General features: G+C 53.1%; 5 protein-coding genes and 1 pseudogene across 7 annotated transcripts; 3 read left to right on the forward strand and 3 right to left on the reverse strand.

The window, feature by feature from the left end:
• Positions 1 to 1,662: 1,662 nt before the first annotated feature.
• On the forward strand, positions 1,663 to 19,225 carry WBP2NL (WBP2 N-terminal like). Its single transcript, XM_040988307.1, has 6 exons — positions 1,663 to 1,724; positions 6,305 to 6,413; positions 6,960 to 7,101; positions 7,254 to 7,346; positions 13,092 to 13,193; positions 18,750 to 19,225. Exons 1-6 carry the CDS (start codon positions 1,663 to 1,665, stop codon positions 19,223 to 19,225), a joined length of 984 nt encoding a protein of 327 aa, XP_040844241.1.
• Positions 19,226 to 26,556: 7,331 nt separating this feature from the next.
• Positions 26,557 to 33,579, reverse strand: NAGA (alpha-N-acetylgalactosaminidase). Of its 2 annotated transcripts, none has more exons than XM_040986930.1 (10): positions 33,561 to 33,579; positions 33,141 to 33,219; positions 32,402 to 32,537; positions 31,884 to 32,055; positions 31,451 to 31,628; positions 31,080 to 31,174; positions 30,343 to 30,504; positions 28,613 to 28,810; positions 27,524 to 27,667; positions 26,557 to 27,162 (listed from the first exon to the last, which is right to left on the reverse strand). In XM_040986930.1, exons 2-10 carry the CDS (start codon positions 33,154 to 33,156, stop codon positions 27,028 to 27,030), a joined length of 1,236 nt encoding a protein of 411 aa, XP_040842864.1. In that variant the 5' UTR covers positions 33,157 to 33,219; positions 33,561 to 33,579; the 3' UTR covers positions 26,557 to 27,027. The 2 variants fall into 2 exon arrangements, with proteins under 2 accessions (XP_040842864.1, XP_040842855.1); XM_040986921.1 differs by having other exon boundaries at positions 33,530 to 33,566.
• Positions 33,580 to 37,162: 3,583 nt separating this feature from the next.
• On the forward strand, positions 37,163 to 39,104 carry PHETA2 (PH domain containing endocytic trafficking adaptor 2). The gene has a single exon (XM_040986941.1). The coding sequence runs from the start codon at positions 37,164 to 37,166 to the stop codon at positions 37,932 to 37,934; it is 771 nt and encodes a 256-aa protein (XP_040842875.1). The 5' UTR covers position 37,163; the 3' UTR covers positions 37,935 to 39,104.
• Positions 39,105 to 39,424: 320 nt separating this feature from the next.
• Positions 39,425 to 44,363, forward strand: SMDT1 (single-pass membrane protein with aspartate rich tail 1). The gene is made up of 3 exons (XM_040986955.1): positions 39,425 to 39,689; positions 42,945 to 43,085; positions 44,164 to 44,363. The coding sequence occupies exons 1-2, from the start codon at positions 39,504 to 39,506 to the stop codon at positions 43,080 to 43,082; spliced, it is 324 nt and encodes a 107-aa protein (XP_040842889.1). The 5' UTR covers positions 39,425 to 39,503; the 3' UTR covers positions 43,083 to 43,085; positions 44,164 to 44,363.
• A 1,428-nt stretch (positions 44,364 to 45,791) lies between these two features.
• Positions 45,792 to 48,983, reverse strand: NDUFA6 (NADH:ubiquinone oxidoreductase subunit A6). 2 transcript variants are annotated; one of them, XM_040986968.1, is made up of 3 exons: positions 48,813 to 48,983; positions 46,779 to 46,894; positions 45,792 to 45,990 (listed from the first exon to the last, which is right to left on the reverse strand). In XM_040986968.1, the coding sequence occupies exons 1-3, from the start codon at positions 48,949 to 48,951 to the stop codon at positions 45,859 to 45,861; spliced, it is 387 nt and encodes a 128-aa protein (XP_040842902.1). In that variant the 5' UTR covers positions 48,952 to 48,983; the 3' UTR covers positions 45,792 to 45,858. The 2 variants fall into 2 exon arrangements, with proteins under 2 accessions (XP_040842902.1, XP_040842910.1); XM_040986976.1 differs by lacking the exon at positions 48,813 to 48,983 and adding an exon at positions 48,321 to 48,764.
• A 9,780-nt stretch (positions 48,984 to 58,763) lies between these two features.
• On the reverse strand, positions 58,764 to 58,886 carry LOC121164146 (annotated as a pseudogene).
• Between the last annotated feature and the right edge of the window lie 8,932 nt (positions 58,887 to 67,818).

Below are 67,818 nucleotides of genomic sequence, written 5' to 3' on the forward strand. Positions count from 1 at the left end.
TGGCTTCCCATAAGGGAGTTTCCTATGTCTATTTTCCCATTACAATTGCTTCAGGGTCTTTGCCCTGAGTTTTCGGAGCTTCCTCCAAGGTGACAGTTGGGTATGGTTTTACAATGGTGAGATTTGCCACTCTCCCATTTCCTGTCTTCCTAAACCTTCCAACCATGTGGGAGATGTGACCTGGCCAAGACCCTGCTGCTGTGTGACCATCTCAGAAGTGAACCAGTGGATGGGGGATCTGACCCTCTTTGTCAGACCCCCTCTGCCTGAGTCAGGCCCCCTCTGCCTGAGGACAGACCCCTTTTGCCTTAGGACAGACCCCCTCAGCCTGAGGACAGAACCTCTTCTGCCTGAGTCTGACCCCTTCTTTCTGAGGTCAGGCCCTGGCCATTTCCCAGAATTTTAGTACTGAAAGTAAAGGTGACCCTGGAAAGACATCACACTTCGCCTCCTACAGTGAAAACCCATATTTTTATTCCCTAAACTTGCTATGTTTCCTCCTCCTCCCTGGAGACAGAGACCAACTCCATGAGAGCTGTGTGTCCATCTTTCTTAGACAGCTGTCTCCTACAGTGACTGGGTTAATAGCTTGTATTTTTCTTGAACTTCAACCCACTCTTTTCCTTGGGGCTCACACTCTCCCAGCAAGCATCACAGCTCTCACCTCTGTATTTGGATGGCACGACCACACACACTGGAGCTGGAGCCTCAACAATTAGCAGGATGGGAGCAAAGTACAGGTGAGTGGTGGGACATGGTTTGGAAGGGTCTAAATTGGGGGACTCAATTTTTGGAGTCATTCAAATAGAGTGACAGAGGCAGGAAAGAGTGGCAACGTGACATTGACATGGAGCAAAGAAAGATGTTGGTGAATGTGTCACCTCTGAGACCCCTAAGTGTCCTTCTAGTCCAATGCTAAGGGCAGACAGACAAAGGAAATGCAGAGAGCAGAATCCTCTGGCTAAGGTGACATTTAGTTACCAACACTGAGGACACCAGGGGACATCTTAAACCCAATGGCGCGCCAGTTTATGTGCCAGTGTTTTTTCCTAGTGGTCTACAAAAAAACGATTGCACTTCTGCTTGGCAACAGAAATACAGTGTCCCTGGAGATGTCTGCTGTTATCTGTGATGCTGGAAGCACAGAATATGGTCCCGTGTCCCTCACTGTGTTCATCATAAATGCCCCAGGCACAGAGCAAGTAGTACGGGGGCCGCTGTTGCTTTCCGGACTGCGAGGGGGTAAGAGTAAGCAGTGCTGTAGGCGGAAGTCAGGGCTGACAGTAGCCCGGTTAGACGTGCAGGCGTCTGGGTTCCTTGTCCTCAAGGCAAAACCTCACACCAGGGCATTGTCTACAGAGGAGATTCCCTGGTGTCCTTCTCAGACAGCGGATGGGGGCTGGCAGCCATGCGAGGGTGCCAGTGCAGATGCCAACGCTGTAGCTGGGGAGGAGGCCGAGGCGGCCATTCACCTCATTTCTTTAAAGGCAGAGAAACCTTAGAGGCTTCCCAAGGGTTGGCAACAGTGGGGGCTGCAGCCCCCTCACGTGACCGCTCGTGTCTTTGCGCCACAATCTCCGCCCACTCTGCAGAGCCCCGCCCCGCGGCCCGGCCGCGCCCCTTCCCATCTGAGGGGCGGCAGGAGGAGGGCCTGGGCCCGGAATGGCGGTGAACCAGAGCCACTCCGAGGACCGCCGGAGGCCGGCCATCCCCCACGGAGAAAGGTGCCTCATGGGGAGCCCGGGTTCTGGTCCGCGGAGGGAGAAGCATGAGGAAGACCCGGCGCCAATCAGGGGCCGGCCCGCGTTTTTCAACGTGTGACACCTGACTCCGCCCCGGGCGTTGGGACGGACGCCTGCCATTGGCTGTCCGAGCTGGGGCGGGGCCGCGGGGTCTAGCGCGGGCGGCGGCCTGCGGTACCCGGCTGTGGTGAGGGGACCCGGCTGTGCGGACGAGGAAGCCCCCGGCCTGGCTGCCGCTGGGAGCCCGCCGTTTTACAGGGTGACGACGCCCAGGCGTCCCGGGCGCGACCCTGGCCCCCGCCCCCGGGAGCAAGGGCGGGTGCTGCGTGGTCCTTCTCGAAGGTTCTCGAACTGCCGCGGCCCTCTCTCCATTGCTCTTGGAGCGTTTCGAAAGTCCTTTACTGAAAACCTCGTGGCGACAGAGGAGAAGCCGTGGCAGAGTCCGCGGACGGCCTGGAGTCCACCCTGCTGTCCTCGTCCGTTCCACGGCTGCGCCCGGCGCGCCCAGCGCCTTTCCAGTCTTGACAGAGGCGTGCGTGCGGGTTGTGGGTGCGTGCTGCCCCAAGGCCTGCGCTGTCTGTCCCGCGGGCAGGGCAGGGTGGACGGGCCGGCTGCTCCCGCCAGCTCGCTCTGCACCGGAAGCAGGGAATGAAAGGCTCCTCTCTCTCTTTTTAATTATCGCCCTTTGATCTTCACTGAATCCATTCTGTGCTCCCGAATACACAGTAGTACTTATTGAGTACTTTAGTGTGGCAGGGGCTATATCTTTATAATTAGAATTGCTCCATCTACAGTGAGAATGGGTAATGATTTCCTGGGGTTACAGATGAGAAAACTGAAAATAACGGGCTAATGAATGTGAGAGGGCTCTTTTTTTTTTTTTAAATTTTTAGAATTGTCTACAGAGTTGAGTGGGATGAACGCCCGTGTGGTGCCCAGTCAGGGTGGGGAGGGCCCAGGCGTGAAGGTCGGTGAGACAAGTGCTTCAAATTTTTTCTCATGGCAGGAGAGAGAGGGGACCACTCCTTGCTGTCAGACTACACCGGGGACAGGGGACAGTCCTTGGAGGAAGTGTGGGAAGAATGTTCCGAGAGTGCTGCTTGATTGGTTTGGATAGTTCTGAGGTGTTACCAGCTTTGTTGTGCCAGGGATTAGAACTGATGCCCATATGGGATCCTCGCATGTGCAAGGTGAGGACTTCAGTCACTAGGCTACTGCGCTGGGCCCGGATATCTTTTGAAATATATCGTTGTCACCTGTCAAAATGATTTTTGGGAAATATGTTTAGCAGAGGTGAATTGGAAAGTCAAGATTACATAGTCTCTTTAAAAACAGATTAAAAATCCTTGTCAAAATATATGTATATGAAAATATATTGCAAAATCATCCTACAGAATTGAATCAGTCCGAATTTCTTCCAGTGTTCTGCGTGTCCAGTTCTCCTTCCTTTGCCCAGCAACCCTGCGTGTCTGGCAGCGACCATGCTACTTTACGAATTCACCTTCAGATGCTTCCCAGAGCTGGAATCACCATGTTTGTCTTTTGGATGGGCTTCTTTAACTTGCATGTCCTTCAGGTCTCCCCTTCTTTTTAAGACTAAATAATAACTTCAAAATAAAGATTTATTTGTTTTCATTGGAAAGACAGATTTTAAGGAGAGAAGGAGAGACAGGGAGATTCTCTATTGGCTGGTCACTGCCCAGGTGACCTCTGTGGCCGGAGCTGAGCTGATCCGAAGCCAGGAACTTCCTCCACATCTGCCACTGGCTTTCATGCATGCTTCAGTCATTCATCCACTGAGGAACATTTTGCTTCCTTCTGCCTTCTGGCTACTGTCAGTTGTCCCACTACACGTTCTAGGAGGCAGAGATCTCATTCGAGAAGTTGCTTGCGAGTGTTTTGGCGGTATCTTTAGTCATGATTGCTGGAGCATCATTTAACTTGTTTTTATTTTTTGATCTGCTTTCCACAGCAGCTGGGTAATTCTGCAGCTCCACCAACAGTGCATGGGTGAGATTTCCCGTTTCTCCACAGCCTCGCCAACACTGTTTCCTTGTAATATTAAGTAGCCATCATAGAGGACATACATGGCTTTGTGGCTTTGATTTGTGGCTTTGATTTGCATTTCTCTTCCAAGTAATGAGGTTGAGAATATTTTCAGAGCTTTTTGGCCATTTGTATATTGTCTTTGGAAATATGTCTATCTAATCCTTACTCCATTTTATGATCAGACTTTTGATTTTTGCTCAGTTATGCATGTTTTTGATATGTTGACAATATTTGCCCTGTAGCACATATGCAAACCTACAAGCATGCCTCTTGTTCTTGGGTCATCTCTGTTGACTGTGACTTTACACAGAAGTTTTTAAAATGGGGATTGGACTTGGTGTAGTGGTTGGGGTCTTGCTTGGGGTGGCCTCACCGCGTCCTGGGGTGCTGATTTGAGTTCTGTCTTAGCTTCCTGCTAGGGACGCTCGGGTGGAAGAATGATGTAGTACTGAGCTTTATGCAACGCTCATGAGGGTGCTGCCCCTTTCTCCCTCCACCACACGAAGGCAGCTCAATATGGAAAACTCTTTTGAAGAAGGCCAAGACAAGGTGAAAGTAAAACCCATGGTGGCAGATCGTTCACATTAATTTGTGAGGAAAAATTTAGACATCCTCTAACTCTTAGAAAATATTTATAAGAATTTGTTTATTTTTTCCCTTCTATTTTATTTTAAAATTTATGGTACAATTCCATAGGCTCTGGGATTTCCTCTACCTGCTCGCCAAATTTGCTCCCCCCAAGTTAATTCCCCCATATTATTATATAGTATAATCCTTCATAAGCAGTCATAAGTCCATCATTCTGCAATTTTAGTGTGTTCTGACATTGCTGGTACAGGCAATGGCAGACAGCCCAGCATCCTATTGTCAAGATGCATCCAACTGTCTTGTTGGGAGTCCATCTTTGTTTTGGAAGCAGTGATGCATATTGCGTTGTATCTTCACATCTGGATATGATAGTCTCTGTTACGTAGTTGCTATAATTCCCTTAAATAAGAAGCCATAAAACAAAGTCAACAACAGGAATAAAGTTTAAAAAATGTACAGCAGAATTCACTTATGGTTTTATCTACTTGAAAGTCAGAGAATGTTGGAATGAGAGACAGAGGTAGACACCTCATCCACCCAGTGGGTCATCTCCCAAATGTCCGTGACAGTCCAGAACGGGGCAGGCTAAAGGCAGGAGTCAAGAGCTCCGCCCCAATCCACTGCAGCGGTGACAGCGACCTAAGCATCAGGGCCAACTGCTGCTGCTTCTGCAGGTGTGTTAGCAAGTGCTGGATCACAAGTGGAGCAGCTAGGACTTGAACCAGGCCAGAAGGGGGATGCTGGTTTGCCAGCAATGGTGGCCTCTGCTTTGACATTTTGGTGCAATTTATACTGTATAGTATATTACTTATGATCTGTAATTTATGTTTTTGTCCTTTCCAAAAAATTTAGTAGCATCTGCTCTTTCCTGGAGCTATAGTAGCAAAGAAGAGAGACACTTTTTAAATCACATTTATTTATTCAGTGTCTTTTCTGATAGTCATTAAAAGATATGTATTATGATAATTATTAAGAAAAAACCCTTGGGGCCAGAGTGGTGATGGAACTGGCTAATCTTCTGCCTGCAATGCCCTTTTCCCACATGGGCACCAGTTCATGTCCCGGCTGCTTCACTACCCATGGCTTTTGGGGAGTGAGCCAGCAGATGGAAGAATTTCTCTCTCTCCTCTCTCTCTCTCTGTAAATCTACATTTCCAATAAGAATAAGTCTGAGAAGAAAGGAAAAAAAAAACAAGGAGGATTGTATGAGTTGAGGTTTCCTGGGTTGAGTGAGAGGAGATGAGAAGTTGAGGGAAGAAGCATCAGAAGCTGCTGGGCCTTCACCTTCATTACAAGTCAGAAAACTGTACAGTGTTTTGTTTTGTTTAAAGATTTATTTATTTGAAAGTGTTACACAGAGAGAGATCGTCCATCTACTGGTTCATTCTGATGGCCAGAGCGACTGGGCTGGGGCGAGCTGGAGCCAGGAGCCTCTTTCAGGTCTCCCACGTGGGTGCAGGGGCCCAAGCACTTGGCCATCCTCCTCTGCTTTCCCAGGTGCATTAGCAGGAAGCCGGGTCAGAAGTGGAGCAGCCAGATCTTGAACTGGTGTCTGTATGGGTGTTGGAAGTTTAATGTGCTATGCCACAGCTCTGGCTCCAGCACAGTGCTTCGTACTGACTGTTCAGTAACCATCAGGATTAACGAACAAACGTGGAAAGCAGGAGTGAGTTTGACAAGATGACGACTTTTGTGGTAAACAGGCAAAAGAGTAAGAGTGAATTGTCAGAGTAAGATGATTTGAATTTGTTTTATTTCAACAAAGTGGCAGTGGTAGCGGCAGCGGCCTCCATTCATGGATGCGTGCTGAGACGCGGCAGTGGGCTGAGAGCTGTGGTCCTGTTCTCTTGCGTGTCTGCCCTCCTCCCACGGCCTCCTGGTGGAGTGTGGCCTCTGAGCCGCGCGTGTCTGCCCTCCTCCCACAGCCTCCTGATGGAGTGTACGGATGTGGACCTGTCCTTCCCACAGCAGCCACAGAGCTCCAGCCTCTTCAGCGGCACTAAAAGCGGAACGCTGTTTCTCACTTCCTACCGGGTAATTTCTACTTGTATTTTGATCTTCTGATTTATTCTACATTTGTTTGCCTAAAAATGGAAAAAAAAAGCTAACATTGGTTTTCAAAGCTTTTTAAAAATTTTATTTATTTGGAAGGGAGGGAGCACAGGAGAGGGAGAAAAAGCTTCCATCTGCAGGTTCACTTCCTTAATGGCTGCAACAGTTGGAGCTGGGCCAGTCTGAAGCCAGGAGTCAGGAACCTCTTCTGGGTCTCCTGTGTGGTTCAGGGGCCCAAGGCCTTGGGCTATCTTGGTTTTCTAGGTCTTTAGCAAGGGGCAGGATGGAAGTGGAGCAGCCGGGATTTGAACCAGACACATATAGGATGCTGACACTGCAGGTGCTTGACACCACAGCACTGGCTGCTCAAAGTGTTCTAAAAGCATTTCACTCTGAGATTTTCCGAGTTGAAGAGTGATGGAAGGGACTGGGGGGTGTGTCTCCATCAGACCCCAGTGCCAAGGCAGCACTGCCCTGCTCCGTGGCTGGACCCCACACCTCGTTGCTAACGTGCGTTTCCTCACTCAGGTGATTTTTTTGACTTCACATTCAGTCAACGATCCCATGTTGTCCTTCATGATGCCATTTCACCTGATGAAAAACTGCACCGTTGAACAACCGGTCTTTGGTGCAAATTACATTAAAGGAACCATTCTTGCGGCTCCTGATGGTACGTATGACAGTTTCCTCAGAAGCTTCTAGAAGGTTTCAGAATGTTGGAATTCAGATGAAAGCTGCGCTGCTTCTCGGGGGTGGCATCTCAGCGTTGGTGGCAGCCCTGATATCTGCTGTGCCCATCTCTTGGTGCTGTTTCTTCCCTAGGTGGCTGGGAAGGACAGGCGACATTCAAATTAGTCTTCAGAGGGGGCGGTGCCATCGACTTCTCCAGGGTGATGGCAGAGGCGGCCTCTGCTGGTGAGTGCTTCCGCTTACGGTATTATGTTCTGTGGTTTCCAGGCGGGTGGGAGGCCAAAAGGTACTGGCCTCTGGGCTCAGGCAGCTGCCTTTCCCGAGCCTACCCACCGTGTGCCAAGTGCCACACTACCTGCTAGGGGCACAAAGATGACCCAGTCCCTCCCTGACCTCTAGGAGGTTGTGATCTAGTGGGAGCTGACACTGAGGCACCCGAGACTCATGAGAACTGAGGCTCTGTGGTCTATTAGCAGTATTCATGAATGTACTTTGATGTATTTGAAAGACACACACGTGCGTGGAGAGGGAAGAGATCTTTCATGAGCTGGTTCATTCCCTAAATTCCCACAGGAGCCAGGGCCGGGTTGGGCTGAACCTGGAGACAGGAACTCCATGTGGGTCTCCCACGTGGGGGGCAGGGACAGTACCTAATAACGGTGCGGCGTGCACTGATCCAGAATCTAATCCCAGATCACACATGGAATTTAGCAGTCCTGTTCCTTGGCCTCCTTGATTTTGGAACTCAACCTTTTTCTTTTCTTTTTTTTCCCCAATATTTCATGACATTGACATTTAGAAAGAACACAGACTAATTTTGTAAAATACTACTCATTTGGGGTTTATCTTTTTCCTCATGATTGTACTCAGGTTGTGTATTTTGGCAGAAATACTATGTAAATGATGTTGTGTCCTTTTGAGCTGGCATAGTTTAAGGCACTATTTATTTTTAAAGCAAGAGGAAGAGAGAGAGAAAGAGAGAGAGAGAATCTTCCATTTTCTGATTCACTCCCCAAATGGCCACAATGGTGGGATTGGGCCAGGCCCAAGCCAGGAACCTGGCGCTCCATTCAGGTCTCCCACATTGTGGGCAGGGGCTCGGGTGCTTGGGCCATCTGCTGCTCTTCTCTCAGCTGCATTAGCAGGGAATTGGATCAAAAGTTGGACGACCTGGACTTGAACCAGCACTCTGATATGGGATGCCAACATCGCAAGTGGCAGCTTAATGTGCTATGCCACAATAGCCCCAGGCGGTACTTTTTCAAGCCCTGAATCAAGCCGAGCATGAGGTCCGCAGGGCCGCTAGAGGCCATGAGTCGCAGCTTGGTGTTCCAGGGACGAGCTGTGAGCGGGACTGATGTGGAACTCCTCTCTGGCGCTGAGTGGGAGGCTCGCTCAGTAACTGAGAATGGCGGGCCAACGGCCCTTAGCTCCAGGAGACAGGAGGGGAAGGAAGTGAGCCGACTGTGGAGTGGGGAGGGCTGGTCGCGAGGGAAGAAGATGAGCAGGTGAGTTTACGACGATAGAAGTCAAGGAAGGAGACAGGTGGGAGAGGCACGTGTGGCCGGGGTGGTGGGGGAGTTGGCACCATCAGAGAGGGGAAGGTGTGTCGCAGGTGGAAGTGTAGAGCTTGGCAACGGGTGACGTCAGGAGAGGACTCAGTGGCAGGCTGGGGAAGCAGCTGCTCAAGAGCCATGTCACAGGGCAGGGAGGATCTGGAGGCTTTCTTGCAGTTGCCTGTAATGATACAGTGCGAAGACACAAAGACCACGGAGTCCACGGAGTCCACGAGCTGTGCCGAGCCTAAGGCTCTCCAGCGGTCAGGAGCCTGGAGCTGGTAGAGGGTATCCTGGCAGAGCGAGGGCAGCTGTGGGTTCCTGGGAACGTGGTTCATCCTTGTTGCAGATGTCCGAGGAACATAGGAGTGTTATAAACTGGGATGAGTCCTTGCCTATTTCTGGCCTCATGGTGCTGAGGGAGCTCCTTTTTTGGACTTTGGGCTAGAGATAAGGTAACTTAGTTTATGCTCCCGTTGAGATCTGCTTCATGCCCAGAAAGCCTTTATTTCAGCAGGCGTAGGGCCATTTGGTGAAGATTTAGGCAGTTTTTAGAAATTAACTTGGTCCAATGTCTAGAAATGCTTTGGGTTTTGCTAGTAAGTATTGTAACCTCCTTCCTCCTCCAAAAATCAGGGCTTGTCAGGTAGACTTTTTTTTGAAGATCTATCCATTCTTATTTGAAAGACAGAATGAGAGAGAGAGAGAGAGAGATCTTCCATCCACTGGTTCACGCCCCAAATGGCTGTGATGGTTGGAGCTGAGTGATCTGAAGTCAGGAGCCGGGAGCTTCCTGCAGGACTCCCACATGGGTGCAGAGGACCAAGGACCCAAGTAACCCTTCACCGCTTTCCCAGACTGTAATAGGAGCTGGATCAGAAGTCGAGCAGCTGGGTTAGAACCAGTGTCCATATGGGTTGCTGGCACTGCAGGGGGAGGCTTAACCTGCGGAACCTCAACATTGGCTCTGAGACTACTTTTTGACACTCTCAGAGTTAACTGCCAATTTTGCCTCACCGTCAAATTCTTTGGCCAGGGAAGATCACCTTGCTCTCTTCCAAGTGATCCAAGCTTTTGCCACATACACGAGCACCTGTTGTATGAGAGTCCAGCAGCGGACGAGGCACTTGCGTTCTGAGGCTGGTCTTAGCATGCTGCACGGGAGGCCTGCATCTTGTAATGCAGTGCCTGCCTCAGGTTCCCACCCTACTTTGAATCCAGCTTCCTGCTGACACGCATGCAGGGGGCAGCAGGTGCTGCCTTGGGTCCCTGCCATCCACGTGGGGGACCCAGATGAGGCGTGAGGCTCCTGACACAGCCCTAGCTGCCATGAATATGTGAGGAGTGAACCAGCATATGGAAGATCTCTCTGTATATCTTTGCCTTTGAAATAAATAAATAGGACCCAGAGCAGTAGCCTAGTGGCTAAAGTCCTTGTTTTGCACATGCTGAGATCCCATATGGGCACAAGTTCTAATTGTAGCAGCCCCGCTTCCCATCCAGCTCCCTGCCTGTGGCCTGGGAAAGCAGTCGAGGATGGCCCAAAGCCTTGGGACCCGGTAGGTGCATGGGAGACCCAGAAGAGGCTCCTGGCTCCTGGATATGGATTGGTTCAGCACCAGCTGTTGTGGCCACTTGGGGAGTGAATAAACAGACAGAAGACGTTTCTCTCTGTCTCCTCCTCTTCTCTATGTATCTGACTTTCCAATAAAAATAAATATTTGGAAAAATAAATAAAATAAAGCTTAATAAAAAAAGACTTTCCTTGTGGTATATGGATTGGGCTTTGTGGCACAGTAGGGTGAGTCACTGGGAGGTCCACATTCCATGTCGGAGTGCTTGGGATTGAGATCTGTTTCCAGTCCAGCTTCCTGCTAATGTAAGCCCTGGGAGGCAGCAGGCGCTGGTCCGACTACCATGTGGGGGCGCTGCTCTGAATGCCGGTTCCTGGCTGGGACCTGGACCAGCCTTGGTCGTTGCTAACGTTTGAAGAGTGAGCAGTGGATGAAAGATCTGTCTCTGTCTCTGTTTTATTTCTCTAAGCCTTTTAAATGAATAAATGGATAAATGCATACATAAAATGTAAACATGTACACTTCTGGTTTGTGGTCAGGTATGTAGCCTGGCAGTCAAGCTGCTCTTTAGGAATCCTGAGTCTCGTGTTGGAGTGGTTTTCATGTCAGAGTGCCTGGGTCTCGTGTTGGAGTTCCTGGGACTCATGTTAGAGTGGGTTTTGTGTTGGAGTGGGTTTTGTGTTGGAGTTCCTGGTTCTTGTGTTGGAGTGGGTCTCGTGTCAGAGTGCCTGGGTCTCGTGTTGGAGTGGGCTTCATGTCAGAGTGCCTGGGTCTCGTGTTGGAGTGGGTCTCGTGTCGGAGTGGGCTTCGTGTCAGAGTGGGCTTCGTGTCAGAGTGCCTGGGTCTCGTGTTGGAGTTCCTGGGACTCATGTTAGAGTGGGTTTTGTGTTGGAGTGGGTCTCATGTTGGAGTTCCCGGGTCTTGTGTTGGAGTGGTTTTCGTGTCAGTGCCTGGGTCTCGTGTCGGAGTTCCTGGGTCTGTCCCCACTCTGGCTCCTGACTCCAGCTTCTTGCTAATGCAGACCTGGGGAGGCAGCATTGACGACGTAGAGTTGGGTTCCTGCCACCCATGGGAGATACCTGGATGGAGTTCACAGCCTCGTCCCTGGCATTGCAGGCATTTGAGGTGTGGACCAGAGGGCAGGACACACTCTGCCTCTCAGATGAAACTTAGTCCAGTGAGAGTCATAAAAAAAAATAAGCAAGTTGATAAGTGAACAGTATACTTTCTGTCCTTATATAAAAGGCATTAATCAGATATGAAAAAGGAAGGTCATTAGGTCAGGAAGGCAACTTTAGCTTTATAGTGAATGAAGATATTGCTAGCTCATGAAGTGGATAAGCCCCAAAATTATTGATGCTCAAGACAAGAGATCTGACTGCTGTGTGAAGGCCAATCAGCAGGTTCAAGAGGTGGCCCCTTTCCCCGAATTCAGGAACCCAGGGGCATAGGGCTTCTGTGGGGAGACAGAGAGCAGGATCTCCCATCCACTGGTTTACTCTCCAGATGGCAGCAAGCAGGAGCTGGGGGCTCAGGGAGGGTCTCCCATCAGGGTGTCATCGCAGCCTCCCACAGCCCACGTTGGCAGGGAGCTGGGTGAGGCACGGAGCCCAGGCACCCTGATGCAGCCATCCCAACCTGCACCTTCACCTCTAGGCCGAGTGCCTGCCGCCCTCTGCCGTCTTAACCTGTGGCCTCCACGGCCTCTCGAATGGCCAGCAGAGCTGAGAGGAGCTAAGCCTTCATCTGGGAAGCTGTGGGCCAGGTCTGGGGGAGGGCCCCACAGCTAATCCTGGGAACCTGTGAATTTTATCTGATTAATAGAAAAGGATCTTTGTAAATGTAATTAAGGTTCTTGGATGACATTACGCCATAGATGGAGCCTAAATGCCATTATGAGTGGCTTTTTAAAAATAAATATTTATTCAAAAGGCAGAATCACAGAAAGAGAGAGAGACAGAGAGAGATTTTCCATCTACTGGTTCACTTCCTGGCTGCAATGGCCAGGGCTGCGCCAGTCTGAAACCAGGAGCCAGAAGCTTTATCCAGGTCACCCATGTGAATGCAGGTGCCCAAGTCTTTGGGCTGTTTTCAGCTGCTTCTCCAGGCAAATTAGCAGGGAACTGAATTGGAGGTAGAACATCAGGGACTCAAAACAGTGCCTGTATGGGCAGCTTTATTTGTTATGCCACAGTGCCATTCCCAACTAATGTTCTTTTTTTTTTTTTAAGATTTATTTATTTATTGGAAAGTCAGATATACAGAGAGGAGGAGAGACAGAGAGGAAGATCTTCCGTCTGATGAGTCACTCCCCAAGTGAGCACAACGGCCAATGCTATGCAGGATCCAGGAATTTCTTCTGGGTCTCCCACGCAGGTGCAGGGTCCCAAAGCTTTGGGCCATCCTTGACTGCTTTCCCAGGCCACAAGCAGGGAGCTGGATGGGAAGTGGAGCTGTCGGGATTAGAACTACCGCCCATATGGGATCCCGGTGTGTTCAAGGCGAGGACTTTAGCTGCTAGGCCATGCTGCCGGGCCCAACTAATGTTCTTTTATGAAGGAATTGCTTTTTTCGGTACCGTGCTGCTCTTCTGTTGGCCTTCAGCGGATGCATATGTTGGAGATTTTCCGAGTATCTGTTGGGATGGCGGCTATGCTAAGCCCTTGGAGAGCATAGACAGTAAGACCGCCTCTGCCTGTGGGAAGCACGCTGGTCAGGGCAGGCTTGCATTGCTTCGCTGCTATCTCCAGGAGCCTGGTCAGACTCAGGTGGGAGGCGGGGGTTAATACTCAGCTGACATCCAGTTACCTGCCTTCACGTTGTCAAACCTGCCTTCTCAGCTTCCCGGGGAGCTCCACTTGGGACCACCGGCTACCAGCTTGGCCCCATCAGGATTTATATCATCGCTCGAGATGAGAGTGTGTACCCTCCACAGACGCCTGGCCAAGGTAAGGGATGCTGCGGTGCTTCTGTCTCGAGGATGGGCTCATCGCAGCCTCCGTTCCAGCTCTGTTGCACAAGCGGCCGCAGCCGTGGGGCCTGGGTAACAGTCAGGTCTCTGGCTGCATTTCCGGCCTCAAAGCGAGTTGCCGGGTCAGCAGGTGATTGGGCTCTACATTCAGACTTACGCTGAAATTTAAAAAAAAAATTAATTTTATTTATTTGAAAGGCAGGGTTACAGGGCCTGGTGTGATAGGCTAGTGACTAAATCCTCACCTTGCATGCGCTCAGATCCCATATGGGCACTGGTTCATGTCCTGGCAGCTCTGCTTCCCACCCAGCTCCCTGCTTGTGGCCTGGAGAAGCAGTCGAGGACGGCCCAAGGCTTTGGGACCCTGCCAAGTGTGGCTGAGCAACCTTGTGTGTGCGTGGAGGGTATGAAACAATCTGTTTATCTATTCACTCTTGATGGACATTTGGCTGGCTTTCAACTTTTGCCTATTATGAGTAATAGCTGTTACATGGAGTTGTATGTAAGATTCTGTGGGAAATGCAGTTTTAATTTCTTTGGGGTAATTCTACCCAGGAGTAGAATCAGTTAGGTGGTAACTGCACATGTCCTTCGTTAATGTTTTATGTATTTGAAAGGCAGGGTGACAGAAAGACAGACAGATGAATCTTCTCTCCTCTGGTTTACTTCTCAAAAAGATGAAATGGCCAGGACTGCGCCAGGCCAAAGCCAGGAGCCTGGAGCTCCTATGGGAAGTGGTCTTCCATCTGCTGGTTCTCTCTCCAAATGGCCACATAGCTGGAGCTGAGCCAATGGGAAGTGGCCTTCCATCTGCTGGTTCTCTCTCCAAATGGCCACATAGCTGGAGCTGAGCCAATGGGAAGTGGCCTTCCATCTGCTGGTTCTCTCTCCAAATGGCCACAATAACTGGAGCTGAGCCAATGGGAAGTGGCCTTCCATCTGCTGGTTCTCTCTCCAAATGGCCACAATAACTGGAGCTGAGCCAATGGGAAGTGGCCTTCCATCTGCTGGTTCTCTCTCCAAATGGCCACATAGCTGGAGCTGAGCCAATGGGAAGTGGCCTTCCATCTGCTGGTTCTCTCCAAATGGCCACAATAGCTGGAGCTGAGCCAATGGGAAGTGGCCTTCCATCTGCTGGTTCTCTCTCCAAATGGCCACAATAACTGGAGCTGAGACATTGGAAAATGGAGCAGCCAGTACACAAACCAGTGCCCATATGGGATCCTACCTCTTGTAAGGAGAGGATTAGTCAGTTGAGCCATTGTGCCAGGCTCCCTCAATAGCTTTCTAGAATTAGACTCTTAACTTGATCTTAGCCAAAAGGCCGAGAAGCAATTTCTAGAATTAGACTTAAATAAAAATGACTGGAGCCAGAGTGGTGGTGCAGTGTGTTAAGCTGCTTAGCCTGTTCTTCCAGGACACTCACCCCCAATGATTTTTTTTTTTAATAAAGTTGGTGATGGGGAGATGACATCATGGTGCAGTGTTTGAGCCACCACCTTCAGAGCCAACATTCTGATTTGAGTCCCAGCTGGCTCTACTTCTGATCCAGCTCACTGCTAATGTGCCTGGGAAGGCGGTGGAGGCCAGGATACAGCCAGGGGGAGTTCTGGGCTCCTAGCTTCAGCCTGCCCAGCCCTGATCATTGCAGCGTTTTGGGGAGTGACCCGGTAGGTTGGAAGATCTTGTTCTTCCTCTTTCTCTCTGTCATTCTGCCTTCCAAATAGATAAAATACAACAATTGCAGTGGCTGGGCTGGGCTGAACAGGAGTCAGGAGCTAGGAACTCCATCTGGATCTCACGTGGGTGCAGGGGCCCAAATGCTGGGACCATCTCTGCTTTCCGAGGCGCGTTCATCGGGAACTGGATTTGAAGCAGAGCAAATGGGACTCAGACCAGTTCCCACGTGTGACACCAGCATTGCAGGCCGTAGCTAACCCACTAATACAATGCTGGTCCCTAAAAGAAAATCTTCATGTGCAATTTTATTAATTTAAAAAGCCATATCTGGGTGTTAGATTTTGTCAACTGCTCTGTCATACTAATGTGGCCAGACAGTCTTTTTTCTTTAGCCTGCTGTGATGGATTATCTGAACCTTCACATGTCTGCCTGGAATAAGCCATGTTTGGCCATTGTGTGTAATTCTATATACGTTTGGATTTGATTTGCTCACATTGAAAGGATATTTACAACTATGTTCCTGAAAGATGTTCTAACTTTTTCTTCCTTGCAACATCTTGCTTTGCGTTTGCTGTCAGAGTATTTTTGGCTTCAGAGAACGAGTTAGGAGGTGCTGCTCCTGCTTCTCCTATCTGGGAGATTTCAGAAAATTGAGACCATTTCCTCATTAAGTGGCTGATCAACTCAGCCTTGACCCATTTGGGCCTGGTGCTTTGTGTTCTAGAAGCTCCTAACAGTTAATTAAATTTACCTAACAAGTATAGGGATATTGAGAAAATCTGATTCCTGTAGGTTAATTTAGCATTTTGAACTGAAGACTCAGCCCGTTTCAGTTAAGTAACCAAATCTGTGAACAGAGGATAGATTGTTCATAATATTCTTTTGCTACCCCTTTAAAATTTTTTAAGATTTACTTATTTTTATTGGAAAGGCAGATTAGATTTTACAGAGAGGAGACACAGAGAAAAATCTTGCATCCACTGATTCACTTCCCAAATGACTGCAATGGCTAGAACTCAGCTGAACGGAAGCCAGGAGTCAAGAGCCTCTATTGGGTCTCCCAAATCATGCAGAGCCCTAAGACTTTGGGCTGTCCTCTATTGCTTTACCAGGCAAGTAGGGAGCTGGATGGGAAGTGGAGCAGTTAGGACACGAACTGGCTAAACCTAGAATTTGCAAGGCGAGAATTTAAACATTGAACCACCATGCCTTAAAAATGTTTTTGTGGGGCCCGGCGCGGTGGCGCAAGTGGTTAAAGGTCCTCGCCTTGCACGCCCGGGATCCCATATGGGCGCCGGCTCTAATCCCGGCAGCCCCGCTTCCCTTCCAGCTCCCTGCCTGTGGCCTGGGAAAGCAGTCGAGGAAGGCCCAAAGCTTTGGGAACCTGCACCCGCGTGGGAGACCCAGAAGAGGCTCCTGGCTGCGGATCGGCATAGTATCGGCCCGTTGCGCTCACTTGGGGAGTAAATCATCGGACGGAAGATCTTCCTCTCTGTCTCTCCTCTCTGTATATCCGCCTTTCCAATGAAAAAAATAATAAAAATAAATCTTTAAAAAAAAAAAAATGTTTTTGTGGGGCCCGGCTCAGTAGTCTAGTGGCTAAAGGCCAGTAGTCTAGTGGCCTTGCACATGCCAGGATTCCATATGGGCCCCAGTTCTAATCCTGGTTGCACAAGCAGGATCCCATATGGGCCCCAGTTCTAATCCTGGTTTTAGTCTTATTTCTGATCCAACTTCCTGCTCATGTGCCTGGGAAGGTAGCAGAGGATGGCCCAGGCGCTTTGGCCCCTACACCCACATGTGAGACCTGGGGGAGGTTCCTGGGTTCTGCCTAGCCAAGTCCCAGGTATCACAGGCAGTTGGGGAGTTAATGAATGAAAGATCTTCCCTCCCCCAACTCTGTAACTCTGCCTTTCAAATAAAATAAACCTTTTAAAAATTGTTTTATTGAGGCTGGTGCAATAGCCTATTGGTTAAATCCTCATGCTGGGATCCCATATGGGAGCTGGTTTGTGTTTTGGCTGCTCCACTTCCCATTCAGCTCTCTGCATGTAGCCTGGGAAGGCAGTAGAGGACAAGCCAAAGCCTTGGGACCCTGTATCCACTTGGGAGAACTGGAAGAAGCTCCTGGCTTCGGATCAGCTCAGCTCCAGCTGTTACAGCCACTTGGGGAGTGAACCAGTGGATGGAAGATCTGTCTCTCTACCTCTCCTTCTCTCTGTAAATCTGACTTTCTAATAAAAATAAGTAAGTCTTGTAGTTGTTTGTTGAAAGCTGGTATTGCACTGGGTTACAGAAACTGAGATAATTAGGAGTTAGATAATGTTTAATGTTTACCCTAGAGGTAATATTAGAAATCTCGACTTTGTTCTTTTTGCCTTTTACCCCTCACCTCCTTGTCTGTTGTCTCTTCGGCTTCTCCTAAGAACTTTTTAAAAAGTCATTTTATCTGAAATGCAGTGAGAGAAAGAAGGAGAGACATCTTTCATCCTCTGACTGATTCCTCAAATAGCTGCAACAGCTGGGACTGAACCAAGATGAAGCTGGGGGGCCAGGATTCACCTGAGCCTCCCCATGGGTGGCGGGGACTGCACCCATGGGCTACCTGGGGTACTCCACCCCTTGGGCTACCTTGCATTGGGCTCCCAGGTGCAATAGCAAGGAGCTGGGTCTGGAGCGGAGCAGCCAGGCCTCACACACGGGACAGCTGATGTCTCTCTTGGCTGTCATTGGCTTCAGGCTGGAATCTGCTCCCTCCCTCTCTGCACATTGCTGGGTGGTGGCCGACTTGGTGGTTTCAGTCATTTGTCAGAGCCAAAGGACAGTTGTTGATCGTCAACTTGTTCAGCCCTTTTCTTACTGTGAGAGTGGAAGTGATGCCTTCTAAGCCCTTAATCCAACCTGGGTATTTTATTTATTTATTTTACTTATTTGAAAGGCTCCCATCTTACTGTTCACTCTCCCCCAAACCCGCAACACCTGGTGCTGTGCCAAGAGCCTGAATTTCAACCCAGGTCTCTCCCGCTCCCACAAGGGCAGCAGGAAAGCAGTTCCCTGAAGTGGGAGCTGGAGGTGGGAGTGGAACCCGGTACTCTGCTCTGGGATGTGCACAGCTTGAGCCCTAGACTAACTGCCTGCGACCCTCCCTGGGCGTCTTAAATGGGAGGTGACCCACAATTAGGTCCTCGTGTTCATGTGGTTTGTTAAGAGAATAAATTGAATAAAGAAAATAGAAGTTACAGAAAAATAGTCTTAAAAGTGTCTGTTCACCTTGACCCAGCCAACAACTCACTCTGGAAAATAAAGCTCATGTTGATTGGACTATCCCCTGGGAAGTTGGCAGCATGCTCTCCGCCAACAAGAGATGTGGCATCTATCCCTCTGGTGAAATATCAGCCAGCTTTTTTAAAAAAGAAAAAGAAATATTATCCAGCTTTTAATTTGATATAAAGTAATAACATAAGGAAACATCTTATTAAGAAACCAGATTAAAAGTACATGGTTCATAGAAGATCACGATTATGTTTTTAAAAATGTCTGCAAGGAAGTATAACGAAACATTGTCTTTAATGATGGAGTTGTAGTTAACTTTTTCTTTGTATTCACCTTTTCTGTTTTCCAAATGCATATTCCTTCTGAATATCATCGCTGTATTTATAATCAGAGTTCACAACTCTTAGTGTACCCAAATATAATGTTTTCTTGTTCATTTGGATCCCTTACATTGATGGCTCAAGGAAAAGGCTTTAGTGTTACTCCGCCTGAATTCTCTTCTTGCCTCAGTTGGCCTCAGCACTTTCTTACTACTTGCCCACAACTGATTGATTCTCTTTCTGACATTGCCAGCAATGCACTGTGGAGCCCCACCTCCCGGATATGCTGCCCCGCCCCCAGGCTATGGAGCCCCGCCCCCTGGATATGCAGCTCCGCCTTCTGGATATGCACCCCTTCCTGCTGGATATGAAGTCCCGCCTCCTGGATATGCAGCTCCGCCTTCTGGATATGCACCCCTTCCTGCTGGATACACAGCCCCGCCTCCTGGATATGCACCCCTTCCTGCTGGATATGAAGTCCCACCTCCTGGATATGCACCCCTTCCTGCTGGATACACAGCCCCGCCTCCTGGATATGCACCCCTTCCTTCTGGATATGCAGTCCCGCCTCCTGAAAATGCAACCCCTCCTGCTGGATACGGAGGCCAGTCCTCCAGATTTGAAGCCCCGCCTGCGGGAGATGGAGCCTCACCAGGGGTGTCCGGAGCCACACACCCACTGGATCTGCAGATGGCGCCCCCAAACCTGGCAGCCCAGCGTCCTGACTAGCTGACTTCACTTCCATGTCGTTCGTTCTCTCAAGCTGTTCTCACCCTTGTAAGACGTTAAGGTTAATTCGCCCAGCGAGGTAGCACCGCACAGTGTTGGTCGGGTCTGCACACAGCCCCAGGGGCTCATCCCACCGCGTAGCAAGGTAAGCTTAGGGCAAAAGTGTAACTTTATTTCCCTGCGAGGTCTTAGGATCGCCTCGGCTGAACGGGCGGAAAGGAGAGTAGTTCTGGAGGGATCATTTGCCAGTTGTGGGGCTGGCTTTGCGCTGCCCTTCCGTCGTGCCTGGTTTGTGAGTCTGGAAAGTTCCCTGTTCTCAGGCGTTGCATTGCGAGGCACCAAGGTGTGTGCTGCTTCGCGTTACATTGACACGGAAAGCGTGGAACAACTTACACGTCCAGCAGCAAAGTCTGTACCTTGTGCTGTGACGTGTGTAATTGTGCACGGCCATTGAACACGAGATGCAGAGATGAAGGAAACTAAGGGCGAAGCAACAAAGGGAGGCGATCGAGGGATGGATTTGACTTCATGCAGTGTTTTAACTTTGTTATGGCGAAAGTGAAAAGATAGGCAACTGACTAGGACAAAGTTGTTTCTAACATAAATATTAAACAGTTTATCCGAATGTCAGAATACATGAGTTACAGCTCTACCTTCCACACTCCCCCCCCCCTAAAAAAAAAAGAAATGGACACCAAATAAAGAGTTGCCGTTACCCAGGAAATAGTGCAGTCAGAATACGTCTGAAAGGTGCTTGCCTTGATTAGCACTAGGGAAATGCAACTTGAAATGAGAAGCTATTTTATCTCAGCAGACCTACAAGGTTTAATATTCTTGATGTAGGCCTTTCTGTGTGGCAGGTTTGTGGGGGCCTGAAGAGGCAGGCGTACGGGGGGGTGAGGGGGCCTGAAGAGGCAGGTGTACAGGGGGGGTGGGGAGGCCTGGAGAGGCAGGCATACAGGGGGGCGAGGGGGCCTTGAGAGGCAGGCGGGTGTATGGGGAGGGGGCGAGGGGATGAGCCAGCGGGGTATGCGGGGACCTGGGGGCTCACATCCAGGTAAGTGGAGCAAGCCTGGTGATTTCCCCAAGTGCTTGGTCCTGGATGAGGTATGGGAGAATCCTAGGTTAGAATGTTGGCCTGGGGTGCTGGTGGACAGGCTTGGGGAACTTTGAATGGGTCTGGATCTTGGGGTGTGTGGAGGGGTAAGGTCCCAGGCCAGCACATGTGCCTGGAGTTTGGGCCCCTAGTGGGCAGGCAGAGCTGCAGCCCAGCACACTACCCACTGGAAGTCTGGGTCTTGGACGGCTGGGCTTCAAAGCCTGTGCACTCCTGGGCACAGGGTCTGTGGATTGATCAGAGAAAGGGGCAAGGCAATGTGTGGGAGGGAAAAATGTTGGGGGAGTATGTTGCAGGTGAGGGAAGGCTTCCGAGGGACCTCCACGGACAAGGCCAGTGTATGCGCAGGTAAGCAGGGGTGCTGAGGTGGAGTAGTTTGGAGGAGGGAGGCTGGAGGACCTTTATGGGTGAGACCAATGCACCAGCCCTAGCTGGGCTAGTCAGCAGGGTGCACCGCCGACCACCACTCACTCATGCATAGTAAGGCTACCTGGCAGGGCGAGATCACTGTACCCTTCAGTGAGAGTGGAACAGGGGACGGGTAATGTTAGATTGGGCTATGATACTGACCAGCACGCAAGAGAACTGGGTCGGGGAGAAGATTCCAGGGGCATGTGAGTTCACCCCTGTGAAGCTGCGGTTTACATTGGTTTGCTCAAGAGCTGGGGGTAGTGATGGGCTGGCTGAGCTAGGCATGACCACGGAACCCTCCACACTCATGGGTGCTGAGACTGGGGATGGGTCAGGCTGGTTTAGGTTGCAGTACCTGTGAGTGCACCCAAGAAGAGGGTGTGAGGTGGGCCAGGCCACAGTATTCACCAGCTCACACAAAGGCCAAGACCAAGGGGGTAGACCATGCCAGGTAAGGACCTAACACCCTCCAGCACATATGAGATCTGGGTCTGGGGACGGGGGGACTTGGGAAACTCCCCTGGTGGGCTGTAGCTTCCATGCATGTGTATGTGATCAGGCTTGAGTGTTGGTCAAGCTGGGCATCGTAACTCTACCCATTGGCAAGTGTGTAGGTTGGTTCTGGACGGGGACAGAGTGGACAGGGCTAGGCCAGACCTTAGCCCACTGGCAAGTACAGGAGCAAGGCTGGAGTGTGGGACATGCTGAGCTAAGCTATTATATCTACTGGTTCGCATGAGCCAGGGATGGGAGCAGACTGTGCAGGGCTAGGTTACAGCACCTGCCAGTGAGAGTTGGGACTGGGGATGGACTGGGCCAGACCAGGCTTCAGCATCTGATAGCAAAAGCCAAGATGGGAAGGGGTCATTCCAAGCTGGGTCAGAGCAACCACTGGCATGCAGATCTGTGGCTTGGAACAGGTCTGGTTGGGGAGGTAGGGTGACACCCTGACTGGGTTGTGTTTCCCTTTGGTGAGCATGAGAACTGGAATAGGGGCAGCAATCTGGGCTGGATTTGACTGCAGTGTCCCTTGGCATAGATGTGGACTGGGTCAGGGGTGTGCCAGACTGGACTAGACCCCAGTACCACTAGTATTTGTGAGAGCCAGGATGGGTGTAGCATAACATGCTGGGCTAGGTCTTAGCACCTGCTGGATCACGTAAGAGCTGTGCCTGTGCATGGACCATGTGTGGCTGGGCTGTAGCACCAAGCAGTGAGAACCAGAATGGGTGAAGGCCAACCTTGCCAGAACAGGAGGTGGACTAAGTAGGTCTGGACCAAGGACCCACCAGTGTGCACGAGATCTGCCACTGGGGGGAGACCTGATAGAGGAACTTGGGGAACTCCTTTGTCAGGTTGCAGTCCCTACAGGTGAGTGCAAATATCTAGGCTGGGAGTAGCCCAGACCAGGCCAGGTTATGGTACCTGCTGGCATAGATGTGGGCCAGGTCTGGGGGCGGGCCAGGCTAAGCCAGTCCATAACACCCACAGACAGATCTGAGAGCCAGGACAGTGTTGCAAGACAGGTTGGGTTAGGCTGCAGCACCACCAGTCCACATTAGGGCCAGGACTAGAGGCTGGCTGGGCTAGGCTGGGTGGCTTTATCTGCCAGCATGAGCTGGAACTGGAAGCAGACTGGGCTGTGCCAGGCTACAGCATCCCCTGGCAAATGCTGAAGTGAGGCAGGCCATGCCATACTGGACTGTAGCTCCCATCAGCGCATGTGAAACCTGGTGTGTGTGTCGGGGGGAGGGTTGTGGTAGTGCAAGTCCAGTAGAGGAATTGCAGGGGGCTCCTGCTGGACTGCTGCTCCTGCTGGTGAATGTGAGAGCTGGGACTGGGGACAGACCAAGCTGGGCAGGCCTACAACACCTGTTGGCCTGCATGTGAATTGAGTTAGGGGGATAGCCAGGCTGGGATAACTGACTGTACCCACTGGTGTACGCATGAGCCAGAGTAAGGGCAGGCTGGTTGGGCCTTGCCGCAGCATCAGCTGGCAAGTGCTGGGACTAGGGGCAAACCCTATCAAGCCAGCCTGCAGAACCACCTGGACAGTGCAAGATCCGGGGTAGGGAGTGGGTCCAGTAGGGAAATTGTGGGCACCTCTCTGATGGGCTGCAGTTCTCACTGGTGAGCATGGCTAGACAGGTGGTAGCAACTGTGGCATGAATGTGGGCCGGATGGTGGAGTCAGTTTGGTGAGTTAGGCTTTAATGCCCATTGATGTGTATGAGAGCTGAATGGGATATGGGACAGACTGGACCAGTCTGCTGTATGTACTGGCAAGTACAGGAACCATGGTTGGGGTGCTGGCATGCTGGGAGTTATTGGGGGTTGCTTTGACTAGGCTGAAACTCCTACTAGTGTGTGTGTGTGTGTGCTGAGTGTGAGGTGGGCAGGGTTGGGCTGGGCCACAGCACCCAATGGTTTGAGTAAGAGATGGGGTGGGAGATAGATCTGGCCTACCAATTGCAACTACCCGCATGTGTGTAAGCTGATGTGGGTGATAGAATGAGCCGTACCCTGTACAGGCAGGTGTGTGCAAGAGTCAGGTCTGGCATCATCTCAGATGAGATCTTTTTGAGGATCCCTCTGGCTAGACCGCTGGATTCAAAACTCCAACAATGGGGACAGTAGCAGGCCCTGTGGTCTGACTGTGGAGTGCATGCATCAGAACTGGGCCTCCTCAGTGGCTAAAGATAGAGCAGTGGATGACATGCCCAGATGCAAGTGGGGTCTGTAGAGGACATCTGGTACCATAGTATGACAGACTGCTAAGTGGCATCCCTGGATGACCTCTGCGTGACAGAGGCTGAGCTGGAAGACCATGAGGCAGACTGCAGTTGAGGTCTGTCAGGCCATAGGGTGGTGCCACTTGCACTGCTTGCCTCAAGTGATCAAAACACACACACACACACACACACACACACACACACACACACACACACGGAAGGAAAGTACAAATTGGTCAACTACCCCAGCCAAGCATTGACAGCAAATACCTGGGTGAATGGAGACTTTGGGGTAGACCGTGCCAGCAGATGAGTCCTGCAAGGATTTCCTCATCCTTGGATCGGTGAGGTGGACAGCATTCCAGAACTATGGAAAGCACTTGAGCGAATCCTCAGATCATGCTCCACAATGGGAACCCTGGGGTGACATCGGGTGGCTGTTCCCCATCCCCAAGAATAGGGGCAGTCGGGCAGGTGGATGCAGCTTCCCCCCAATCTCTCCCGCTCCCCCAAATCCAAGAGGAAGAAAGGGAAAAGTTGGCAACAGTGGTCTCACCCACTTTCCCCACATCCTCATCCTGCCTACCCTGGTCAACTATGTAAACATCAGCAAAAATACTCCTGATAGAGCAGCAGCGTATCTGCGAATGACTTGGCATATGTATGTACATGAAGATGCACTTGGGAAGAGCTCACCCCTTGTTACAGGGGGCTGCCTTGTGTCTTCCAAGAGTGTCCAGCATCTTTGACCTCCCACCCAGCATCTGCCAGTAGTGGACTCTAATTGTGATAGCCCCAAATGCCCACTTATTTCTTAGCAGTGCCATCCTGGCTGAGAACCACTCTGGATTCTTCCATTCTCCCACTCTAACCAACTTCTTAAGTTCTTTGGCCTTTCCTTGTGTTCTTGTAGACTCATTAAGCCATCTAAAAATGAGAGCTTAAAAGTTCTATGTCAAGTATTTTTTTTTAATTTTTTTTTTATTGGAAAGGCGGATATACAGAGAGGAGAGACAGAGAGGAACATCTTCCGTCCGATGATTCACTCCCCAAGTGAGTGAACGGCAACGGCCGATACTATGCTGATCCGAAGCCAGGAGCCTCTTCCGGGTCTCCCACGCGGGTGCAGGGTCCCAAAGCTTTGGGCTGTCCTCAACTGCTTTCCCAGGCCACAGGCAGGGAGCTGGATGGGAAGCAGGGCTGCCGGGATCCCATATGGGATCCCGGGCGTGCAAGGCGAGGACCTTAACCACTTGCGCCACCGCGGTGGGCCCAATGTCAAGTATTTTTTTGACAGAATATATAACAAAGGGTTATTGGATCCACAAGATATTTAGGCTAACACTTTTAGGCATACTTGGTGCGTAGCTGAAACTATTATTCATCTATATAGTGCTTCACCTGACGTATATTTCGAAGCACTCCCAAACACTGTTTGTGGCTACATAATATTCTATGGCTTCCTTCTGTAGCTGTACTGTAAACCTGGCTTTGGCCAGGCCTGGCACCAACTCTTTGCAGGTGACCCAGAGGGTGGAAGGTCTCTGCCTCTCCCTCTTTGTAATTCAAATAAATGGTTAAAGAGGAGCTCCTTGTGTTGTCTCCCAGGAGTCTCACCATTTCAAGCTGTTAACACACTGTGAGTTGGTTCTGGCATGTGATATGGGAGCAGAACGGCTCGTTTCTATGGGAAAGGTGGTTCTGATTGTATGTGGCAGGGTTCTCGTGGCTTTGAGGGAAGGGACACACTCCTGGCAGTTTGGAGAGGAAATACTAGCTGGTTGCTGGTGCTGTGTTAAAGCTAAGTTATAGGAAGGCGCGTTGTCCTGTTTTATTGTTATGTTTGAACATTCCTACAGGGGTGTCCCTGTCTCCAGACAAGATTGCCTTGGATCAGGAAGAAAACAAACGAGTTCCTAACTGGCTCCCGATGGAAGAGCCTAAAGCAACATCCTAGGAGAGAGGCAGTGTGTGTGTGCTGAGGGAATGAGCAGGAGGGACAGAAGCCATTGGGCATCCCCAGGATAAAAAGACAAGTTCCATAGTCAGCAAGGACATGTGGCCACCTCCAGGTCTCAAACAGGGAACTCCCAGTCAATTCCAGTACTTGTCCCAACTTCCAAGGCCGTGGTCTCAACTCCTGTGCGCTGCTGCACCCTGCAGCCCATTCCATTCTGCCTCAGTAGCACCCCGAGCAGGATCCAAGGCTGCAAGCATACACAGGAGGCCAAGCCTGCAAGGATGGAGGCTTGGGCCGAGGCGGGCGCTCCTGGACCAACTCCACAACCTCCACTCACCAGCTGGGTCAGGGAGCTTTCTCCTGTGGCTAGGTTCCCAGACGCTGTGACTTGGTGACTAAATAGGCAAAGCTTAATCAAACAAATGTCATAAAATGTGCAATTACAAGTTCTTTCCACCAAACTACATACAAGGACCTCAGAACCCAGTGGGGGTTGGGAGGAGAGGTTATGGGGAATTCAACTCAGAAAGCCATACCCTAGGCTAGGGCAGGGAAAAAGGCCTGGGGTGCCTAGCAGCCCACCCTGGAAGCACCTGGCTGGCTTGCTGGGCCAGCGGCTTCCCAATGGGAGAGAGAGCCCTCAGGGAACTAAAGGAGGATGGCGTGGTGGACAGGAGTTAGAGAAGCAGCCAAGGACCTGGTACCCCTGCTACTGCTTTTTCTCAGGAGGAGCAGCAGCAGGAAACAGATTTTTAAGACCCAGACACCCCTGCACTTGGTTGTGGACTGTAGCCAGGCTGGGAGGGAAATAATACAGGAACAAAGGTTGAGAAGCAGGGGTGGGGCCCCCAGTGAGGACAGAGGGCGTAGGTGCTGCTGGGGAGACACAGTGCTGCCCCAGCCCAGGGTGTCAGCTCCTGCATCCAGAGCAGAGAGGGCCCCTTGGTGCAAGGCTACCCACTTCTAGCAAGTACCATGTTCAGGTCGCTTTGAAGGACGAGGAAGTCACGCGCATTTTCCACGAGAGCAGATATGGGCAAGCTGAGACCCAGGCAGAATCACCGAGTGGCCTCAGCTAAGCAGCCGTGGCCCCAGCTCTGCACTACAGGCACTTGACTAAACAGCAACTTTATTGGCGAGCTGAGGGAGCCAGTCTCGTCCTGCCCCTCCCTCACAGCGGTTCCGGCCTGCACGGCCTTCTCCAGGCAGGAGAGCCAGTCACACAATCCAAGAGGCCAGAGCGCGACTCCTAATCACAAAGATTCCGAATCCTGATTCTGAGGCTAGAGTCCTGACGAGCATCCGCGCCCCTGCACGCCGGGGCTCAGGAGGCCAGCCGAGCGCTCAGCAACATCCGCGGGGCTGTGGAACTGAGGTGGAGGCGAGGAGGCCGCAGGAAATCACCCCAAGAGAAGTGTCTGAGAGGGCCTGGGAACTGGCGTCGAGATGGCACTTTGGGTTTGGTGTGGTCATGTGGATGAGCGGGCCCGAGGCAGCAGAGCCCTGCCCACCTGCCCTCAGCATGCCGTGGCTCCAGGGTCTGGGCTCTGGGGCGGCCACAGCCTGTCACATGGCCCAGCCCTTCACGACTGAGATATCTCTATGCTCTTGATGGGATACAGGTACCACATCACGACCCCTGAAGGGTTGATGATCACTGTGAAGTTGGTTTCATCCCGGAGGCCGCTGATGACGTCACCTGAGAACACATCCTGGGCCTGTGGTGGGCGGGGAGGGATGTTACCCAGGCCTGCAACTGTCCACCCAGCACGCCCTCTGCAAGTGGGGACCCTACTCCCCCGCCACCCCTGCACGGGCAAAAGGAACAGAAGCCTCGACAGATGGAGAAGCTCGAGGAACATGCTAGCACAGGCTGGCCGACTAGGGGAGCAGCATGGCTTTGGAGTTCCAGGGACTCATTTCTGTAGCCAGTGTGGTCGGCACAGCCTCAGCACACAGAAGCAGCAGACAGCTCCAGCCCTCCAGTGCCACAGGCACCTGCCGGAGGCCCCAAGGCTCTTGGCTCTGGAGACCACAGATAAGCAAGGAGCAGTTCCTGGAAGAAGCCAAAGCGCTCACCTCGTAGACCTTGGAGCCGGTGTAGTTCAGCTGCGACAGGGAGGAGTGGTAGCGGTAAGGCATGTCCGTCCTGCGGCTGAAGAAGACCAGGGCACTGGCCTCCCCAGACAGCGGCCGCTTGAACACTTCAATGTGAGATTTTTCCTGGGCACACAAGGTGGCTACTGGCGGGGGTCCCTTGCTCAGGTCCCCGTTCTGGCTCTCCTGAGCTTTGAGTTCCTCCAGCCCACAGCTGCTGCCCACACTGAGGTTTGGGCAGAAAGCCACAGCCCTACAGGCCTCCGCTGCCCTAACACCCCGTCCTTCCCTGACTCTGCAGGTGCTCACTGCCGCCTTCTTGGGGACTGGCCCCCTGCCATGACCCAGGGCCTGCCTCTTGAGCTCAGAGGACAACGGAGGGACACACACACCGAACGACGGCACGGCATGTGTGTGAGAGCTGACCCCTGCAGCTGCCGCCACTGGCGTGGAGGGCACTGTCCAGAGGACAAGAGGATGCTGCTCCGGAGGCTACACAGTGAGGCTGGCCGCCTAGGTTTCTCAGGCTGACTCGCTGTCGGCTCCTCCTCTAGGCATCACGGGTTCTATAGGTGCCTTCTTATTTCTGTAGATTTTTGTGCTCCAGAGTTGGGGACTTATGTTAACAGTAAGGGTTTTGGGGTAAGCTGCCAGGCTCCAGCAAGTCCCCCTTGGTACCTGACGGTGTGACCTTGGGGCAGTTACCAGAACTTCCAAAGTTTCCCTTCCCCTCATATGCAGAATGGGGAACGAGAGCCTGCCTTGCTGAGAAACTGCAACCTAGGAAGCTTGGCACCCAGTAGGTGCCTGGCAGATACCAGCAGCAGTAGCAGTACTGGCTAAATCTCGAGAGGGAAGCCCTCGTTTTCTGCAGCTCTGCACCTTGGCGTCCCCTCTGCACTTGCATGTAGCACCCTCCTCCCCACCCCCACGCCGTGCTGCTGGCCCAGCTCTCACGCTGGCCAGGCGAAGGGTCGTCAGCTACGCATCCCCAGGAGGGGTGGCCCCGGGGCAGCTGAGTCAACATCAGACCCAACCCTTCTCTTTCCCACTCGCTGTCACCCCAAGTACCTTAAGAATCCTGCGTCCCTGGATACCCAAGGGATCCTGGTTGATTTTGATCATGAGTGGATTCTGCAGGATGTCCATGTTCTGGGGTGAGATGGTACGCAGGTCTGTGGACATGAAGAGGGGGGCTGCCAGTATCGTCCACAAGGCCATTTGGGACCGGGCTTGCTCGAAGCTGAGTCCAAAGTTCCCTATGAGCAGCTGGGAGCAGAGAAGAGGAGCGGTCAGTCCTGACCTTTCCAGGAAGGTGTGCACTGGAGCCAACCCCAAACTTACAGTCATGGCAAGAACAGCCAGGAAATGGGAGGAATGATGGCTTCGTGTGTGAGGGACTGGCTCGGCAGGGCCACGTGGCTGCAGGGCCACGCCTGTCATTTCCCACCTGAATATCAGCTTTTCCCCCAGCAGCAACGTGGCCCTAAGTGTTGTGGTCGTAGCACATAATCAAATGACAAGTGGATGCATTAGCACATGCAAGTCAAGAGCACCCCAGGCAGCAGTGCAGGCAACCTGGGCACGGCTCCCGTACCTGCCACTAGTCGCCTACCTGCTGGATGAACCAAGGCAGACACGTGACCTGAGGCCAACCAAGCCACAGCCAGGCATACTCACTGCTAACGCACAACGGTGTCTAGTGTCGGCCATTTAACTAAGGGTTACATGATACACCCCGGTTGGTCACTGGGCCCGAGGAAACTAGGTGCAGATAGAAAATATGAAGGCAAGTGGAAAGCTCTGCAGCTGGGACATGCAGAACTGCGAGTCAGTCATTGCAGAAGTCACCCAGGAGCCCTTCTGCACACCCTACCGCCTTATCAGGGTCCAGGTGGCCCTGCTCCTCGTCCAACAAGCAGCTGAAGAAAGGACCCTGCCTGCTGCCCAGGTGCCCTCTGTTTGGGCAGGCTCAACCCCTCACCTTTTCCCTCTCTATTCTGTCCCCCAGAAAGTCTTCTCTCCTTTAACTAGCCACCTTCTAAAATCCTAAAACCTACCACAGCACTGGGCCTGTGCCAGACCCTGTGCCAAGTGCTTTAGAGGTGGCTACCACGGTCCTTCTCAGTTTTTCAATCAAAAAGCTAAGGTCCAGAAAAACAAAACAAAACAAGTCACCTGCCCAAGGCAAGCGGCAGAGCAGCAGCCAGTGCCCGAGGGGGCCCATTCCTGCCCTCCAGGCTGCCCTCTCCGCCTGGCTTAACGTTTGCAATTACTGTAAGCATCGCCAGCAATAAATCCTTGTTAACTGGAAGAACAGAGACCTATAAAACTAAGAGAATGGGAGGAGAGCAATGCACTGGCACCGTGGGTGGGCTGCACAGAAAGGCAGGAGGCAGAGGAAGGTTGCAGGGCCAGGCAGGGCAGGGATCTGCCAAGGACAGTGAGCACAGGGCACTGAGCAGGAACCAACGGCGAATGGGACACCTAGAGGGACAGAGAGAGCAGGTGTCATCGCAATCTACCCTGCAGACCAACAGCCTCTCAAGTCAGCGCCGGCCACTGTGGAGGAAACACCAGAACTGCTGGGAGAGCTGGTCAACAGTGGGCATTCCCAGGCCCCCCAGCCCTGAACATTCTGATGCAAAAGGAGGGGGTGGGTCCCCGGAATGCACCAGGGAACCAGCATCTGGGGCTAGTCTGGAGCAGCTGACGCAGGGGTGCATTTTAGAACTGCTGACCTAGGACCTGGCAGTGTGCGTCCGGGAAGGAAGTGAGCCCCGGGCTGTGGGGAGCGGTACCATGTCTGGGTCGTTCCAGCTCCCAGGGCCAGCCACTGGCTGCAGGACGTCCTGGTGCTTCACAAACCAGTCCACGATGGACAGCACACTTTTCCAGGAGTCCTGGATGTCGTCGTAGTTGCGCCAGAGGTTGCAGATGTCAGCCAGAAGGCTGTAGTTCACCTGCGTGTCGGGAGGGCAGTGCTCAGGACGGACCAAAGGCACGCGCTTTGCCCAGGACCCCACCCTGCCCTGCACGGGAGACAGGAGGTGGGAGGGGCGACGGCAGTGAGCTGGCCGTCTGTTCAGGAGGATGAAGGCTGTGGGATCGCCCAGCTCCATCCCAAGGTCTGCCCACTCCACCCTCTCATTCCAGCTGAGGTCAAGCCCAAAGTATGGGCCAGGGCTGACACACCTGCTACCCTCTCAGTGACTGCCACTGCTGGCCAGCCTTCTCCTTCAGGTCTCTCCTGTGTCCAGTGTCATGAGCGGCCCCTGGCAAGGTGCCCCCAGCTCCTTCTGAGGCCTGCCCCATCACAGCCTGACCTCACTAGCCTCGTGGCTCTCCTGGACCACTAGGCAGTGGATGCTGCGTGCCAGCACCTGTGCCTCTGCTGACTCAGATCCCAACCCCTTCAGCCCACCTGGCAAGGGCCCAGGGTGATGAAAGCCCCTCCTTCCGGGGCACACAGGGTCCCCACACATTAGCACATGGGTCCTCATGGTGAGAGGCGAGGGGGTCCCGATGTAGGACTGACCTTGGGGGGGAGGCCCCCCTCGTAGGCTGGCCAGCTGCAGGAGAAGGCGATGGGGCGGCCTGTGGCATTCAGGGCGGCAGACATCTTGGGATACCCTGAGGAGAGCCCAGGGCTTGCTTTAGGGACTGAAGAGGCACTCCAGGGCTTCACCCTAAACCTTCCCCTGTTGATGGTGAGGACACGGAGGCTGTGAGAGGAGAGGTTCCAACACATGGGGGGCCGCGGTGCCACCCCATCTTCTGGAGGCCTGGGAGTCTCGCTCCCTGCAGGTCCCGGGAGAGGGCAGACAGGAGCCAGCCCTGTGCGGGGCCATTGAGGCTGGGGCCAGCAGCAGGCTCTCATGGTCACCCCTCACTGGCCATGGAACTCACCCAGGCTCCGCTCCTCGGACGTGGAATAGCAGCCATCAAGCTTCAGCAAGTCCACCTTCCAGCTGGCAAAGGTCTTTGCGTCCAGTTCCACCTTGTCCAGCGTGGTGCCTGGGTACCCCATGCAGGTGAAGTTGCCCATGTCCTCATAGATGCCCAGCTTCAGGCCCAGGGAGTGAGCCTGGCGGGGGTGGAGGACATGGGAGCTTAGAAGCTTCATCAGGGAGCCTCTCACAGGTACACTGATCCAGCACCACCCCACCCGTCCCTCTGGGAAAGGAGGTTGAAGCTGTGGGCCACTTCTCCCTCCAACGCACACTTCCTCAGTAACAGGAACCTCCCTGGGACCCAGGTCCCTCTCAGGCGCTCGTCTGTGGCCCTCCCACCAGAGTGCTCCAGACACGAGGCCGCGGTGTGGGACCAGGAAAGTGCTCACGTAGTCGGCCAGGAAGGCGATGCCGTGGGGGAAGCGCTTGGAGTCAGGCACAAGCCGGCCCTGGTCATCACGGCCGCCAATCCAGCAGTCGTCGATGTTGAGGTACACGTAGCCCAGGTCCCGCCATCCGTCCTGGGCCAGCCGGTCAGCCATCTCCATGAACAGCCACTCACTGAAGGGGGAGGAGGACGGGGCAGCTCAGAGGCCTGGTCTGCCCTCCTCTTCCCAGTGGACATGCCCTTGCTGAGTCAGGTGACAGTGCGCAGCATGGCCAGGGCCTGGGTGCTCAGCCATGGAGCTGGGCGGGACGAGAGGAAGAGTGTGGGCGCAAAGGACAAGGGGTGGGGTAGCACGTGAGGGCCTGGCTGGCCTCTGATGTTCCCTCCCGATGGGCCCACAGAGGCCTCGGGTAGCCCAGGAGGGCCGGAGTCAGATCTCTGCTGACTGACCACCACGCCCTGCTCCCATGTGGCAGGGCCCTGGTTGAACCTGGGCAGGTGGGTGGGTCCCTTCCTGACCTGATGCAGTTCTTGGGGTCCTCATGACAGTCGATGTTGCAGCGGAAGCGTTCCCAGGCCAGCCAGCCCATGGGTGGCGTCCGCAGGAGCCCGTTCTCCAGCAGCAGCACCTGGCCCACCAGGGCCTGCAAGAGCACTGCGGTGGGGACAGAGGTGTGGGCCTGGGGAGTGACTCGGAGGGCTTCCCACAGCCCTGGCTGCCCGCTGTCTGCACCCCTGGGCCTGGAGGAGCACCAGCTCTGCCTGCAAGGGCTGTCAGGTGCATCTGGCGCCCACCAGCCGTGGCCACAGCAGGGCTGGAGTAGAAAAGCCTACAACTGGTGTCCTGTGCTCCCGCCAACCTGTCGACAGGACTGGACAGCACATGTGGCCAGGCTCCAGGTCCCCCGACAGACCCTCAGGAGGCCTCAGGGCGACTGCAAAGGGCAGCAGGCAGGACCCCCGCCACGCCGCCCCATCTTGCTCATCCCAGCCAGTCCCTTCTTTCTAAAGCCTTGGGGGCAGTTGCTGAGTGGCACTCAAGGGGCTGACCTCAGCACAGGCTGAAGGCACAAAGGAAGAGGGCTGAGGAAGGAAGAGGCTGGTCCGAAGGAGAACCGATCCCGGGTGGGTGGGTCACCTCCCTCCAGAGCCAGCTTGGAGAAGAGACGAAACTGTCCCACAAACCTCAACAGGGAAGCAGGGCCAGGTGTCTGCCGGCGGCAGCTCCCTCCCCAGGCGCCCCTGCCCACGCTGGTACCTGTTTTCAGCAACATTCTTCTGGGGTCCTCACCGCACCTGCTCCGTTTTATCCGCTTTTCTATACTGAACTCCGGAAGCTAAGAAACATTAGGAGAGCATTAGGCGTGGTGCTCGCCCTCGGCCGCCCAGCGACCACAGCCACCCACTTCAGCCCCAGCCCTCATTCCCAGAGCCTGAAGGCGAGCGCCTGCTGCTCGGCGGGGCTCCGAGCCCCTAGGGGCGGCTCTCAGCGGGACCGCGGCCAGAAAGGGACAGCGACCGACCGACCCGAAGACACCCGGCAAGAACGGAGGCGCGGGGCCGGGGCCAGACTCCGCCCGGCCACCCGTCTGGGTGCCCTGGTCCCCGACATCGACGGCCGCTCCGAGGCCCCGGGGAGGCCCGCACCTGCCTAGCGACCAACCGCACCCAGCGCCACCTTCGCTCTGTCCAGCCAGCCGCCGTTCCAGTCGCCTGATTCGCTCGCTGCGTTCGGGTGGGGGCGGGGCCTTCCGGCGACGGGACGACCTATCAGAATCCCCTAGCAACGCCGGGCCCCGCCCCCGACGCGCTCGCCCCGCCCCTCCGCAGCCGGCCCCGCCTCTTCGCAGCTCCGTACCGGCCCCGCCCCTCCGCAGCCGGCCCCGCCCCCCGAAGGTAGGGGTGTGTGTGTGTGTGTGTGTGTGCGTGTGCGTGTGTGTGTGTCCCTCTTTCTCGCTCTCATTGAGCACCTTGGCACAGGAAATGAGAGCATGTCCCCAGGGATGCGCCTTTGTAGCGGGGAGGGAGGCCAGGCAGGATGAATGGGAGACCACCAGCCAGGAGCAGGACCCAGCCCCGCTGACACACACCTGGAGACCGTTCCCACCGCTACTCTGCAGGCCCCTCCCTCAGACAGGTGCTTCTGGAGCAACTACTGGGAGCTCGGCTCTAGGCTGACTATCCTGGGCCCTGCACCTGCTGGCCGAAGCTCTAACAGACACCTGCCGCAGCAGGCTCAGGGACCAGCAGGAGCCCCCTGCCCCCAGCTCAGGCCAGCACCCTGCTCGCTCCTCACCGCCCACGCCAGCCTCTGGGCACTCCCTCTCCCTTCAGAACCTGGACACCTCTCCCTGCTGGCGGTCTCCCCAAGCCTCGCCTGGGACCCTGGCCTGTAGCAGTTTCCCTGTGTGTCCCCAGGCTCTACTGTGGGCTTTTCTCTGCAGAGTAAGTGGTCACAGCCCTCACTCATCCACACAGCCTTGTTCCCCCACCCACCCACTGACCCCACTGTCCCTTCTTTCCGCCCCATGCCTCCTAACCGCTTTGTTTCTGTGCCAGTTCCTCAAACCCAACAGGCCACAGGGCCTTTGCACCACGTTCCAGAATGTTCTTCCTTGCTGGGAGGCACATCAGCTCCCCCCTTTCCTTCAGTGTTGGTGGGATGAGGCCCACGCTGCCACAGGGCCACTGCTGTCAGACCACCTGAATGAGTTAGCGCACAACCCACAGGAAACACGCTGCACCCTGGAACAAACGCCCACCTGAGGCCCAGGGAGGGACAGCTGTACCACCCCATGGTCGCCTGAGTGAGGGGCCCTGGGCAGCCTTGGAACCGCAAAAGCAAAGCGCGGAGAGAAGCCGGGTCAGGCTGCAGAAACAGCGCTCAGATGAGAAGCCACAAGGCCCGGGCCGAGGGGGAGCGACCCTGTGAAACCCCAGCCCTTCGCCGCAGGCCCGTGCCTGCACAGGCTCAGAGCTGGCGAGGTGCCTGGCGTGGCGGGCCTCGAGCTCCGGCACACCCCGCGGCCCTGGGTTCGAGGCTCTGGCGGCTCACTGCCCACCACCCACCCTCGTGCCTCAGTTTCCCTCCCGTGCGGCGCGGAAGGCGGCTTCCAGGACTCCTCGGGCTGGTGAGGACCCGGGCGGGGAGGGGCGGGGGGCGGTAACCCGAGCTGCGCGGGCGGGGTCCCCCGGGTTCCCGCCGCCACGTTCACTCGCGGCCCGGGACGGAGGCGCAGGGGCCCGAGCCCGGAGCCCACCCTGCCGGCTGCCCCCGGGGGCTCGGGCGCGCTCGGCGGCGGGAGGTGAGAGCGGGCCCGGCGCGCTCCGGGGGCGACGTGGCGGGAACAGCTCGGGGCGCCGGCGGGGAAACCGAGGCGGCAGCCGGCGCCCCGGGTCTGGGGCTGGGGAAGGCGCCGGGAGGACCCCCAGCTTAGCGGCGACCCCTGCTTCAAATGCGGCGGGCGGGCTGAGGTCCCCACGCGGCGACCACAGGCTGGACAGCCCCATGCCCCCGCCTGGCTGCTCCGACAAAAGAATCGGGGCAGCGCGGCGCGCGGGCGGGAGGCCGGGGTGCTGTCCCGGCGCGCGGCCCTGGCGTCACGGGAACGGGCGCCCTTCCCCGGCCGGATGCGGGGGCCCCGGTGCGGGCCGGGCCGGACTCGGGACGTGCGGCCGGGACTCCTGGGGGGACTTTGGCCGCTCCCCCTGGCGCGGCCCCTCCCCCGCCCGGCCTGGCTTCTCTCCGCGCTTCGCTCTTGCGGTTCCCGCTTCCTTCCTCATTCCTTCGCTCATCACCCCTTTCCCCACCCCGCTAGAATGTAGGTTCCAGAGGGAAAGGGGAATTGGTCTCTCCCACTGATGCTGTCCTCACTTCCTGCTGGATCTTGAGGGAGATAACGTTCTCTGGCCAGAGATAACGCACCCCGCCCCCACACCTCAGCCAAGCCAGGTCTCCCCTACCCCACCAGAATCTGTAACATCCTGCCGCTGGCCACAGCACTGAACCCAGAAGTGAGGGGCCTGGTGGCCAGGTGAGGTCAGGCTTGCTTGCTGGTCAGGCGTGGTCCTGCCCCTTACAGCTCCCAGATGAACAGAAAGACCACGAATCGGGAAGCTGGGAGGACATTTAACCCGGATCCAGCCTGGGCACAGGGAGCTGAGGTCTGAAGGAGGAAGATCCAGGCAAGGGGACCCGTGCCTGGCCGGGGTGGACGGCTGCTGGCCCTAGCAGGGGCCAGGGAAAGTTCCTGGTGGAGGTGGTGATTTTCCAGGGGCCTCTGAGGTTGGGAAGGAGTTTTCATCCTTTAGAATGGGGTTGAGTGGGAGGACTGGCTGGCCTGATGCCCTCCTGCTGGGGGCTCCCCTGGAGGGGCGGGTTGAGGCCAGGGCGCCCCTGGACGGTGTCAGGGAGTCAGACCCTGCGGCCTCGGGTAGTCCCCTCTATCGTCCTGGGACTTCATTTCCCACGGGTTCCATCAGGTACCACTGTCTTGTCATGCGTGGGGTCCTGGCTGGCGCGGTGTAGCTGTCCTTTCCAGCCACCCCCGGCTGCCCTTTGGGACCCAGAGAAGGCCCCAGTCAGAGCCCTTGCCACGAGGTCGCCTGCCTCCCTCCGCCCCTGTTGGTGTCACAGGGGCTGCAGGTTCTGGCCAGAGAACGGCAGGGATGTGCCCAGTGGACAGCCAGCAGAGGCCAGGAGGGTTGTGGGGTCTTGGCTTTGTGTTGGAGTGACGCCCCCAGCACAGGGGCGGGCTTCTGTGGGCTTGCTGTGTACCATCACCCACTGGACCGCCTGGCCTGCCCGTTTGTCCTTCCTTGGGAGTTCTGAGAAGCACAGGTTTTGGCAGGATCCTCCTGGCTCCTTTGAGAGAAAAGACAAGGTGGGCCCAAGTCGTAGAGGACAGAGCTGGTCAGCAGGGCCCTCAGGGATCGGGCCTAGGTGTGCCTCAGGGTCAGCACCCTTCCCTCAGGGGCCCCTGGGTCCTAGGTGTGCCCCAGGGTCAGCGCCCTTCCGTCAGGGGCCCCTAGGTGTGCCCGATGGTCAGCGCCCTTCTCTCAGGGGCCCCTGGGTCCTAGGTGTGCCCCAGGGTCAGTGCCCTTCCGTCAGGGGCCCCTAGGTGTGCCCCATGGTCAGCGCCCTTCCCTCAGGGGCCCCTAGGTGTGCCCCATGGTCAGCGCCCTTCCCTCAGGGGCCCTGGGTCCTAGGTGTGCCCCAGGGTCAGTGCCCTTCCCTCTAATTCTCTTGCCATCTCTCTTGCTTGAAGCTCTTGCAGGAGTCATGAAGTTGAACGAGAGGAGCGTGGCCCACTATGCCCTCAGCGACTCCCCAGCAGATCACACAGGATTTCTGCGCACCTGGGGGGGACCGGGAGCACCCCCCACCCCCAGCGGCACTGGCCGAACATGCTGGTTTGTTCTCAAGGGCAACCTGCTGTTCTCCTTCGACAGCCGGGAGGGCCGGGCCCCGCTGAGCCTGGTGGTGCTGGAGGGCTGCACGGTGGAGCTGGCCGAGGCCCCCGTGCCGGAGGAGTTCGCCTTTGCCATCCGCTTCGATGCCCCGGGAGTGCGTCCGCACGTGCTGGCGGCTGATGGGCCGGCGGCCCAGGAGGCCTGGGTGAAGGCACTGTCCCGGGCCAGCTTTGGTTACATGCGCCTGGTGGTGCGCGAGCTAGAGAGCCAGCTGCAGGACGCCCGCCAGAGACTGGCCTTGCATCGCTGTTCATCCCACAGAGCCACGGCCAGCTGCAGCAGGCCCCAGGTTCCTGACCGCCGGTCTCCGAGCCTGCACAATGGCCATGTCCTCGCCAGGGACCTGAGCCCCAGGGGCTCCGTCGAGGAAGGGGGCGGCAGGCTGGGAGCTGAGAGAGAGCTGCGAGGCTCAGCTGGCCTCCTCCTGGGCAGAGGGCAGAGCCCTGTGTCCCCCGAGACCTCCTGCTTCGCCACTCTGCACGACTGGTACGGCCAGGAGATCATGGAGTTGAGGCGAGGGTGGCGGCGGCGGCAGGCCCGCAGGAGCCCGCCCGAGCTTGAGCGCCAGGACCGGTCCTGAACACCGGGGAGGGGGCCACGTCCAGTTAGGCCCCAGTTCTGCTGGTCAGGATGCTGGGGGCCAGTGCCTTTTCTGGAGTTGAAGGTTTACTCATTTCCGACGTTGTTCTGGGGGGTGTTGCACTTTCTTCTTGCATTTTAGGTGTTCTCCACATGGGCCTTCTGCCACCACATCACACTTTGCAGGCACGGAGAAACGGGAGAGGCCTCGAAGGAGGCAGCATTGCCCTGATGTCGTGATATGGTCAAAAGGATGGACCTCCTGTCTTGTGGGGGCCTCTCGGGTGCAGCTCTCCCTAGGGAGTGGTGGGAGGATTGGCCACGTGACTCCCCAAACTGCAGTGTGTGTTAGAAGTTTCTGGAGGCAGGGAGCCTACAGCCAGACGAGAGGCATTTGCTCTGTCCGTCAGTGGCCTGTGGCTGCCTGGTAGGGGGTGGTGCAGGCTGGCATCCCGGGATGGACTGGCTTCTTGCCCCTGTGAGCAGAACCCTCGGTGCCCGGGCCCTCAGCAGCAGACCCCCGGCTGGGGGTTGGGGTTGGGGGAAGGGAAGAAGACTTGGAGTGTGGTGTCCCCCCACCCCCAGGGTGGTGCCGCTAGTGCCTGACAAATTCCTCAGTCTGGCTGGGCTCCCCTAAAGGTTCCTGAGACCACCTGGGAGCTCCCCCTGTCATGTGATCACCCAGGGTAGACTGGCCGAAACCCTAAGAATCTTAGTCTGTTGTTCTTGGGGGAGGGGCGGGGGTAGAGTGGCTGGCTCACAGGGCCAGGGGCCAGGCCAGCTGATGCCCTAGGAGAGTGGTCAGGGGTGCCCCTTCTGCGGGCGGTGACCTGGCTGGGAGCCCCAGAGCTCACTAGGTTTACTTTCTGCAGGCTTTTCTGGCCTTTGCCCTTGTTACAGGGGTCTGTGTGAGAGTAACACTATTCAGTATCATGAATCTGACTCGGTTTGGTTGTTGCCATCACTGCTTCTACATATGCAGACACGAGGGCCAGCCGGCTAGCCGCCGACCCTGGTCCCAAATCAGGCTTCACGTTGGTACAACTTCCACAGTGCTTGCTCCCTGGGCACACGGAGCCCGCAGCCTCCTGCACCTGTCTTAGGCACAGATACCACAGCCCTTTGTTCTGTAACGATTGTTATGGTGGCTTTTTTTATATACGCTTTTTTGTATACGATCAAAATATCTAAGTAAAGTTCTTTCCATTATGATGCAATTCGATTCCTTGCGCTTATCTCAGCAGTCGCAGAACGCCCACCACGCCTGGCCAGGAGTGTCGCGGGTGTGAGAACAATAATGACAGGAGGATGCACAGTCACGCCGCGGGCCCCGCCCCCCGGAGCGCTGCTCCGCCCCCGGAGCGCTGGCCCCGCCCACCAGGGAGCGTCGGTGTCCTCGTGATGTCACCACGCTGAGTGGTGACGCACGCCCCTTCCCTAGGGCGGCAGGACCGTAGCTACTGCGCAGGCGTGGGGGCGTGGCTTCCCGTGCTCTCCGCCCAGCGTCGCGAGGCCAGCTCCGGGCCGGGCGGTGGGGTCTGGGCGCCCAGGCGAGGGGCGGAGCTGGGAGATGGCGTCCGGAGCGGCTCGCTGGCTGGCCCTGGCACCCCTCCGATCCGGGGCTCTCCGCAGCGCACCGAGTGTTAGGCAAGGTGGCGATGGCGCTGCCGTCCGGGGCGGCTCCGGGCCGAGCCTGGTACCTTCGAGGTCAGTCATCGTCACCCGCAGCGGCGCCATTTTGCCCAAACCCGTCAAAGTGAGTGTCTGCCTGAAGGCGGGGCGAAGGGGCCATGGCGAATCATTGTGGGGCGTGCCTGGGTCGGCGTTGACGGACAGGGGCGACGGCCAACCATGCGGTCGCCTTGGGCTGGTAGGCGGAGCAAGGACTCTGCTAGAATGGGTTGCTCCTTTTGACAGGTGGGAGAAGGAGGGAGGGCTTGGGCAGGGCGCGGGGCCGAAAGCCGAGACAGGTGGCTTCTGGCGAAGGGTGTGGATCCTGTTCCGTGCAGCCGGTCTAGGCGTTCTAGGCTTTGTGCACTGATTTCAGACAAGTCGGCGTATTTCTTCCTCTTCGATGAGCTGAGAGGGAATCCTGGGAGGACTTTGGAAAGCAGGGTGCGTCAGACAGGCCTCGCCTTCCAGTGAGTCATGACGGGTGTGTAAGGAATTGCTGTCGCAGTTTTTCACAATTGAATCAGAGGCCAGAACAATGTAGTCAGTACCGAGGCTTGCTGCCCAGTGAGGTCCTGGCTTGCTGGCACAGCCCCCACCTGCAGCGGTTTCCCCCAGTCATGTATGCCAAGCATTAGTTTACATCTTGCCTGTCCAGTGTAGAAAGCATTTAAGAATCTTTATTTATAGCGGAGAGCGGCCAGAGAAAGATTGCTTGTTCTTGTATTTGCTCGTCCACTCCCCAAAATGACCTCAACAGCCCTGGCTGGTCCTGGCCTAGACTGGGAGTCCAGAATTCCATCTGGATCCCTTGCGTGCATGGCAGGGACTCAGCCATCTCCTGCTGCTTTCCCAGGCCACAAGCAGGGAGCTGGATGGGAAGTGGGGCCGCGGGGACATGAGCTGGCATCCATATGGGATCCTGGTATTTGCAGGGGGAGGATTGGCCAGTTGAGCCCCTCACCCCAAAGGCAAACTTGTAAAGCGAGCCTGGTGCTGTGCTCACGCACAGTTGACTGCAGGGCGGCTTCACAGTGGAAAGCTGCGAGGTGAGGGGACCACGCCGAAGAGGAATGGCCTTTACAAGGTGCAGCTGAAGAGGAATGCTGGGTAGTTCAGGAACTACAAGGGACACTCTTCAGCTCAACTAACTAGTGAGATAACCTTGCTTTTCTGAAAATATGCTGGAATCAATTTAAAAAGTTTTTGTTGTTTATTTGGAAGGCAGTTAAGGAGAGGGAGACATTCTGTCTGCTAGTTACTGTCCAGCTGGCCCACGATGGTTGCAGCTGGGCCAGACAGAAGCCAGGAACCAGCAGCTCTACCACGTCTCCCCATGTGGGTGTAGGGACCGAAGCCCTTGGGCCATCTTCTGCTGTTTTCCAGTGCAGTTAACAGGTGGCTGGATTGGAAGCAGCCAGGACTTGAACTGGCACCCACGTGGAATGCTGGCATTAAGGTGGCAGCTTAAGTGGCTGTGCCACACGCCTCCTGAAATCAGAGTTCTTGGGCACCAGATGCCTGTTACTTAATCAGTTGTTCAGGATATATTTTTAAAAATATTTATTTTCATTGGAAAGCCAGATTTTACAGAGGAGAAAGGGAAAGACTGTGCATCAATTCACTTCCCAATGGCTTCAGCGGCCAGAGCTGAGCCGATCTGAAGCCAGGAGCCAGGAGCTTTTTCCTGGTCTCCCATGTGAGTGCAGGGTCCCAAGGTTTTGAGTCATTCTCCACTGCTTTCCCAGGCTACAAGCAGGGAGCTGGATGGGAAATGGAGCAGTCAGGATTCGAACCGACACCCATATGGGATCCTGGTGTGTGTAAGGAAAGGACTTTATCCATTAGGCTACTGCACTGGGTCCCAGAATATTCCCTTCATTTTTTAAAAAAAATTTATTGGAAAGTCAGATATACAGAGAGGAGGAGAGACAGAGAGGAAGATCTTCCGTTCAATGATTCACTCCCCAAGTGAGCGCAACGGCCGATGCTATGCCGATCCGAAGCCAGGATCCAGGAACTTCTTCCAGGTCTCCCACACGGGTGCAGGGTCCCAAGGCTTTGGGCCATCCTCGACTGCTTTCCCAGGCCACAAGCAGGGAGCTGGATGGGAAGTGGAGCTGCTGGGATTAGAACTGGCGCCCATACCGGGGCATTCAAGGTGAGGACTTTAGCCGCTAGGCCATGGCGCCGGGCCTCATTCCCTTCATTTTTTTGCTCTCCATTTTCATGTACCTTTTGTATTGTATTTATTTATTTTGATGTTTACATAGTTGAGAAGGACAGACACCCATGTGGACCACTGATGAAGGTGGGAAGGATCGAGGAATGGGGGAAAGTGGGCAAGTCAATTGCTTCCAATTTTTTTTTTCTTCCCGTATCTGGAGGAAGGAGGGAGAGAAGGGGGAGGGCCGCTCCCAGCAGCCCACGACATCAGTGCCCGGGATGTGAAGTGGCCACTTGATGTCATCCCAGAGTCCCCGCTGTGGAACACATTTTCATGTATTTTTGTGGTATCTCCTTCAAGAGAGGACAGAAAGATCTTCCACCTGCTGATTTACACCCCAGATGGTCGCAGTGATTAGAGCTGAGCCAATCCTAAGCCAGGAGCCAGAACGTCTTCCAGGTCTGCCATGTGGATGCAGGGTCCCAAGGGTTAGGGCCGTCATCCATTGCTTTCCCAGGCCATAACCAGGGAGCTTGGTGGGAAATGGAGCAGCTGAGACATGGACCGGTGCCCCTATGGGATGCCGGCAGCTATAGGTGAAATAGCCATCGTGCCAGCCCCAGCTTTATACGTTTCTTCCTGGCATCATTTTGTTTTTTTTAAAGATTTATTATTATTATTATTATTATTTTTATTGGAAAGGCGGATATACAGAGAGGAGAGACAGAGAGGAAGATCTTCCGTCCGATGATTCACTCCCCAAGTGAGCACAACAGCCGATACTATGCCGATCCGAAGCCAGGAGCCTCTTCTGGGTCTCCCATGCGTGTGCAGGGTCCCAAGGCTTTGGGCCGTCCTCGACTGCTTTCCCAGGCCACAGGCAGGGAGCTGGAAGGGAAGCAGGGCTGCCGGGATAGAACCGGCACCCATATGGGATCCTGGGGCGTGCAAGGCGAGGACTTAACCACTTGCGCCACCGCGCCGGGCCCCCTGGCATCATTTTGGATGACCACAGCACTCGCCTTACCTCCTCTTGCAGTTATTATCTGTTTTGCTGTTGTTGTTGCTCTGTACTTTCCGGAGCCTTTGAAGCCAAGTGCCGTGTGGTGGGCTGGGTCTGCAGGAGGCGGCCTGGGCCCTGGCACTCACGCCCCCCCCCCCCGCCCTCTGCAGATGTCCTTCGGCCTCCTCCGCGTGTTCTCCATCGTGATCCCCTTTCTCTACGTCGGCACGCTCATCAGCAAGAACTTCGCCGCTCTGCTTGAGGAGCACGACATTTTTGTCCCAGAGGATGATGATGATGATGACTAGCAGGTGAGACTTCCTGGGCCAGGAGCAGCACGTGGGAGGCGCGGGCGGGGCGAGGCCTGGCATGGCAGGGCAGAGCATTGATGAACTGACAGCTTTGGGGCTCCCATTTCTGCCTTTCCCTACAAATTCACTGGGCTCTCGTCCGATGAGGCGGGCACCCCAGCCAGCCTTTGCTGCTGGCTTGACATACCTTCAATCAACCACACTTTCTCAAAGATTTACTGGATTATTTACAAGTTAGGTCCTGCTTCTGCTGGGTCACCTCCCAAATGGCTGCAGTGTATAACTTGGCCAGGACTTGAGCCACTCTTCATACAGGGTGCCAGCATAACTCCACTTCTCCCCATTCTCTTCTTTTTTCTATTATTTTAAGATTAAAAAAAACTTTTTATTGGAAAGTCAGATTTACAGGGAGCAGAGACCTGTGCTGGTTCACGCCCCAAGATGAGCAGGACCAAAGCCAGGAGCCAGAGACTCAATCTAGGTCTCCCACGAGGAACCCAACTAGTTGAGCCGTCACCTGCCTCCTCCACCTGCCTCCCCCGGGGCGGGGTGGGGGGACTCCACCTGCCTCCCCCTGGGGTTGGGAGGACTCCACCTGCCTCCCCCCTGGGGTTGGGAGGACTCCACCTGCCTCCCCTGGGGTGGGGGGACTCCACCTGCCTCCCTCTGGGGTGGAGGGGACTCCACCTGCCTCCCCCTGGGGCCTCAGAAGGAAGCTGGCACTGGAGCTCAGGCAGATGTGGAATGTGGCTGTCCCACCCTGTCTTGACTGCTAGGCCAGCTGCCTCCTGCTGCTTCAGCTTAATGCCACCCATTCTTCCACTTCCTTCACCCATTTAAAGCGAGTTCTGCTTCCTCACAGAAGCAGTCTCAAGTACTTCTTCTGTAACACTTGATATTACGTGCTTAAACGCCCCCAGGTCGCACAGACGATGAGCTCATGGGCGGCAGAGAATGTGTTTTTTACACTTTGGGGTCCCCAGCGTCCGGCCTCCGGTGAATGCCTAGTGATGCGCTCCGCTGTCGTTAGGTGCTGGGGGCCTGTCTCTTGCCTCACTGTTGCTTCCCTTTCTCACAGGGCACAGGAAAATGCTGAAGGGAGAACGCACCAGCTGAAGAACTGGTGCCGCTCGCAGCCTGTGCCTCCGCCACAGAAGGGCCAGGGAGCCCCTCAGCCCCCAGTGCAGCGGAGCCTCCTCCACAGCCCCGATCCCCGAGATGTGCTGTCCCGTGAGCACTGGAAAAGCAATCCTATCATGAATAAACATAATAAACACAGCTTAGTATGACTGTGCGATGGCCCAAGTTTCAACATGAAGACTGCAGCTGCCTGTCTCTTTAAGATTTATTTACTTTAAAGGATTACAGAGAAAGGGAGAGATACCATCATTGGGTCACTCCCCAGAAGCCCTGATGGCCAGGGCAGGGCCTGGAACCAGGAGCTTCTTCTGGATCTTCTGTTGATTTTCCAGGCTGTTCGCAGGGAGCTGGACCAGAAGTGGAACAGCTGGGAAATAAATAAGCATCTCCTCACATATGGGATGTCAGCACTGCAGGCAGTGGCTTTACCCACTGAGCCACAGCACCAAGCTCTTTGATCTACAACCCAGAATACTGAGGTCCCTGTGGATGTGCAGAGATAATTGGGGGGGCCCGAGCCCTGTTTCCATGTTTTCTTTTTTTTTTAGAATTTTAAATAAAATATTTATTTATTTTATTGGAAAGGCAGATATACAGAGAGGAGGAGAGACAGAGAGGATCTTCCATCTGATGAGTCACTTGCCAAGTGGCTGCAATAGCCGAGCTGAGCCAGTCTGAAGCAAGGAGCCAGGGGCTTTTTTCAGACCTCCCACAATGGTGCAGGCCCAAGCACTTGGGCCATTCTCTGCTGCTTTCCTAGATGCATTAGCAGGGAACTGGATGGGCAGTGGAGCAGCCAGGACTCAAAACTGGCATCCGTATGGGATGCTGGCACTGTATGCAGTGGCTTAGCCCTTTAAGCAATAGCATTAGCCCCCAGAGATCATTTCTCAGAGCTAAACCAGAGACTACCTTTGGGACCCTGCACCTGCATGGGAGATCTGAAGGAGGCTCCTGGCTCCTGGCTTCAATAGGCTCAGCTCCAGCTGTTGTAGCCACCTGGGGAGTGACCAGCAAACGGAAGATCTTTGTCTCTCCTTCTCTCTATAAATTTGACTTTCCAATAAAAATAAAATCTCAAACAAAACAAACCAGTAGGTCTGTGTCGGCTGTGGGCAAGCTGAGTGGCTGTGTGCCTAGCATGCCTACCTGACGAGTAGGAAGTTAATTCCACTCCCAAGAACTGGAGCTTGCTGCAAGTAGAGGGCAGAGGGCTCTGAAAGTCCTTTCTCCTGAGAACCCAGGACAAAGTCCATTTGTCAGCTCTGTCTCTGCTCATGAGCTCTGCCTGGTCCCTTGACAAGAGTTGGATCAGCGTGGCGCCTTGACACCAAGGTGTCCCACTGTGAGGACTCCACAACCAGAACAGAACTAGAGGTCAACTGGCCTCATATCCACCGTGACAGTTTCTGAACAGATGAGGCTCTGAGAAGAATTCCATGTACTTTATAGCAAATACTGCACTTCAAGAAAAGGCAATGAACAGGTGTTTATGTATATCAAAACCCAGCTTATCTGAGTAAAAAGCAAGAAAAATCAGCTCATCAATGCAATTCTACCACACAGTGACTGCTGTATACTGAATTTATTTAAAATAATTAAATAACACCGTGCACCTTTCCACCGAGTGACTTCAGGGGTCATGACCAACATAGAACTTGGACAGGAAATCCTTCGGCTTCGGTGTTTCTGTTTCATGGAAGAACCGCATGATATGTGTCCGTTGCTTCCACACGTTAATGGTCTCCTCCAGTTCCATCTTTCCCTGCACAAATGAAGGCAGAGGTCATAAAGGGGCTGCGCTGAAGGAATGCAAGGAAGCCAGGATTCTCTTCCAAGGTGAAGGACCCTCACAATTTCTTTCTAGGTAACAGCCTCTGCCCCTGGAGGACGAGGGCTGGGTGACCTGAGGCCTTTCCAACACTCTGCAACTCTGTTAACTTGTCCCGAGGACACACATCCAGGTCGGTAGGGCCTCAAAACTGGAGACCGAGGGCTTCTGTTCCCGCTTAATACTTCTTCCACGCCATTTACTGGTCCATGCTGACGCTCCTGCTGAGCTAATGCCACGAAGACAGAATCAGCTCCACGATCTGATCCCACATCCACAGGCCCCAGCCAACCTGCCTGCCTCTTCCAGCTGCAAGCTGACACACAGGCAGAGCAGTAGGGATGAGGTTCCAGTACAGATCAAATGTTCCTCCTTATAGTTTTTTTGGTTATAATACATAAATCCAGTGGATTTTCTCTTCAACAATGTTTAATCTATTTAACCAGGCAGTAATCTCCAAACTCAACTACTCTTTTGAAACTAAAAGTTTCAAGTGTTCATCTGGGAGGACTGAGAGTGAGACAAATAGGGAAGCGCTGCCTCCACTTGTTCCCGTTGCAGATGCTTCCAGCCGCGGGGGCCAGGCGGGGGAGCCCAGTGGCTGCCTCCGAGTCCTGATCACCAGGACACTGGCATGGACCCCAGGCACTCCGCCATGGGGAGGCGGTGTCCCAGATGTGCCAGAGGCCCTGGGGGATCAGGGGTCAGTGAGGGTTATTTACCTTAATGACCAGAAGATCGACCACCCTGGGGTCCGTAACATGTGCATTCTTCATAAACATTTCTCGGACTTTATCCCGTCCCTGCTGCACGGTGATGTCTAGCTGGAATAAGTGCACTGGAGGGAAAATGTGATTCAGGCTAGAAATTACTTGGTTAAAACATTCTTAAACGCTTGAGTCGGTGAATCCTGACTGAACACACAGGCAGCCCCCCAGAGTTAGGTGCCCGAGACCCCGGGGATGCGTGGACCTGGCACTTCCTCTCCGAGCTTTCACACCGTCTGGGGAGATAAGACCACTGCTTTGGAACAGGCAGAAGTCTGAGCAACTTGGGTTCAAATCCTAGCCTTGTCACTTTCTCATCTGATCCCGTTTATTTTAGCAGTAAAATGAAGACAATGATACCTATTACTCTAGTAAAAATACCTGTAGTATTAATACGATAGTAATAATACTCTAGCAATAATACCTGCTACTCTGTGGTACCTGGCTTAGTCACTCAAGAAGTGAAGCACAATACAAATGCAGGCTGTGAGCCTTGCCGGCGCCTCCCCGCACGGCTCAGCACACGTGGGCTTCATTGCACTATGCCGCTTTCCCTGGGCCGTCCCGAAAACCGCTGAAGACTCGGGGATTCTGTTGTATTTACTTTCGTGTCTCTCCAAGCCTCTAGTACTGACCCTGTGCTACAAGAGGCACCAGGGAAACAGGAATTAAGTGCAAGAACTGTGTGTATAAAGTCTCCTGTTAAGTCAAGGACAGTTCTGGCCTGGTCTCCCACGCCCAGCGAGGGAGATGCCCGCCAAGCTCCAGGTACGGGAATTGCACAGGCAGGTTCTGGGTCTACCTCTCCTACTAAGAGGTGACTTGAGGCTTTAAGGTACTTAGCTTAGCACTGGGTCACAGGCAGGCATTTCGATGAACACTAGTTACTACCAGTACTACCACCTGCTTGCAGGACTGGCTTTGACTCCTCAGCGGGAGTGGCGGTGGCAGCACCGCACCAGTGTCCCGCAGGCCGCTCCCCACGCCGCTCTGCAGGCACGTGGAACCGCCCAGAGCCCTGTGGCTCTGCGGGTACCGACCGGGACGGCACCAGAAGGAAGTGCTGGGAAGGCACAGTCCAGAAAGTGCTGGGTTCTGAGGCGGGAGACCTGGGTTCTAGCTTCACCTCGGCCACTGAATTTCACCAGAACGCAGGACGGTCTCCTGTGCCCCCCACAAGAAAGACTGAGACGCTCCTCCAAGTATGCCAAGTGTTGTTAGGCACCCACCGGATCCTGAAGGCATCTCCCTACTGACCCTCCCCCGACAGGACAGATCACTTAAAACTTAAATCTCTCCGGCAAGTGACGGCCCTGTGGGGTGTCACGGGGCCTCCCCACGCACTCATCGTGAGCGCCTCGGTTCTCAGACCCACGTTAAAACACGCGAGCCCACAGCAACGCAGTGCTGCCCGGGGCAGTGTCCCTGGGACAGCCCTGACCTTCCCAGGGATGGGGGGAGTGCCCAGGCGACAGTCTCTCCATTCTGGGGGTTCACCTGACGATCCTGCAGCAATGGGCTGAGGAATTCCTAAGGGCAGGGAGACCCCAGGGAGCAGGGCTTGGGGCGACCTTGGGAAAGCCATTCCCTTTCCCGGTCTGGCTCTTCTGTGGAGGGATGACTTGCCACATCCGACGGTCCCTGTGCGCGTCCGTCAGTAGATTCTGGAACGCGGGAGCCGACTTTGGGTCCCGGACTACCAGAGCCACCCGCCACCGAGTCCCGGCCGCTTTCCTCCCCCGGGGCTTCGGGAAAAATCCCGAGGGACGAGACCAAAGGACGCCTGGAAGTGCGGCAGGGATCCCGGACACAGCCAGTGTTTCCCGCGCCGCCGCCAGGCCGGGTTCACCACACGCCCGGCTGAGCTGCTTCCCCCTGCAGCAGCACCCGGGGTCGCCTCAGTCCAGCCCGGCCGGTGGCCGGAGGCAAATGCGGCCGCGACCTTGGGCGTCTCTCCCCCGCAGCCCCGCGGGCGCCGCTGCCGCTCACCTGCGTTCGGTACCTCCCGATACCAGGCGCGATAGAGCTCACGCACTCTCCGCTTGGCTTCGTTCAGGTCGCGACTGAAAATGGGCTTCACAAACGTACTGCCCGCAGCCGCGGTCCGCTGAAGGCCGCTCGCCGCCATCTTGCCCCTCACCGCCTCTTCGGTGCGTGCGGCGACGTGCTGGATGCGAATATCTCCTCTCATTGGCTGAAGATGGAAGCCACGCCCCAAGTGGGAGGGAAGACGGCTCTTATTGGCTTTTCGATTGGCTGGGAAGCCACTTGAGGCGGGCTAAATGGGAAAGGTGAAGGTTGCTCGTCGTGGACACGTCTCGCGACGGCCTGGTTTCCGAGAGGAGGCCGCCGCTGGGTGGCGAGCTGGCGCCATGGTCACCGAGCTGGCGTGGGACTCCCGTCCGCGTCCTGCCTTCTGCTTGCTGCCGCGCTCCGCTCGTGGGCGCCGGGCTCTGAAAAGGCCCTTCAGTCGAGTCAAGATGCGGCCACAGGTGTTGGCTGAGGTAGATAATGGCTCCGGGGCTGCCGGACGCTGGCTCTCTCCCTCAGAGGATTTTTGTTTTGTTTTGTTTAAGCAGCAGAACTTTATTATTTTGATAAACCCGCTCTCCTGAAATACGGTCTAGACAACAACGCATTCTCCTAGCGTTTGGCTTTGGGCGCTTCTCCGCGGCGTAGGGAGGCGAGTCGCAGCCTCGGCTGCATTTTAGACACGGACACTGGCGGCGCCAACCCTGGGTCTCTGGGGAGGAATAGTCTGGAATTTTGGAACTGGAAGGAACCTCAGGTGGTCGGTCCATCCCAAGTGGATCTCTCTTTGTTGGGCTTTTCACAGCGGCGTGACAGCTGCATACCCAAGAGAGTCCAAGGGTGGAAGGAACAGCTGAGCGTGCCTGCAGTCTCTCCTGCGGGTATTAGTACACGCAAGGTACAGGTGGGGAGACTAGGGGTGCAGTCCAGGTCAGAGCCGCATTAGGTACCCCCTCCCTGACTCCTGCCTAGCGGGGCTGGGCTCCTCCTGAAAGTGCGGCTGATGAGCCCCTTGCCAGTGCTGGGGAGGAAGGGTCTAGGCCCATGGCTGGCCTTCGCTCTGGGACCCTGTGGGGAGGTGTGTGGCCCAGCATCCAGTCACTTCCGTTTTAATGGATGAGATGTCCTTCTCCGACCCTTTGTCTTTTGAAGTGCATTTGTGGTTTACGCGGCTCTGCTGGATCCTGTGTTTTGTCCCTGTGAGCCAGAATGGAGTTGAAAAACACCTGTAGCTCAGCATGTCCTAGCTGTGATGGTGGCTTAACACTCTTGAGTGTGTCGGATCAAACCCATCATACCATCAGTCATGTGTGGCTCAGAGCCGACATTGTGGTGCAGCCTGCCAAGTCGCCATCTGCGACACTAGTACCCCACGTGGACCCCAGTTCACGTCCCAGCTGCTGCACTTCTGGTCCTGCCATGAGAAAGCAGTAGAAGCTGGCACAGGTGCGTGGTCCCCTCGCCCAGGTGGGAGACCCGGAGGAAGCTCCTGGCTGCTAGCTGCCCAAGCATGTTCTTTTAAACTTTTCTTTACTGTGGAAGAATTTTATTTCATTTTCAAAGATGAAGGAAAGCTTTGCTGGGTACGTTATCCTGGGCTGGAGAGTGTCCTGTGAGTGGTTTCCTGTGAGTTTAATTGGCATTCCTTTATATGTCAATTGGTTTTTCTGTTTTTTCATGTGTGCATTTAAGGATCTTTTCCTTATGTTCAAGTTCAAGTTCTCCTACCACAGCTGTTCCCAGCCCTTGATTTCACGTATGCCAGTGGGTACTGTAGCCCTGCTTGGCATGGTCTGTCCTCAGTTTCAGGCTGCATGTGTCTGTGGGCACTGCCGCCTGGCCCAGCCTGGTTTCTTCCCAGCTCCCGCTCCCATGAGTGTCAGGTGAGTTCCGTGGTCTATCCTAGCTCAGCCTATCACCACCCCTGGCTGTCACACACACTAGTGGGTGCTGTAGTCCCACGGAGGTGAGCCCACAAGTCTCCTATAGATTCTGTCTCCTGTGGTCCAACCTGATGTGGCCCACTTCTTGCCTTGCCACTCACGGGCAGGTACTATGGCTTAACCCAACCAGGCATGTTCCCCCTGTCCCTGCAGTCCCAGCTTTCATGTGCTCCCGTGGGCAGTAAGCAATGCTGCCTAGCATAGCCCAGGTCTTTCATATATAATTAACACAAATTTGGCATTAACCAGGCCCAGAATGCCCACCAGCTATTGGCTGCTTTTCTCCCAGCAGTGTAACACTTGCCTAGGTACAAGACAGCCTAGTCAGTTGCCTATAGCCAGGAATGAATTTGTTTTTGAGTACTGAATCAACCTTGTATTCCTAGGGGCAAATTTCATTGGTAATGATCTATTATCATTTTCATATGTTGCTGTTTTCAATGTTACAAGATTTTTAAAATTTGTTTGAAGGGTAGATAGAATCTTTTATCTACTGGTTCATTCCTCCATATACCTTCAACAGCAGGGGCTGGGCAGGGCTGAAGTCGAGAACCTGGAACTACATCCTGGTCTCCCATGTGGCAGAGGCCAGGTATTTGGGAATTCTGGTGCCTTCCCATGTGCAGTAGCAGGGAATTAGACAGGAAATGGAAAAGCCAGGACTCAAATCAGCACTCTGATATAGAACGCTGTGGTTACAAGTGGTGGCTTGACTTGCTGGGCCAAAATACTTGCTCTGTGGTAAGATTTTGCTAATAATATGTTAATGATATACTTATGCATAATAATATATTTTTGAAAGATGCTGACCTATAGTTTTATTTCGCTGCTTTTGTCTGTGCTTCAGAGTATGTTCTCATAAAATGAGTTGGGAAGTTTTATATTTAATTGGTATTGTTTATTCCTTAAAATTTTGGTAAAATTTACTAGTGAAGCTATGTGGATCTGAAGTTTTCTTTGTGGGAGAGTTAAACAAACCCAGCGTCTTTGGGAGACACAGAATTAATGATTAAGATGACCTATTTCTTCTATGTGAGCTTTGGTCTTTTAAGTATTGTGTCGATTTCGTCTTTGCGGTTAGACGTGCGGTGGAATGTTCATAGTATCTGCTGCCTGACACTGAGTACCCATGGGATCTACAACAATGCTCTTATCATTCTTGATGTTGATAATTTGTCTTAATTATTTATTTCCTGGACCATCCTATGTTTGTGTCTACCTCTCCTATCTAGATGATTACACATATTGTTGATCTCATAAAACCCGCTCTCGGTTTATTGATTTTTCTCTATTTTTTCAATTTCTTTTTTGTGCTTACTTTTGGTTTTCTTTGTTCTTTTATTTCCAGTTTCCCAAGATAGCAACCACAGTTACTCATCTGAGGTCTTTCTTGTTTTCTAATGTAGATGGCTGTAAGAATTCTCTCTAAGCACTGCCCAGCTTCATCCCACGAATTTTGATATTTTTGTCGTTTTCATTTGGTTTAAAATATGTTCTACCTTTTTCTTTTGAATCATTGGATGGAAGATCTTCCTCTCTGTCTCTCCTCCTCTCTGTATATCTGACTTTGTAATATAAATAAAATCTTAAAAAAAAATCTGTGGTATTCTCTGTAACTCTACCATTCAGATAATACTTTTCTTCTAAAGTGATTTATTTATTTGAAAGAGTTATAGAGACAGAAATCTTCCATCTGGTGTTTTATTCTTTAAATGGTATCAATAGCCAGGGCTTCTCTAGGCTGAAGTTGGGACCCAGGAGCTTTATCTGGGTTTCCCATGTGGGTGCGGGAGCCCAAGCCCTCGGGCTGTCTTCTGCTGCTTTCCCAGGTGCATTGGCAGGGAGCAGGACTGGAAGTGGAGCAGGTGAAACTTAAACCCCTGCTCATATGGGATGCTGGCATAGCCCACTGTACCACAACATCTTCCCCAGAGTTACTGTCTTTGCATTATGTCTTTTTGGTGTCCTTGAGCTCCTCAGAGGTGGGTTTTATGTGTTCTGTGTGCCTGTCTATCCCCTGAGCATTGTATCTGTTCTAAAATGGAAGCTCTGAAGTCACCATGTCAGCTCAGAAAACATGCTAACCGGGTTCCAGCACGTGAGTGAGTCCTTCTTGTCTCTGTGTCTTTGTGTCTCTTCAGGAGTTCACAGAGCAGGCACATGGCAGCTGCTCAGTCATCAATGGGGGCTTTGAATTAAACCAACAAGATGCCTGTACCATCCTGCTCTGGCTAGGAGAGATGAAGCAACTGACAGGCGCTCTGCTTGGGGGGCTGTCCTGTCATAAAGGCCACTAGGACATGATGTCACACACAGACAGCCGGGAGCCTGTGTGCTGGCCTCTCAGACTCAGCTGCACTCCCGTGCTCTCCCCAGGCCTGTTCCTGGTGCCCGGACACTGACAGGCCAAAGGAGTGTCTGCAAACCAGCAGCATCCTAGGAGTCGGCATCTCTGGTGAGTGACCCCAAAAGCTGCCCTCAGCAAGCACCCAGGAGGTGGTTTCCTGCCTTGCCTGTTCTGAGTCTCTTCCTAGTTAGCTTGCCCCTCCGCTCTGTTGTCCTCTCCCTTAGGCTCCATCTCTGTCGTTCCTCTAATTCTCTCTGAGAAAAGCCTGCCAACCTCAATCATACCACGTGAGAAATGACAAAGCCTGCTGTAGAATACACTGTTGGCAGTGTTCTCAGGGGACTGGCTTTACATGCCTGGCCAGGGCTTTACACGGCAGTGATGAGCCAGAGTTCCACAAACGTTCACTAATGTCACTAAGCTGTGTGTCCTAGGCATGTGGCCAGTTATTGGGCATTTGATCCTGGACAGGCCTAAAGTGGGCTCTGAGAGAGCCCTGTGGTCAGGAAACCATCCCAAACCCTAGCAGCACCCTACCCAGAATCAGTGATCGGGAAAGTCTTCTGGCAGGTGATGGAGAGGGACGCTCCAGGCAGGGAACAGCGTGTTCAAAGGTTGCAGGTCAGAGCACCTGAGGGGGGAAGTCTGAGTGAGACACGCAAGGGAGGCTCTCTCTATAAGAGCCCAGAAGGACCTGGAATAACGCTGACACTAGGTCAGGTAGAGAGAGGAGAGTGGGAAGTGCCAGGAAAACCAGAGAGGTGGGCCAGGCAGCCAGGAGACAAAGTGACTCAGCAGGGAGTGGTGCTGTAGTGCCCTGCAGAGAGGCTCCGGGGGCTCCCCCGGCCGCCCCCCAGCCAGGATGCAGTGGCTAGGAGCATACCAGTGACCATGGGGAGAGGAGTGTCAGAGGTTGACGGGTCAGAAACAAACCGCAGTGGACCGTGCAGTGCAGGGGAGGCAGAGAACAGTGCAGACCGTGCCTCAAGGGGACTGGTGTGGAGGGCAGCGTGGTTAGGGCAGTAGCTGGAAAAGGGGAAGCAAGTGCACAAGAGAAAACGTAGTTTTGAGGAGGGAGAGAGCGCAAGAGCTCTCATCTGCTGCTTCACTTCCCAAATGCCTGCAACAGCTGAGACTGGCAGAATCCAAAGGGAAGCTGGGAACTCATTCCAGATCAGCCACGTGGGTGAGAAGAACCGAATCACAGGAGCCATTTCTGCTGATTCCCTGGGTTTGAGTTATCAGCAAGCTGGAGTCAGGAGCCAGAGCTGGGGGTTGAGACTCTGCTGCGGAGTTTGGGCATCCCAATGAGCACCTTCATTTTCTTTTTCTGTTTTGTCTTTTAATGATTTGTTTTATGTATTTGAAAGGCAGAGTTACACAGAGAGAGAAATCTACCTAGGGGTTCACTGCCCAAATGGCTGCCATGGCCAGGGCTGGGCTAGGCCAAAGGGAGGCCCGGAGCTTCACGGGGGTGCCACACGGATGCAGGAGTCCAAGCACTTGGGTCATCTTCTGCTGGTTTTACCAGGCACATTATCAGGGGCTTGGATTTGAAGTGGAGCCGCCTGGGCTCAAACGGGCACCTGTATGGGATGCCAGTGTTGCAGATGGCAGCTTAATACGTTACGCCATGACACAGGCTACGTCCCAATGAACATCTTAACCAGTAGACTAAATGGCCAAGGCCTTTCTTCCTGAATGCAGGACATGAGTGATGTGTCTAAAAGCTGAAGTGATAGAGCAGGATAAAAGGGAGAAGCGAAATACCCAGATGTCAGAATAGCTCCTAGAGTGCCCAGGTTAGGTATGAGTCAGGACTGAGCGGGGCACGGCCTCCTGGGGAGGAGGAGGAGGTGTCCTTGGAGAAGCAGATGAATTGGTGGTCTCGTGGCAGGTGTTGGAGAAAACTCTGCTTTGGTAGTACCTGAGCGCTCCGCTGAGTGTGAGGGGGCAGAAGAGGAGTGAGATCGGAGGAGAGTGTGAAATGATCCCCATGGAGAAGGGAGGCTGGCTTGGGAGGCAGAGTCTCAGCAGGCCACGCACACGGCCTCCACAGTGGACAGCTGGACTTCACACTTGCATCAGGCTGGGAGCAATTCTGCTTCTGGTGGGAGGATTTCAGACAGAGCTATCTTGAGGAGGATAGAAAATCACCTCCATGACTTTCCAAATTATTATAACTAAAGGTTTATTTAATTAAAAGATAGATACCTTGCATCTATTGGCTCACTCTCCAGATGGCCAGACCAAGACTAGAAGCTGCTTCTGGGTCTCCCACATGGGTGCAGGGACTCAGGAACTTGGACTATCCTCCACTGCTTCTCAGGCACACTTGCTGGGATCTGGATCTGAAGAGAAACATCTAGGATACAAACTAAGCACTCATATGGGATGCTGGCCTCACAGGTGGCAGTTTAATTCATTACAATGCAATGCTGGCACCCCCAACTTTTTTTGAAGTGCTGCACAAACCAGAATGCACTTTAAAAAATCTTGGTAGCTTTTAATTTCCTATTATAGTTATCCTAAACCTCCATCTAAGGATGTTCTATATCAAATGTTCAATAGAGCTTTGCCTTTTCCTCTAAGCCAATCCCAGTTTTCTTTCCCACTTATTTGCCATCTATTGCTCCCATTCTGAGCACTGAAACTAACTTTAATTTGGGGACTCTGAGATGTTGAAAGAAACTCTGCTTGCTTGCCTGCTCCGTGCTGACTTGGATCTCCAGCTGTGACCTGCAGGCTGTCCTCTGGCTGAGTCCTGTGGGCAGAGGTTCTGCCATTGCCTTGGAAGCTGCGGTCACTGCTGGCTCTGCAAGAGTGCAGGAACCCCAGGCACACAGGATGCATTGACTGCTGCCTGTCTTTTCTTCCTAGATTGAAAATGTTTGGTCTGTGCTGCCAGAGAGACAGGTAAAGTTTATGGGAGTCTGTTTCTAAAGAGGAGGCCCTCCCCCATGGACCTGAGGGAAAGGGAGGAGAGCGGTTTTCTGTTTCTATTCCCTGGGACTCAGGGTGCAAGAGTGAGTGCTAGAGAAATAGGAACTCAAGGTGCAGGGACTGGTTTGGCAAGTGACACTTGGTATTTGTGTAGGGAGAAGTGTGGGTGGGAAGCCAAGATGTCCTAGAGGAGGGATCTCAGGGGAGGATTTCTAAGCCGGGGTCAGCAGCTGGAGATGGATATAGAATCCAGGCACTCTAGCATGGGATGCAGGCATCTTCCTGCTATGCTAAACATCTGTCCCTGCAAGTACAGCTGTAGGAAGCAAATGCATGAAGTCATAGCTCTCAGCAGAAAATTCAGGCTGAGCCCCCTTAGCAGCTGTTAGAATTATTTCCCAATGTTGACTGGACATGGCATGGAGTAGGTTCTGAGCCCTGGAATGGAGAGGACTGCCAGTGACCAACATGAGGGCTGCTAGAGAGGGCCAATAGTGAGGGCCGCAGTGAGGGCTGCAGTGAGAGCCAAGGGCTGCAGTGAGAGTCACAGTGAGGGCTGCAGTGAGAGCCAAGGGCTGCAGTGAGGGTCACAGTGAGGGCCGCAGTGAGGGCCGCAGTGAGGGCTACAGTGAGGCCTGCAGTGAGGGTCACAGTGAGGGTCACAGTGAGGGTCGCAGAGATCCCAGCCTCACACTCAACTGTGCTTTCCTTCCAGATTCTACCAGTCCCTGTATGTGGTACACATCTTCATTCTTGTAGGTAAGGGCCTGTCCCTGGGGTGGGTTTGGGATGATGGCAGGACTTAGGAGATGGATTCCCATCCCAGGGCATCCCCATCTCCTGCTCATAGTCCCCTCCCAAGGGTGCTGTGAGTGACTTGTCACTTTGCTAAGGGCTATGGTTCCCTTTTGCCACCCCTTTGTTTCCTCTGTACTTCGAGACACCAGGACCTGAACCCATGTGTAACTCTAAAAGCATGCTTCCGCACCCCGAAATACAAGCAGCCCAAAACCCCATTCAACTTATCCTGTCCTGCACTAGCAATCTTAACATTTGTCCTTTTACACCTTTTGAAAAACTCTGTAAACCATCACATTTTAACTCAATCCCTAATATCTTTAATCACAACGGATATGACTTCTGGTATATTATAAATATCAGAAATTTTAAAAAATCTGGTATTTAATATACTCAAATATTTTAACTAGTGTTTTCTCACCAACCTGCAGGAATGTTGTACTACTATTTCCAGGAGTCTGTGGGAAAAATAGCCCCTGATCATGAAGTTTCCGGGGAACCATCTCAGGTAGGCACCTTGGGGACCCAGAGATGTGTCACTTAAATCTAAATGGGGGTCATGCTCCTTGACCCTAAATGGTGAACCACCTACATTTATCGATATTGGTGTGAATGTGAGAACTCTGGAGAAGTTTCTTCAAAAACAGAGCCATCTCTCCACGGGCTGGCTAGGTGGTCACTCAGACTTCCCCAATGGCATGGCCTAGGCAAGCCTAAAGAAATAGGCATCTCCAGCAAGACCTGTGAGTGACCCTGGAATGTGGCTCAGCAGTGTGACTGGAACAGTGTTGACCAGGAGACACTGCTTCCCTCAAAGCCCAGATCCTGTGGCTTGGTGAGAACACAAGAGGATGCTGGGAGTCTGTCTGTTGATGGGTCAGGTACAGCTAATCTCTTGTGCAGCTTAAACCTGTGGCAGCTCAGCAGTGGCTGCTCTGAAGACAAGGAAAAGGAGGCTCTCGGAGGCAGAGTGACCAGATCTGGGCCATCCAAGGTGGCAGGGAAGAACCACATGCTGGTTTCCAGAGGCCTGTGGCACCTTGCCCAGTGCTATGAAGATGATGTTCTCATGGGAACAAGGCTGTTTATGACCCAACAGCTCTGGGACTTGTGGGCTGTACCTTTTGGGAGTGATTATCAAGAAACTGGGGGAGCCCCCAAGAATGCCTGTGTTGACTACTAAAGTTATCTGTGCTTCTTTTTTTTTTTTTTGAAGATTCAGTTTCCTTTTATTTATTTAAAATAAAAGATGTATTTCTTTGAAACCAGAGTTACAGAGAGAGAGAGAGAGAGAGACAAAGGAAGAGATCTTCCACATATTGGTTCATTCTCCAGATGGCCAAAACACCTGGGATGGGGTCAGGGCAAAGCCAGGCACCAGGAGCTTCTTCCAGCTCTGCTGCTTGGGTGCAGGGACCCAATCACTTTTCCTAGGCTGTTAGTAGGGAGCTGGCTTGGAAGTAGAGCAGCTAGGACTAGAACCAGCACCTATATGGGATGCCCATGTTGCAGTTGTGGCTTTACCCATTATTCCACAATGCCAGGCTCTTCAGTTTCCATGTTTTAAAGTTTTAGGGGTTTGTAGGGGCTGGTGTTTATGGTATAGCGAAGTAAACTGCCACTTGCAATGCAGGAATTCCAGCTGGGTGCTGGTTCCAGTCTGGCTGCTCCACTAATTATCCAGGTCTCCACTAATACACCTGGAAATGCCTAGGAAGACAGCTTACCACCCATGTGGGGGCCTGGATGGAGTTCTAGGCTCCTGACTCTAGCCTGGCTCACCTTTGGATGTACAGTCGTCCCCTCTTCCTGTCAAGTTTGCAAAAAGTTTGTCTCCTCATGTCTGTGGCATTACAGGGTTAGAACCCTTGTAGTTCCCATTAGATGGGTAATATGCTGACGTCATAGCAAGGTTTGGAGGGACACATATGACACATATCCCACGTGTGTCACACAACCATGTGGCAACCCAGTCATCACGTTCATGAACCACAAAAGCATGTGTTGCAGCCTTCTGAAGAGTGAGCCAGCAGAGAGACGATTTCTCAGTTTGTCTCTCTTTAACTCTCTGCCTTTCAAATAAATAAAACTTTCTTTTTAAAAGATATGTAATAAAGCAGTTTGAAGAATCAAAGCTTTTGAAAACATTTTTATTATTTAAAAAATATATTTGAAAGGCAAACAACTCCCATCTGTTGATTCAATCTCCAGATGCTTGCAACAGCTGGAGTGGGCACTGGGTGCTCAGTCTAGGTCTCCCACAAGGACGTCAGGGGCCCAGATCCCTGAGTCTTCACTGTTGCCTCCCAGGGTAGGTTAGCAGAAAGCTGGAAACGGGGTGAATTTGGGACTTGGACCCTGGTACTCAGATACAAAATGCAGGCATCCCATCCCATGTGGTCTATTAAGTGCTGTGGCAGGCCTTCATCTCTGAAGAGTTGGGTTTTTGGGGTTGACATGATAGCCCAATTGACTAGTCCTCTGTCTACAAGCAACGAAATCTCATATAGGTGCCAGTCTGTGTCCCATTTACTCCACTTCCCATCCAGCTCCCTGCTTGTGGCCTGGGAAAACAGTGGAGGACAGCCTGTAGTCTTGGGACCCTGCACTCACATGAGAGATTTGTAAAAAGCTCCTGGCTTCTGGATCAGCCCTGCTTTGGCCCCTGTAGTCACTTGTGGAGTGAACCAGTTAACAGAAGATTTTTTTCTGTCTCTCCTCTCTGTAAATCTACTTTTCCTAAAAAAGCTCCTGGCTCCTGGTTTCCGACTGGATCGGCTCTGGCAGTTGTGGCCATTTGGAAAGTGAAGTGGGTGGAAGATCTTTATCTTTCCTTCTTTCTGTAGCTCTGCCTTTCCAATACAAACAAGTAAAGCTTTTAAAATTGGAATTTTACAAACCTTGAAAAACCAAGCGTCCTTTCCCTGCCTCTCCCCATGATTCCCACAACTCGGGGAGGAACCTGGGCAGCTCCCATCCTTCCCTTCCGTCTTTTGAATTTCCCTTTGTATGTAGGAGAGGAGACATTTCCTATCCTGCCCTGTCTTGGTTTTCCAAAGGGAAGCATGTGTAAGGAGTTCCTACAATGGAACGTGAGGACTTGACTCTCTTAATAACGACATACTTATGTCCACTTTCAATATACGTTTCACCTCTCTTACCCTTGTACATTGTGGCATTGTAAATTTAAAGATCTGAGTAATAACATCTTCAGTTATTGAAATTTTAAAGCATAATTTTTACTTTTTGCTGATTTTTATCATTTTTAAAAATCCCTTCTTTGCCCCACCCTCCCACAAACTATAAGGTTCTTTAAAAAAAAATAATGTATTGGGCCTGGCGCCGTGGCCTAGTGGCTAAAGTCCTCGCCTTGAACACCCTGGGATCCCATATGGGCGCCGGTTCTAATCCCAGCAGCTCCACTTCCCATCCAGCTCCCTGCTTGTGGCTTGGGAAAGTAGTCAAGAACAGCCCAAGGCTTTGGCATCCTGCACCCGTGTGGGAGACTTGGAAGAGGTTCCTCCTGGCTCCCGGCTTCAGATCGACGCAGCACCGGCTGTTGTGGTCACTTGGGGAGTGAATCATTGGACGGAAGATCTTCCTCTCTGTCTCTCCTCCTCTCTGTATATCTGACTTTGTAATAAAAATAAATAAATCTTTTAAAAATGTATTTATTTTAAAATTCATTTATATTTAATTAAGCGGGAGAGTTACAGAGAAAGAGATCTCCCCTCTAGTGGCAGAAACACCCAGGGCTGGGCCAGGTCAAGCTGGGAACTCTTCCGTGTAGGTACCGTGGACTCAAGCAGTTGTGCTGTCCTCTGCAGCCTTTCCAGAAACAAAGCAGGGAGATGCATTGGAAGTGGAGCAGCTTGGTAATCAAACTGGTGCACATATGGGATGCTGGCATTGTCCCGGCCTCCCTTCAATTTAATTTTTGAAAACCAAAGTGTTTATATGGAGCAAAATTGTATTGTTTTGTGGTTTTGAAAAATGTATACATCTATATGACCACTATCACATACTAATACCAAAAAATTCCCCTCTACTCACTGTAATTAACCCTCCTGCCTGCTGTCAGTCCCTGGCAACCAGGAACTGGTTTTTGTAGCTTTGCGTTTTTCAGATTGTTTTATCACTGGAAACCTACAGTGGGTAGCCTTTAAGTCTGATTTCTTAACATGCTGCATTTGACATCCACCAGTTGTGTGTGTATATGGTGACTGCATGATAATCTGGTGTGGGTCCTGCAGCTTGTTTATCTATTCATAGCTGAGATCTTTGGACTTAAATACTGAATCTGTAAATATTTGTGTATGAATTTTGTACAAACATGTCTTTTTTTCACTTGGGTAAAATGGCTAGCTGTGGGTCTGTTGGGTCATATGTTGAGTTTAAATCTAATTTGGTAATAAACTCAAACTTTCCCAAAGAGACCCCATAGTGTTTTGGTGTCATACCAACAGTGGAGGAGAGATTCCTGGTGTTTTACAGTGTCTCCAGCATGTTTGTCATTTAAAAAGCTGGTCTAGTAGGGGGTACATCAATTTTTATTAGATCAATATCAACTGAATCATGAACTATGGTTAATTCTTCTCTGTAAATTATTTTATTCTCTTCCATTTAATTTTGTAAAATTTTCTTTGTATTTATTAATTAATCCAAGTTTATTGTCAAAAGTTGGGAATCTTCTTACAATACAACTAAATGAGTCAGGTGATTGAATGGTTTCATATCATTTCCTTCCTTCCTTCCTTCCTTCCTTCCTTCCTTCCTTCCTTCCTTCCTTCCTTCCTTCCTTCCTTCCTTTTCTAAAGATTTATTTATTTACTTGCAAGGCACAGAGAGAGAAAGATCAATCTTCCATCCACTGATTTACTTCCCCAAATGTCCGTTACAATCAGGGCTGGGGAGTCAGAAGCCAGGAGACAGAAACTCCAGCCAGGCCTCTCACATGGACTCAGGGGTCCAAGTATTTGGAGCATCTGCCACTGCTCTGTCAAATCAGTGAACTAGATGAGAAATGGAGCCATTAGAACTTGAACCTATGTCCATACAGGATGCCAGCATTGCAATCATCAACTTAACGCACTGTGCCACAATGCCAGTCCCAAGCATCACTTTCAGGGGGACATATCTCAGGAGTCCTCCCCTCTAACTCTCTGCTTCTGTCTGGTCAGGGTGCCTTGAGGCCTATTGTCCAGCTGTTCTCCTGAGACCTCTAGTTATTCTGGGGGAGCACTTCCTTTTCCTGCTGTGTTGCGTCCCATTTTACCCACTTTCTAGATTATTCAACACTCTCCAGCTGCTTCCTGAGGAGTGGTCTTTGCATATTACACATCTGCAAAGGTCTTAACCTGTACTTGGCAGAGCCTTTACCTAGGTGTGGAAAGCTGGCTTGTAAATATTCTCCCTCAGCGTTTGAAGATTCTCAACGTCTTCTTGCTTTAAAGGTTTATGTTGGGGAAAGTCTGATGAAAGCTGACTTTAAAAAAAAGTTTGTAATTCTGGAAGTTTTCAGGGTCTTCTAGAGAGAAGCCTCAATGTTCTTGAAATGTATTGATACTAAAACTAAGGATAGATCCTCCTTCAACTATTATTCTGGAGACTTGGGAATTCCTTCCTTTTTGGAAACTTGTATCCTCTCGGGGGTCTTCTGTCAAGCCCCGAGACCACTGAGGGGTGAGTTGACAGTGATCTTCTGCAGTAGAAACATTGGGTATAACCTGGTGGTGAAGGGTATCCGTTTATTTGAGAGAAGTCACAAGCTTACGTAGGAGAAGGGGTCAGGCAGAAGGGCGGTCCCAATAGCACTTCACCCAACAACAACATTGTGACTGGCTAACAGATTTTGTCTATCTCTCTGGACCCTCCAATGAAATTAAACGTCAGGAAACACAGGAAGCTGTGTCTCAGGGCAAACCCCTTAGTTGCTGAAAAGCAGGGTGAATATAACATTTGACTTGCTAGAGTTGTTTACAAAGGATGTCCTAGTTTGGCTTGGTAAAGGGACACAGAAGAGAGGCTGGGTGTAGCCCATGCTTTTGTTTCATGCCCAGTGAACAGGCCATGTTGGGGCCTCAGCCAGCCAAGGACACAGCGTGCCATGCCGATGGCCTTCCATATGGGCTAGGCAGGTGGAAATCCAGAGGCGATCTCCCACAGTGTCCCTCATCTCGGTGACATTGTCTTGCCTCTGACTGGGAGAGTATGCTGTCAGCTGAGATGTCTGTGTTCTATGGACACTCATTTCATGTCAGGGTTCTTATGTTTGGGTGCCAGCCTCTAGTCCCAGTTTCAGCTTCTCACTACTGCATTTCCTGGGAGGCAACATGTGGCAGCTCCAGCGGTGTGCCCTACTACTCACCTGAGAGGCCCTGGTTGATTTCTTGGCTTTTGCTTTTGGCTCAGCCCCATCCCAGCTGCTGTGAATGTGTGGTGAGAGAACCCACAGAAGGGAATACTCTCTCCTTCAATGAAAAAAATTCATCAGTAACTTCTTTCTTTGATGTATTTCTTCGCCACTCTTGTTTGTCATCCATGTTCTACTTTTCAGAAGCATCTATTGATACAGGCCTAAGAATATTACTTTCTATTCTGAGTTATTGCTCCCACAGAGATAGGAATTTGAAGTGGAGGTGTCCATATTTGTATTTACGGTGAGATAATAGACATTCACACATGCGTATGGGTCATCCTACACAGAGAAATACTTGTCATGAGTGGGCCAAGGCATTTCCTCTGAATGAGAGAAAACAAATGATGTTTCTGAGTGTGATGCATAACAAAAGAGACCTTGTCCCATTCTCAGCCTCTTTTATAAGTTGGGGATTGTGCCTTAATTGGATATGCAAATGAAATGGAGTCTTAGCATGTTCCTTGGGCCCAGATAAGATAAGTGTATTGGGCCAGGCATTGGCTTCAAATCTCACTCAGCTTGTCTTCTCTCCTTGTCATGCAGCCCATAGGAGAGACCATAAGGCCAGTGTGGGGGCTAATGGATAAGTGCTACCCTGTGACCACTCAGGTGAGTAAGGGCTGGGAGAAGGGTGGCCATCCTGGGCCTGCTTGGAAGGCACTGCAAAGGAAATCGCACCTGGAGAAGGATAGGCCAGTTATACAAAGAGACCCAGTCACTTGTGGCCGTATTAACTTTCTTGTCCTTTGCAGAAACCCAAAGCCAAGAGAGGGAAGAAGCAAGCCTCCAAGGTAAGTGAGGACTCCCTCAGAAGGATCCAGGGCTGTCAGAACTTTTTAGAATTTTGACACACTAGTCCATGGCAGGGAGTCCTAGGAATAATGTCAAGCTCCTGCCAAGAAATCCACAAGCAGCACAGTTCTGCCAAGAGGGGAAGACAAGGCCTGTGATGCCAGTGAAAGCGGGAGATGGGGTGGAGTCTGGAGTGACTTTCTACTCACAGTCTTCCCTCCTCTGCACTTTCCCTCCAGGCCGGGACCACCAGGGCACCAGGACTGAGTGGTGCTGTCCCCAAGGAGGAAAGTGGCATCCTGTCTCAGGAGCAAAGGCAGGTAAGGTCCCAAGGGAGAAAGCAACCGATTTCACTCAAACTGAGGAAGAGAAAGAGGCAGAGATTGCAGGCTGGAGGTAAAGATGGTCTAGAGTCATTGCAGGACCAAGGAAGCAGGAGGTGTGGGGACTGGCTCAGCCCCGTGACCACCAGGCCAATCAGCTGTCCCGAGGAGCCCTGTGTGGTCCTGAGAGGAGCAGGCAGGTATGAGCATGGAACCCTGTGTTCATTAGGCCAGCAGCTGTCCCAAGGAGCCCTGTGTACAAGCAGGAAGCACATTGAATCCAGGCCTCAGTTTCCCAATCTGTACGACATAGAGCCCACCTCACTGCTCTGTCCTTGTTTACCTTCCCAGGAAAACAAGAACATACAAAAGGAGGCTGTGTATCCATCTGGTAAGACTAGGAGCCCAACCCTGCCTTCCTGCCTTAGGGGTTGTGGGTATTGGGCACCTCTCTCACCCTAACCCAGAGGAGAAAGGAGGGAGGAAGCTCTCAAAATCCCATGCCTTTCACTTTCTGATGGTTCCAGAAGGGGACTCACAGGGCAAACCTCTCTGTGATTTCAGAGCCACCTGAGGTGGACAGCCATGAAGAAAGGACTAGGACCAGCGTCTCTGGTTCCTGAGGAAACTGGGTTGGTTCTCAGCTCCAAAACCCCATGAATGACAGAACCATGAATGACAGAGGATCCAATAAACCCACAAGTTGTTGCTTCTGCAGGACCAACTGCCTCCTCTCGGGGATGCCATGGCTTCTCAGAGAACCATCTGACCTTGCCCCATGCATACTCCCTCTCCTAAAATCCCCAAGAATACCACCCCTTGCCCTGAGACACTCCAGAGTGGGCCAAGGGGATCTGGCCAGCCTGCCAGCTCAGTTTCATGGGAAAGATGAGGGTTCCTGGGGTGCCGAGAGCTGGGAGCTCCCAGTCCTGTGATCCCTTAGGAAAATGGGCAGACTACCCTGGCATGAGTGGGGGCCAGTCTGGAACCTGGCCCCCAATCTCAGGGCACAGGCACAACCTGGCCCCTCCTGGACTCCTTCAAGGGACCCTCAGCCCAAGAATTGTTCAGATTCTCTCTGTGTCCCAGCTCCCATGGCGCCCTCACTGCCACTTGTCCCTGCAGGGGTTGGCTCCTAGGCCACATGTGACACATTCTGCTTTGTCCTCCCCACTCCTCAGCGTCTCTTGAGGACAGAGCAAGTCCTGCCTTTGCTTGGCGCCTTTCCTAGTCAGGTTTGGGGGTGTTGTATGTGGCAGCAGGATTCAGGGGATGCTTAGGGCAGTGCAGTGTGGGTGCCCACATGGGTGTAGTACACACAGCAGTGAAGCTAGGCTGCCCACCTTGTGGCCACATTGGAGCTGGGAGGTGGAACATGGTGTACATTTCCTCTAGGACTGCCAGCACCAGCTTGGCTGTTGGCAGCATCCTCAGGCAATAGCAGTGGCAGTGCCAGGGGCATAAGACTGCAAGATGCACTCCTGCAGAGGCAGACATTGCTCACAGTGGTGGTTGTGCTAGGAATGTGGACCCCTGGGGGCTGAGTCTTCAGATTGAACATGGCATTGTGGTGTCTTCAGGGGGCACCAAGGCATAGGCCATTATGGATGCATTTCTTGCCCTGGAGAGGCAAGTACCTCAAGTTTTGAAGGCCAGTGGGAGAAAGAGAGAGAGAGGACAGCGAGATCTTCCATTCATTGGTCCACTCCCCGAAGGCAGGGGTTGGGCCAGGTTGTAAGCCTGGAATTCCATCCTGTTCTCCCAAGTGAGTAACGGGGGCCCAATACTTGGGCCAGCTTCTGCTGCCTCTCCAGGTGCATCAGTAGGGAGCTGTATTCTAAGTGGAACAGCCAGGACTCAAATTGGCACCCGTATTCAGACTCAAGCCACTGAGCCACAGCACCAACCCCTCTGAGTGCTTCTTCCCTGTGTATAGCCCTCACTTTCTTATTCCTCGGCATGTCCTATAATCTTTCCCCTGTCCAGTTTGTTGTTGACGGTCTTTGCCATAGCTGCAATAATTACTATGTTTATTGACTATTCAGAACCAACCCTGCAAATCCTCTATTCTCTCCTTATCATGCAGGGTCATAGTGCAGCTGGTGACTGGTCAGAGAATTCCTTCAACACCTAGAGCCCTGTGTTTTCCATCATTGCCAGGGACTCCCACTGGGGCCTGCCACCAACGCTCAGCCAGGCACACTGCAAGCTGGCTTAGCCTTCACCTGCTGTGCACACAGGACCCGAGGCAGTCTGAGGAGAGAGCTTAGGGCCCAGGTGTTTCTGAGATCACATTGTCACACAGCACCGAGCCCCTGTATGGGCTGCAGGAGCCCCAGGGGTGGATCAGAGCTTTCCGAAGCCTCTGTGGGACTGGCCAGACTAGCCACACAGGGAGCCCTAGCTGGTGCTGCCATACCCTCACCGGGACCACTGCTCTCCTTGGCACTTGTGGCCTCTGGCACGCAGAGGCGGCCACCTGCTTTGTGTCCCTGCTGCACTTTCTTGGCAGGATAGATTTGGGGAGCTTGCACAAACCCAGATGGCACTGATCTGTTCTTGCAGCCTCTGCTGGCCCCAGGCTCTCCAGTCCTCGTTCTGGGAGGCCAGCAGGGCCACTTTATTTGGAAAACACAGGGCAAGCTGAAGGAACACCCGTGGGGTCACTGGCCAGAGTGCTGGTAGCCACCACAGTGTAGCAGACAGGCTCATTTTTTGTTTTCTTCTCTTTTTAAAAATTTTATTTATTTCTCAACTGGCTTTTTAAGTGAAGCATGTAACTTGGGGGCTGGGTCCGGTACCTCGGTGATTAGTGCAATCTATGTTTGCTTTGGAAGCCTGGAAGACACAAAGAGACATGGAGTGGGGTGGGGCTGGGGGGAGGGGCGGTGGCACCATACTGACCCTCACTGGTAGAGCCTTGAGTTGGGGCCTGAATTAATTTACTTGTGAGTTCCCCGTAAGTATCCCACTGCACATGAGGACAGCCCAGGGGAGTGGGCCTCGGCCGGGCTTGTTACCTGCTACTGCTTTGCTGGACTCGCAGCCCCAATCTGAACTGTCCCCATTCTGTGCTTTGCCCTCGATGTTCCAGCGGTATTGAAGTGTTTTTCTACTAGCCACGCCTGCCTGGCTAGCCCTCCTGCCTCCTTTCACACCACAGCTGACCTGGTGGCCGCCCACCGGCCAGTAGATGCTCCCGGCTTCCTGGCTCTGCTCTGTGACTGCTTTGACTTACACTCTGTTGTGTTTCTCCTAACAGAATGCTAACAGTACCCTAAGAGAATTCTGTTAGATTCTGGAAGGTAGGCACTAGACGACCCTGTTAAGCACGTGGTCTGACATGTGGCCAAAATGCGCAGAGGAAGTAGGCTCTTGCCCCCCTTCCCCCCAGTCAATT

This window comes from Ochotona curzoniae, unplaced genomic scaffold (genome assembly GCF_017591425.1).
Source record: "Ochotona curzoniae isolate NIBS_2020 unplaced genomic scaffold, NIBS_Ocur_1.0 contig_1014, whole genome shotgun sequence".
Taxonomy (NCBI): domain Eukaryota; kingdom Metazoa; phylum Chordata; class Mammalia; order Lagomorpha; family Ochotonidae; genus Ochotona; species Ochotona curzoniae.

Coding starts and splice junctions, on each gene's coding strand:
- NAGA (XM_040986930.1), bottom strand. Junction 32,056..32,401: donor GACCCCAAGAACTGCATCAG/GTCAGGAAGGGA, acceptor CTCCCCCTTCAG/TGAGTGGCTGTTCATGGAGA. Junction 27,668..28,612: donor AGGGACGCAGGATTCTTAAG/GTACTTGGGGTG, acceptor TTGTGTGCCCAG/GAAAAATCTCACATTGAAGT.
- NDUFA6 (XM_040986968.1), bottom strand. CDS start 48,951: ATGGCGGCGAGCGGCCTTCAGCGGACCGCGGCTGCGGGCAGTACGTTT. Junction 46,895..48,812: donor TCGGGAGGTACCGAACGCAG/GTGAGCGGCAGC, acceptor TTTTCCCTCCAG/TGCACTTATTCCAGCTAGAC. Junction 45,991..46,778: donor TCGATCTTCTGGTCATTAAG/GTAAATAACCCT, acceptor TCATTTGTGCAG/GGAAAGATGGAACTGGAGGA.
- PHETA2 (XM_040986941.1), top strand. CDS start 37,164: ATGAAGTTGAACGAGAGGAGCGTGGCCCACTATGCCCTCAGCGACTCC.
- WBP2NL (XM_040988307.1), top strand. CDS start 1,663: ATGGCGGTGAACCAGAGCCACTCCGAGGACCGCCGGAGGCCGGCCATC. Junction 1,725..6,304: donor GCCATCCCCCACGGAGAAAG/GTGCCTCATGGG, acceptor CTCCTCCCACAG/CCTCCTGATGGAGTGTACGG. Junction 7,102..7,253: donor CATTCTTGCGGCTCCTGATG/GTACGTATGACA, acceptor TTTCTTCCCTAG/GTGGCTGGGAAGGACAGGCG.
- SMDT1 (XM_040986955.1), top strand. CDS start 39,504: ATGGCGTCCGGAGCGGCTCGCTGGCTGGCCCTGGCACCCCTCCGATCC. Junction 39,690..42,944: donor TTTTGCCCAAACCCGTCAAA/GTGAGTGTCTGC, acceptor CGCCCTCTGCAG/ATGTCCTTCGGCCTCCTCCG.